The sequence below is a fragment of the Sorex araneus genome, chromosome 10 (genome assembly GCF_027595985.1).
Source record: "Sorex araneus isolate mSorAra2 chromosome 10, mSorAra2.pri, whole genome shotgun sequence".
NCBI lineage: Eukaryota > Metazoa > Chordata > Mammalia > Eulipotyphla > Soricidae > Sorex > Sorex araneus.
Genome location: NC_073311.1, coordinates 49,822,478 through 49,894,566, shown reverse-complemented (window position 1 = coordinate 49,894,566; position 72,089 = coordinate 49,822,478). Strand labels below are relative to the sequence as shown.

The 72,089-nt window shown below is 41.0% G+C and overlaps 1 protein-coding gene across 1 annotated transcript; it reads left to right on the top strand.

Annotated features, from left to right (window-relative positions):
* Positions 1-57,554: 57,554 nt before the first annotated feature.
* LOC129399152 (C-type lectin domain family 2 member E-like) lies at positions 57,555-63,820 on the top strand. The gene is made up of 4 exons (XM_055118441.1): positions 57,555-57,699; positions 61,726-61,922; positions 62,685-62,791; positions 63,694-63,820. Exons 1-4 carry the CDS (start codon positions 57,555-57,557, stop codon positions 63,818-63,820), a joined length of 576 nt encoding a protein of 191 aa, XP_054974416.1.
* Positions 63,821-72,089: the final 8,269 nt, after the last annotated feature.

The window sequence follows — 72,089 nt, the reverse complement described above, 5'->3', positions numbered from 1 at the left end:
TGTCATAATAAATTAAGATAGGGGGTAGGAAACAAGCTGTAATGCACATAGAAGTGACACATACTCTTATGTAAGAAACTCTCCCTTTCAGCAACCTTTTGAAGGAGATGAAGGGAGCATGCTGATGCTTGGAGAAAACTCTTCAGGCACAGAACATAATCGAACAAATTCCCAAAGAAGGTATATCCCTAGTGGTGTGAATAAGAGCAAGGAGATTCCTGGGGCTAGAACAAGGTGAGGCCAAGGAAAAATCATGGGATGGATCCAGGAGGCAATAACCTTGGGAGTGACTTCAAGACTTTGGTTTAAACATTGATTAGAGCAGGGAAGGTCAGGAAGTGGAGAGTTGTAAAGAAGAATGTCATGGCTCTGAGACTTGCATTGGAAAATGATCATTTTTGCCATTAGGAAGTAATTGCTACAAGAGAAGGGGAGAATCAAGGAGACCTACTCGGGTGATCTTGTAGAAATCTAGGTGAGAGATGGTGAGAGCTTAGACCTGATGAGTGCAGTGGGGGTGTGGTAGAGTGGTAAGAATCTGGATACTTTTATGTTGGAGTCACAGTATTTTATAACATATTTCTTATGAAGATTTGCAAAAAGAGACTCTTATGTAACTCTGAGGATTTTCTGCTGAGCCATGGCAAGAAATGAGTTATCCTGATAAAAGAGAGCCTTATTAAGGGGTTTTATCTTTGGGCCTGTTTTTTGAACAGAGAATGTTCAAAAGTACAATACTATATGCCTTATCAAAAAATTCTTTGTATGTGGAATTGGTCAGAAATAAAAAACTTATCAGTATTAATTAACAATTATTTTATATATTCTAATTTTATTATTTCTAATAAGGTCTTTTCCCAACAACTCCTAATGTGACCCAGACATTTTTTTATTTTTTATTTTGGCTGGGGTGAGGAGCAAGGGAAGGGGAGATGCATGCTGGGGATTCAAGTGAGGGTTTCATATAGACAAGGCATGTACTGAGCCCATCTTGAAGCATTTCTGAAATCTAATAACAGCTAACAATTTTGACTGAAGTTTAAAATGTTGCAAATTATATAGTTCCTAGAACATTTGTAAATGTCGTTTAAAAATAGTCTTATGATACCGTTCTTTTTAAATTTCTCTATTAGAATCTGAATTCTCTTGATAACTACCACTGTTCATTTGAGATAAAACAAGCACAAAATGTCCTTAATTTTATATATATATAAAAGTGTATATATGTATATATGTATATACATATATATATATTGGTTTTTGAGTCACACCCGGTGATGCTCAGGGATTACTCCTGGCCTGCACTCAGAAATCACCCCTGGCAGTGCTCAGGGGACCATATGGGATGCTGGGAATCGAACCCGAGTCGGCTGTATGCTAGGTGAATGCCCTACCTGCTATGCTATCGCTCCAGCCCCCTTAATTTTGTATTTCTGCTCTCTAACCTAAACTTGCTAGGGATAAAGATTGAGAAAAATGCAAGGGATTTTTTTTTTTGAAGTGAAGAAATTAGTCTTCATTGGTATTCAGTATTTTGATACCATTTTTTTCTTTCACTGGCCCTTAAGAAACAATGTTGTCTTACCATCTAAAGGAGAGCAAAAAATTAGGCCAAAATGTGAAATGAGAATAGTTGATTCTTCATACATCTTACTCCAAAATACTGATTATTTCAGAACATTTAAGAAGAGCCAAAAATATTTTATTCATTTTTTAAAAGTACATATAGAACAAAAATGTAAAAGTGTAGAAAACCCTACATTGTATTTTTATTACCAGAATAATATTTGGGTTGTTATATATTGTCCAGAGAAAGTTTTTATAGCTCCTGAGTATGTACCATAGTAAAATTTAGGATATGAAAGATGCCAAGAGGAAGAGGAGCTTATATTAAGAGAAATATAGGAAAAGGGAGTCTATATGATATACTAGGAACATCTCGTACTTACTCTTTGCAGAAATTAGCATTATTTATAAGAAGTACCATGGACTTTTACTTTATAAATTTATTATCCCTAAGCCATTAATGCCCATGTACCCCATGTAAAATGAGATGCACAGGTACCCCCGACCAGGTATTGTTGACTATTGTACTTAGGATAAGACATTCTGATGAGTTAGAAAATTAACAATTACCAGTCTTTAGCATTAGCAGTGACCTTAAAATGGTAAGTGGGAAAATAGATGAGAAGAATAAGAAAATATATTTATTATGTTTTGTTGTGATTATCCAAATTTTAGTAATAAAGGAAAGAGCTGTCTCAGCGGAAATACCGGTCTCAAAAGTGCATGAGCATTCCGCCTGCCCACCACTGTGGATTGGATTTGGAAACAAGTGCTTTTATTTCTCTGAAGACACAAGGAACTGGACATTCAGCCAGATTTTTTGTGTCTCAAGAGAAGCTCATCTCGTTCATATTGACACCGAAGAGGAACTGGTAACAATTGTTTTGGGGCACCAGGGAGACAGTACAAGTGTGAGAGCATGTGCCTGTCACCTGCAGGGCCCTGTGTTCAGCCGCCAGCACCAGATGCCCAGAACCCCAGGGCCCATGTGTCACCCTGCTTGCCTGGCGCTGCTGTGCGCACTGGGTTGAACTTTGCAGGAAGTGGCCCCGTCCAATTTCTTCCAATGCCCCAGGGTCTGCTCCATATTTTTAAAAGAACTATCTGGGGAGCATATTTTCTGTTGAATATGGAGCTCCCCAAAGAGGGTTGGACGCTGCACAGGGCTAATGCTGGGAGAGAACGATGTCCTCAAGTCAGTCTGGAAGCACGGGGCACAGACAAGCTTTTGACATGTGTTGAATTCTCTGCCTAGAACCCAGTGAGACGTGAGATAATCCCTTGTAATCCTCATAGTCAACTAGAAGCTTAGATGTACTGTTCCCTGTATGCAGAGAGTTACTGTATTCACATAGTTTCTTATTCAAATTGTGGGAGTGACCGTGTTCACAGTATACTAAAACAGTAGGCACAAAGTGAGACTTTGCTAGTCATACTGGGAAATATGATTCTTTTAAACAAAGAAGTTTAGGAGCAGAGACAGAGAATAATGACTCAGGATTAGAAATGGGGTACAGAATAACTTTTTCATTTATACCCTGCTGTCATGCTCAATATAAGACTGTAGGAAAGATCAACTCCGGAGTGGTAAGTGAGAAAGATGCATGTTTTCACTTTTTGTTCTTTATAATAGAAATTTCTAAAAAGATACAAAGGCCCCTATGACCATTGGATAGGCCTTAGTAGAGAATCACCAAGTCACTCTTGGAAATGGACAAATAATACTGGAGGCAACATTGTGTATGTATTGCTACTTATTTTCCCTTTTGCTATGATGACTTAGGGTGTTTATAAAACAATAACTTTAATATAGAAAACCTAGAGCACTGTATAAGAAACAGAAATTCTTTCTATGCCTTTTCATTTACTAGCCAGTTCCTTGAAAACTCAATTCATTGTAATTTAGGTGAAATTTTTAGTATAATGATGATATATGTCTACGTTCTTGTACTTTAATACCATGATTCAGATGTTTTTCTGGTGGAATATTGATTTAGAAAGCAGAAAGAAGTGCTGGTATGCAGTGGGAAAGGGGTGGGGGGGGTGTTCTAAAATCCTAGAAAGTCATTGATGATTTGATGCCCACATAACCTTTAAAAATCCATTTTCCAGATGCTACATCTTTTCACAAAGTAAGGAATAACGGTTCAAAGAGAACTTGTGGAAATCTCTCTGAGATATTTACTGGCAAAAACTGTGGCTCTCTGTGTTGTAAACAGACTGATGAGATCATTGGAGATGTATCAAATATAAGGGCCTGATCACTTTATCAAAATAAAGTTCATTAGCACATTGCTAATGACTATTTTTATTTCATGAATTTATGAAGTAGTTCGTGAGAGGACTGAGTGATTTTCACTGATACAACTTACGGCAAAATATATAAAGTGACTAGATCAACAATATAACTAGATTTGGATGGGATGAATGATATAGTGGTGGTGTTCAAGCATGTGTCTTGAAATTGTAGAAAGAGCTAAATATAAAAATGGTGTTTATTACTAAGAAGTCACAAAAGCAACAGATTTTTTTTACTTCTATTGAAAAAAGTGGCTCAAGTGGCTCAAGCAAATCGATGATCAACAGGATGACAGTGATACAGTGATTGAAAAAAGTGGAGTAGAAATATTACAGATGACATCAGAGGAATGTATGCAAGATGCTCAGTGTATGAATAACTGTTTTGTTTTGTTTTAGGTTTCCGGTCAGAGGAACTGGGGAATGTGCCTACTTAAATGACAATGGCGTGAGCAGTGCCAGGATTTACTCAGACAAAAAATGGATTTGTAGCAAACCCAATGTCTCCACCTGTCAAATTGCTTGAAACTCATCAGCAGAAAAGCTGCATTGTTATTTACAGTTGCTGAATACTTTTCTAAAAGTATTGACCTAAACATGTGTAATACCAGTTGGCAGCAAAGATGAAAACTAAGTCAGAGAGAATCACAGGGAGCCTTCCCCCACCAAAATGAAACAAAGACTTGGAATAACATGATTCTAAATCAAATAAACCTTTAGGTAGGAGTTAATACTTGTAACTTCGACCCAGAGAAAAATTCAGTATCATGAACTCCACTTGTATATTATACATAAAACTTTCCCTGCATACAGTGTTATTTTCCTTACAAACACTGGACATTATAAAACTATTTGCAAAACAAAAAAAAAATCTTTTTAACAGCTCATAAGAAAAACCTAAGTAATTTTGTAATTTAAAATCTGTTGATTCACCGAGTTCTTTTGCTGTCTGTTACACATGTAGGGATATACTTTAATAGTAATGTTCTTTTATATATATATTTGGGGACATGCCTGGCAATTTTCAGGAGTTACTCCTGACTTTACACTCAGAAATCACTCCTGGCAGTGCCTTGGGGACCGTACAGGATGCTGGGAATAGAACCCAGGTCTGCCACGTGCAAGGCAAATGCTCTACCTACTGTGCTATCGCTCCTGGCCCTAAAATAATATTCTTAGGCAATACTCTAATTCTCTGCGTTGTAGAGAATTTTATTTACTAATAATGTAATTTTTACACTTTAGCATTCTCACTTTGAGAAACATACAGAGTATCACCATTCTTGGGCTGAAGAGCTGCTTGGAGCAGTAGAGCACATGCCTAGAATGCTGGAGACCCTAGGTTTGATGCCCTCCCTCCCCCTTGGGCACCCACAGCTCAGCCCTGGTAGACCTCAGTGCAGCTGATGACCCCTTGGCTCTGTGTAGCACCAAATTGTGCAACCCAAATTCAGGGCTGAGTGTAACTAGGAGTATCTACCTCACATCCCAAGAACTTCTGGAATATAATATATTTATAATATATAACTATATATCATATAAAATATATTATACATAGTGTGTATTAAGTATAATATATAAATAGAGTATATTTATATGTTATGTATAGTAATATATAAATAAATGATTAAAATGTTAGGAAATAAAAAATCTAGCATGTTTGATTTAAGCTCCCACTTTAAAGACAGATTGAAGTGGTGAGATTCTTTTAGGCAATTGGCATCCAAGGAGACATGTTTATATGGTTAGTAAACAATAATGCCTTGGATTATGGGTTCTTCAGCTACACTGTACTGACGAGTCCCAAATAGGACGAAATGACAATGTGCAATGTCATTTCATTGTCACTCATACTCCTATTCATGTACAAAAATTGAAAAATAAAAAAATGAAATTTGTAAATTGTTTATAAATATAATTGTCTATATATTTTAAATATAATACCATTATTTTTAGTTTTGTGAATATAGATGTATTAAATAAAATAATTAAATATTATCAGTAATAATCTTATTTACTCCTACCTCTTTAAAATATTTTTGCCTTACAATCAATATTATCTCCGGTTTTCTAAAAGGCAGAGCATCTGCTTTACAGTGTGTCTCAAAAAATATTAAGTATATCTTGAACACGGGCATGAAGCTGATGGCCCAGAAAACCAGAGGGAAAAGCTGTCCTTGTTCTTCAGAGCAGATAGAGGCAGGAACAAAAACTGAAATCTACCTTTCCTCCATCTCCTCCCCCTTAAATACCCCACAGCTCAGCCCTGGTGGTCCTCACCACAGCTGATGATCCCCTTGGCTCAGGTCTGGCAACAAGTTGTGAGACCCAAAGTCAGGGCTGAGAGTAACTGGCAGGGCTCAGTGACTGGAAGGGACTGTTTGGAGAGAGGAAGAGTTTCAGGCATTGGGAGTTACCCAGTTGGTTTGACTGGTTAAAGAAAAAGAAAAGGTAAAGCCCAGACTGCACTTGTACAATTTCTGTGGCTCAGTATGCAGTCTCAGGGATGAAGGGTGATGTTGGATATCATTGGTTTGTCCTGCTCCCCTTGCCACTAGAAGCTTAGGTATATCAGTCACGCCCATCAAAGTGCTCCCGAGTCACTCCCATTCCATTATTTATCTGTAACCACTTCAACCAGTTTATCTGCTCTTCCTCTAATCAAACTGTTAATTTGTAAGGTCAGCCCTTGTTAAGACAGTGAACTTGTATTGTAAGTTAATATTGTCTTTCTCCTCTCTTATGTCTTTTGAATAGTTTACCTTAAAACAATATCCTTTGTGTATGGACAAAGAAAGACATTTATTAATATGCTTTGGTAACATGGGATTTAATTGGCTTCAAATATTATTCATTCCTGGGCATCTGCTTTCTCGACTTAAGCCTCAGCTGCCTTTGCTCCCTAGCACCCTCAAAAGCAGGGTCCCAACGAGGGAAAGAATGGACCCAGGGCAAGCGGTGAGTTATGTGCTACCCTGGCATCAAGATGGGCCTGGCCAAAGCACCTAATGCTTAACTATATGTTAAGAGCTTGGTCATGGGCTTGTCATGTCATGATCCAAAAGCAATGATGAGAATAGGCCCTGCTAGGGCTAGGAAAGACTAATCTGGAATGAGGGCTGTAGTCTGAGATCGAGGTGACCCCTGGAGAGCAATTCTATAAGCTTAATGCGTCTCTTGCTATGTCAATACAAAATGATTTATAATAAGAATACTTATACATTAGTTGGACAAAGAGAGGAGAAACACACCCATGGAATTCCACTTTTGGCCATATGTCCTGCTGAAAGAGATTCTGTCCTAGTGAAAGCACCCCCTAAGGGATAGAACTTTACCCCCTATTGACTGTAACCACACCTATTGTGTAAGCCCCGCCCCGGAGGTGGAGGGATTTAATGAGACTGATGAGGGGGCTGGGGGCGAGTTCCAGTGGAAGCAGAGAGAGAGAATGAAGTAGCATGGGGGAGGAAGAAGCAGGAGGAGAATCAGAGGAGAATAGAGAAAGGAGTTTGGAATAAACTGCGGTGAGACCAACCATCCTGGTTCTGTTCCTTCCTTCACCTGCCTCATCATCGCCTTCAACCTCTCTGGTGTGGCGCCCCTTTCTTTTCTTTTTTTGTGTTTTTACACAGGGTGAGAGAGTGGAGGGTGGGGGATCAGAGGGTGGAGGGGAAGGGAGGTTTTTAGCTCTCGATGTCGGAAAGTCAAATAACCTTGTTTTCTTCTCTGTGTGGGTGGCAGCTTGAAAAGAAAGCACATCTTGTTCCTTTGAGTGTGTGTTGAGTGGAGGAGCGGGGGTTTAGATACCCTTTCTGGGGTAGGGGATGTGGCTTGCATTGGAGAATGATCATTTTTACTCTGCTATTAAGAGGTGATTGTTGGAAGAGAAGGAAAGAGTCAAAGAGATCTACTCGGGTGATCTTGTAGAAATCTAGGTGAGAGATGGTGATAGCTTAGACCTGTTGAGCGCCGTCGGGGTGTGGTAGGTGGTCAAGTTACGGATACTTTGAACGTTGGAGCCACAGTAATTTATAACAGATTGCATATGAAGATTTGCAAAAAGAGACTCCTATATAACTCTAAGGAATTTCTGCTGAGCCATGGAAAGAAATCGGTTATCATTCTTGATAAGAGAGAGACTTATCAAGGGATTTTATCACTGGATCTGTTTCTTGCACAGAGAATGTTCGAAAATACAATACTATATGCCTTATCAAAAATTTTTCTGTATATAGAATTGGTCAGAAATGAATGACTTGCCAGAATTAATAAATAATTATTTCATCTATTCTGATTTTATTATTGTCTGTCCACCCAGGCCTTTTCTCAAACAACTACCAATGTGACCCAGTTTTTTTTTTTATTTTTTACTTTGGCTGGGTGAGGAGCAAGGGAAGGGGAGATGAATGCTGGGGATTCAAGTGAGGGTCTCATGTAGACAAGGCATGTACTGACCCCTCTTGAAGCATTTCTCAAATCTAATAACAACTAACAATTTTTACTGAAGATTAAATTGTTGCAAATTATATAGTTCCTACAATATTGTAAATTTCATTTTAAAATGGTATTGTGGGGTGGGATGACTAAAATCACTATCATCACTATCAACCTGTTGTTCATTGATTGCTCAAGCGGGCACCAGTAAACTCTTTGTTCATCCCTGTCATGTGCCAGTGCAGCCCAGCAGCATCTGCTCACTTCAGGAACACAAAGAGCATGTTATTGTTACTGTTACTATTTTTGGCATATTCAATACGTCACGGTTAGTTTGCCAGGCTCTGCCATGCAGGTGATAAATCCTGGGTAGCATGCCAATCACTCTGAGAGGGACGGAGGCTTTCAGGGCAGCCTCTAATCTACTGTATGGGTGTTCCCAGTCTACCAAAAGCAGGCTTTTGGTTGGGTGGCATCCACACGCTGACAAATATGCACTACTTGCATCTCTGGGCAGCACCTGGGACATCTGCTGCCTCGGTTGATCTCCTTGAGATTGATGGAGTGCGCCAAGGACATCTGCGTTCTCAGGTTGATCTCCTCGAGATTGAAGGAATACACCAGAGGTTGTGGAACAGCTGGCAGAGCAGAACCCCATCGCGGAGGGTCTGTGCCAGGTCAAACACCCACGCCGAGAGGTCACCTGGAGGCCAGTGGGCAGCACCCCGGGGTGGATGAGCTGTGGCACACACCACTGTTGCAGCTCCATGCCTGACGGCGCCATGATTCGGCCTAGCCACGGTCCCTCCATGCCCCACTGATTCTACTCCATCTGAATCTTATAAGACAGCCAGCAATGTCCAGCAGGAGTCACACGCAACGTCCCCTGCCTGGCGTGTTGAGCTGTGCACTGTCCAAGGTGAGATGGTGAGCCGCGTTCAGAAGAGCACAAGGGTTTGCGTGGCATCGGTGCCATCTTGGATCTTTTGTGTGGTGGGATATAGTGAAAAAACTAATGAACACCACACCAAGATTACTTTATCTGGCTAAATTCTCACTCAAACTTGAAGAACTGATACACTATTTTATGGATAATCAACAGCTCAGGAACTTCATACACTCAAAACCAAGCCTAAAAGAAGGACTAAAGGGGCTACTGTAGGACAGAAAAAAACCCTACAAGCACAACAAACTTCTGTAGAAAGATGGTATAAAACCCCATGACAATAATCTCTCTCAACATCAGTGGTTTAAATGCACCAATTAAGAGACACAGAGAAACAAAAAGGATTCAGAAACTGAACCCAACATTCTGCTGTCTAACAGAAATACATCTGAACAGTTAGAGCAAACATAGACTCAAAGTCAAAGGATGGAAAACAATCCTGTAAGCCAACAGCTTCATCAAAAAAAATAAAAAAACAAACAAAACAACAGGATGGCCTTACTAGTATCTGACAGCATAAATTTCAGGCTGAAAAAGATTAAAAGGGGCAAAGAGGCCATTTTTTATTAATCAAGGGATATGTACAGCAGGAAGAAATCACTCCTAAGCATATGTTCACCAAATGAGGGATCAGCTAAATACTTAAAACAACTGCTAACAGATTTTAATGAGGACATTGCTAGCAACACAATAATAGTTGGTGACTTCAACACCACCTTATCACCCCTGGATAAATCAACAAGTTTAAAACTCAGCAAAGAAACACTGGCTTTGAAGAAAGAAAGAGATGGAAGAGAGAGGGCCAATAGATCTATACAGGGCTTTACATCCCCTCCAATAAGAATAAACATTCTTTTCCAGTGCACATGGAACATTTTCCAGAATAAACCACTTGCTAGGCCAAAGAAAATACGTCAACAGAGTCAAAAGATAAAAATTGTATCAACTATGTTTTCAGATCATGATGCACTGAAGATAGAAGTTAATCATGAACAGACGCAGAGAACCAAATCAAACACCTGGAAATTAAACAACTTAATGTTGAACAAAAAGTGGGTCATGGAGGAAATCAAGCCAGAAATCAAAAGATACCTGGAAACAAATGAGAATGTAGATACTAGTTACCAGAACCTGTGGGATGCAGCTAAAGCCATGTTTAGGTGGATATTTATAGCTCTGCAAGCATTTCTCAGGAAGGAAGAATGGGCCCACATAAATAACTTGTGTTCACAGCTCAAGATCTTAGAAAAGGACCAACAAGAGGATCCTAAACCAGGCAGAAGGAAAGAAATAATCAAACTTAGAGCCAAAATTAATGACATAGAAACCCCAAAAAACAATCCGAAAGATCAAGGAAACCAGGAGCTGGTTCTTTGAGAAAATAAACAAGATTGATAAACCACTAGCAAGACTCACAAAGAAAGAGAGAGAGAGGAAACCGTAATAAACTGAATCAGAAATGAAAAGGGGGACATTACCACAGAAACCAAAGAAATTCAAAAGATCATCAGAGACTACTTTGAAAGTCTGTATGCCATGAAACAAGAGAACCTAGAAGAAATGGACACATTTCTGGATTAATATAATCTCCCAAGATTAAACCAAGAAGATATGGAATACCTGAATAGACTTATTACTATCAAGGAAATTGAAACTGTAATCAAAAGTCTTTCCCAAAACAAAAGCCCAGGTCCAGATGAATTGACTAGCAAACTCTTCCTAACATTTAACATTTAATAGCCAGTTTTTCTCAAGCTTTTCCAGGAAATCGACGAAACAGAAACTCTCCCAAACAGTTTCTCTGAGGCACATATCTCACAAATACCAAAAGCGAACAGAGACACCATAAAATAAGAAAATTACAGGCCGATATTCCTGATGAACATGGATGCAAAGATCCTCAGCAAAATATTAGCAAATAGAATCCAACAACTCATCAGAAGGATCATACACCACGACCAACTGTGATTTATCCTGGCGATTCAAGGATGATTGAACACTCCGAAATCAATCAACATAATCCATCATATCAACAAAAGAAAAGACAAAATCCATATGATCATATTGATAGATGCAGAGAAAGCATTTGACAAGATACAGCACCCATTTTTGATGAAAACTCTCACCAAAATGCGTATTAAAGGAACTTTCCTCAGTAAAGTCAAAGCCATCTATCACAAGCCCATAGCAAGCATTATCCTCAATGGGAAAATATTAGTAGACTTCCCTCTAAGGTCAGGGACAATACAAGGATGCCCACTATCACCACTTCTGTTCAATAGAGTTATTGAAGTACTTGCAATAGTAGTTAAGTCAGAAAAAGATATATTAAGGGCATCAAAATAGGAAAGGAAGAAATTAATCTCTCCCTATCCGCAGATGATCACTTGTAACACTTGTCATCCTTTTGCTAATCGATTTGCTCTAGCAGGAGCCTGTAACATCTCCATTCATCCCTGTTGCATGCTACTGTAGACCAACGGCGTCTGCTCTCTCCAGGAATGCAAAAAACTCAAACTGTTTGTTCTGGGTCTTGATGAAGAAGTCTGACTATCTCCTAGGTGGGCAGCAAAGTGTTCTTTCTTTTGATATCCCGTGGAATCCAGTCTGTAACAGCTCTAGTCCAATGGTCATCTCTAAATGGCATTACGTGTCCAGCCCATCTGATTTTTGATGCTTTGGCTAACAAGATAGCATCCCTGATTCTCAATCGTCGGCAGAGGTCAGAACTCTGGATTCCTTCTCTCACTCGAGTGAAACATATTTCAAGCATAGCTCTTTCGATTCCTCTTGGGGAGACCTGAATAGTATCCTCATCCAGTTATTGTAGGGCTCAGGTCTCTGACGTGTATGTGATGCCAGAAGAATGGTGGAGTAGAAAAGAAGTGCCCGGGGCAAGAGGTTCTTCATCCTCTTAACAACTACTTCAACACTCTTGAACCTCTTGAAGAGGTTCCATGCTGTTTTCTTCCTCCTGCATAGCTCAGGTGCCAGGTCGTTCATCATGTTGAGAAGGTCACCCAAAGAACTCCACATTGGGACCCACAGCCTAGAATGGAATGAACAGGGTGAGATACTGTCTGAGTTCATCATGTTGACCAAGACTATCCATGGTAACTCGCATTCCAGAAGGCTGAATCTAAACATTGGACATAAGAAGCTCCCAGTGGACAGTTCCACAACAAAATGACCACATCATATTCAATCGACTGTTTTGCCTGACCGATGTCACTGTGTCCCAAAATTCCAAATTGGATCAGACCACCATCTCCTTCATGCGAAATTCTACTTCATGGAGTGGGGAGGAAGGGCTACAAGGTTTAAGAAAAGAACTCCCAGAACGACCACCAACTGGGAACTCTTTGGCACCATTGCAGCACTATGGGAAGATGCCGTCATTGACAACATCTCAAAAGAAACAGTGACCAAAATACAAAGACAATCCACAGAATGGGAAAGGATATCGACCTAATACCCATCTGATAAGGGGTTAATATCAAGGATATACAAGGCACTGGTTGGAATCTGCAAGAAGAAAACATCCAACCCCATTAGAAAATGGGGTGATGGACAGAAATTTTCTCAAAGAAGAAATCTGACTGGCCAAAAGGCACATGAAAAAATGTTCTTCATCGCTAATCATTAGGGAGATGCAAATCAAAAGAACAGTGAGATATTATTTGATACTACAAAGACTGGCCCACATCCAAAAGCACAAAAGCAACCAGTGTTGGCATGGATGTAGGGAGAAAGGGACTCTCTTTTACTGCTGGTGGGAATGCTGACTGGTCCTGCCCTTTTGGAAAACAGTATGGATGTTTCTCAAAAAAATTAAAAATCAAGCTTCCATTTGAACCAGTAATACCACTTCTGGGAATAAATCCCAGAGATGCAAAAACAATATAGTAGAAATGACATCTGCACTTGCATGTTCATTGCAATACTGTTTACAATAGCCAGTATCTGGAAAAAAAATCCAAGTGCCCGAGAACAGATGACTGGTTAAAGAAACTTTGGTACATCTACACAATAGAATACTATGCAGCTGTTAGAAATGATGAAGTCATGAAATTTGCATATAAGTGGATCAACATAGAAAGTATCATGCTAAGTGAAATGAGTCAGAAAGAGAGGGACAGACATAGGAATATTGCACTCATTTGTGGAATATAAAGTAATAGAATGTGAGACTAACACTCAAGAATAGTAGAAATAAGTACCAGGAGGTTGGTCCCACAGCTTGGAAATTGACCTCACATACCGGGGGAAAGGCAGCTCAGATAGAGAAGGGACCATGAAGTAACAGGTGTTTGGAGGGCCCACTTGGGATGGGAGATGTGTGTGCCAAAAGTAGAGTGTAGACTGAACATGATGGCCACCCAATACTTGCATTGCATACCACAACATCCTAAAGGAGAGAGAGAGAGTTAAAGGGAATGTGCCTGCCATGGAGGCATGGGGGAGGTTGTGGGGGTAGGGGCATTGGGGGATGGGAGAGATAATGGGAAATTTGGTGGTGGAGAACAGGCATAGTGGAGGGATAAGTACTCAATCATTGTATGACTGAAATGTAAGCAAGAAAGTTTGTACCTCATGATGATTCATTAAAAAATAAAAAAAATAAAAAATTTTAAAATAAAATAAAATGATATTGTGATATTGTTCTTTTTAAATTTATTTATTAGAAACTAGATTCTCTTCATACCTACAATTGTTAAATTTCTAAAGTTTTTTTTATTTTTTTTTTTATAAAGTAGTACAGGTAGGGTATGTCCTATGAAGTAAACCAGTCCAAATAAATGTTCACTTGTGGGTGAGGCTCTCCCGAGTGTGTGGAGAGCAGCTGTGAGCAGGGCAGCAAATGTGTTCTGGAGGTTTCTGGCTGCAGGGGCTGGGTCCCTTGCAGCAGGGAGGGGTCTCACCCGCCCCTGTCTGTGGTGCTCAGAGTGAAACAGCCTGATGCAGGGTCCTGCGGCTTGGTTATGCGAGCGTCATGCTGCTCCCTTCTGGGAAAGAAGGCTATGTGACCTGGGTGGTGGCCGATAATGAAATTAGATGATGAGATTATCTGGCGCCACCTAGGGGTTGTTTATGGCATGACTGCTGAGTTGGCAGACACAGGGGCGGGATATCTCTTGACATCTTTCTTTTGTATCCCGGATTTTACTATGGTACATACTCAGGAGTTTTAAAACCTTTCTGTGGACAAAATATAACAACCCAAATATTATTCTGGTTGCAAAAATACAATATATTGCTTTTTACATTTTTGCGTTTTTGTTTTATGTGTACTTCTTTTAAAAATAAATAAAACATTTTTGACTCTTGTTAAATGTTCTGGAATATCCAATATTTTGGAGTAAGGTGTAGGGAGAATCAGATATTCTCTTTTCACATTTTGCCTGATTTTATTTTATTTTATTTCCTTTAGATACTACGCCTACATTATTCTTTAGGGTCCAGTGGAATTTATTACCAAAACAACACATGGGAAACATTTCTTCACATTAACAAGCCTTCAAAAGTTTTATTTTATGTTTATATAGTTTTAAATTTATAACAGAAAAACATCTGCATAATTTTGGAAATACTCTTTCACCTTAAATTGAAAATAAAAAAAAAAGTCAATAAAAGGCTTTGGCAGCAGAGTAACAGCAGCTGTGGATCAAAATCAATGAGATCCGAGACTAGATGTAGAAAGTCTCTAGAAAATAGTAAAAGATGGGGAAATATAAATGAATAGCACCTAAGAGAACTATGGAATGAGGTCACGAGAGAAAACATAAGAATCCTTGCACTAATGGAGGAACAAGAAGGAGAGTTGCATGAAGAATTATTAGTCAGAAATCATAGTTGAGTTGTTCACAAAGTTAAGGAGTGTGTGCATTGAGATTCCAGAGGCTTCTCCAGTGGTCCTGGAGATGAATGAAAGCAAAAACCAAAACAAACCAAAACCAAACCCAAAGAACTAAAGCAAAAACAAAAACACAGACAAATGAAAACCCCACAAGATTTTTCTAGAGTGGAAAAAACTCCAAAATCCCTTATGGAGATTGCATAACCTCTTAAAAAAAACAGTCAGTCTTCTCTTTCTTCGGTCCTATCCTATTTCTCCCCTGAATATCAACCTCTATTCTCAGCACATAGAAAACAAAAGCTATATGGAAAACACTGCCCCCAAATTGAAGACAAGAGACACAGGTGAAGAAAAAGTATCCCAACTTACTGGAGTAGAACAGGAGCAGAAACTAGTGTAGAAGCCAGTTCTGTGTCCCCTCTAGTTACGTTTCTTATCTGGGGTCTTGTTCTGACACTAATTGTAGTCCACACTAGATGACATAGATTAAAGAAGAGAGTCCCAGTCAGTCTGTCCTTGCTTTAGACCCCAGTTATAAGTGAGACACTCGTGCTTCCCACACTGTAGCAGGCAGAACAGACATTTGAGGCCTCCCCCAGTGGGCTTGCTGTCACCAGAGTGACTCACAGAATTCTTTCAGAGCACTACACATGTTCGCACTTTATTAACAAGGATAAAACTGAAGAAGTGCCAAATTAGAGAGACATATCGGGCAAGTCACTGGGAATTTGAGGGATGAGAACACAAGACTCCATGTGCTCCCCTGGAGAATCCAGATGCATCACAAACCCAACACAGGAATCTCTTCAGGGGCGCTCAGGAGTCTGTGTTAAGAGCTTTCATCCATGATTATTACATAGGCCAGATCAACTAAATTATCCAAGTACATGATTTGATTCAAAATTCAGCCTCACTCTTTCCCTGGAGTTCATAGGACAGGTGGTTGTAATTCTCAAAGTATAGGATGGTCTGTTTTTTCCATAATTGTACGTGATCCAGGAACTCTGTAGCATTTTTCTTTAATAATAAGACTCTCCTGTCACTGGGAACTGCAGAGATTTTAAAGGTCCTTGCCAGGTCTTCCTTAGGAATGAGACTGGACCTGCTGGGGTTACGGGGAAATAACTCAAGAGGTAGAGCACATGCCTAGCAGTAGGAAGCCCTGTGTTTTACTCCTAGCACTTCCAGACCCCACAAATACTGCTGGATGTGGCTCTGGTGATCCCTGACCCCACTGGATATTGATTCTTGTGTCCCTGAGACCTTCTGGGCTCAAGCGCCACAGAGTTGGTTGCATATTAATTTCTCAACTCATACTGCTTGGCAGGGCATTTCTGGAAATTTAAAACTTAAAAAAATAATTTAATTAAGAAAGTCAATTTACAATGGTAAACATCTATGAAAAATTAGCCGCATGAAAACTTAAAGGAAAAGAAATAAAAAAAAAAAAAAACCCTGCTAGGCAAGAGTGTACCTTGAATTCAAGAAATGAGTTAGAAGAGAGTTCCAAGAAAAATATTTTTAACAGATTTCAGACCATGTCTGATGTTCTGAGGTACAACACTGTCCTACAAAAATGTAGGACATTGTTTGAAATAAATATACAACATCATTTTATTTTAACATGAATGGCCTCTCTAACTGCACTTGTTCGAGAAGAAGCTTGCTACTCAGTTTGGAAGCCTTTTATGGTCTATCATTAGCTAAGTTCTTTCCTCCCAAGTGGAGTCATTGACTTGACATTCATATCTTATTAACACATCTAATAATAATTAACCTTGTTTACCTTAACTGTTAACACTAAACTTTTCTTGTTCTCATTTTTTCTTTAACACTGCCATTTGAATGAAGATTTGCCCAGCTCACTTTTCAAAATTTATTTTAAAGAATCAAGAAAATTTCTTTTAAAAAATCAAGATAATTTAATCTGCAGTTTCCAAGAGTTTGGCTATGTTTTATTGATTTTATTCCTGACATGACTCTCTCATACTCCTAGCGGGACCAGGAGGTTTAGTCAGACTTTTATTTCTTTTCAGAGGGAGGGTTTCAAGGCCACTTCCTGTGTGTTCAAGATGAATTTGAAGTTCTCTGATCAATTAACTTTGAGAGACAAAAACTGTGGCTTCATAAAATTACATGCAAATTACCCCCTCTAGTGGATAAGAAACTATCAGAAGAAAACTATCAAAAGAAACTACAGGATGGTTACTATTTCTCGTGTTCTGTTATCTCTATTTAGTGCAAAAAAGACTTCAAATAGTTGTTCCAAGGGATGTGACTTCAAAGAGTCATTCTCATATAATTATCCTGAATACACTCGTGGTTTTACTCATAATCGTGTATTTGATAATCATACTGTGTATTGATAGTGTTAGGTAAGTGAGTGAAATGCAAACTTTGTTCATCTAGAGAATTCTATTTGCCAAAAGAGACTTTTTATTTGACAGATATTATTCTTTAGATTTTTATAGTTTGATTTGTTTAAATAATGAATTTCTGTACAATAGATATGAATACAAATATCATTGTTATTAATGTATGCTTAATTTCCTATTATAAGAGTGTTCCAAAAAAGACTTTTTGAAAATATTCTGCTCATTACAGGTTTGGAATGTTATTTCATATATTTTTAGTTTTTTTCACAATGGAAATAAACTATAGTAACTATATATAGGGATCTAACCATTAGTTTGTATAAAACAGTGCTCATATTACTACAGAAATTTATGGCATGATCACTCTGTAGAAGAGAGAAAAGAATAGCTTGCATGGGTTTTAATTTACATGATTGCTAATCTTTCAGCATGTGGTTTAACTATATATATTTTTTATCTCATAGTAATTATAGTTCCAAGAGACTCTCTGTATCACTCTCTTCTGAGAGCTTGCTTTTAAGTCTCTCTCTGGATGTTGTGATGGGATTACACACACCTGGGTTCCACTGACTGTATCTTCATGCATGAGGCCTGTCTGAACGTGTGGAGAGGGTCCTCGAGCATGGCTGTAGCTAAGTTCCAGTGGTCTTTGGCTGCTGGGAGCTCTGCTTGGGGTGGGGAGGGAAGCTGGAGCCCATCCCCTCCAAGGGGCCCCGGTGAAGACAGCCAGGTGTACGGGCATGAGACTCCTCTTGTGTGGAGAGGGGTCTCTTGCCCCTCTCCACACGTTTGGACAGGCCTCATGCATGAAGGTACCGGCAGAGGAACCCAGGTTTGTGTAATTCCACCAACGGTCAACATTCAGAGACTTAAAAGCAAGCTCCCAGAAGTGATATCTTGTAGCCTACTTCTTCCTGTGGGAGAAACTGGCAATCTTCTGAGAGTTTCCTGCCCACATGGGACAGCCTTGCGGGCTTCCCATGGTGTATTCATATGCTAAAGCCAGTAACAAGCTGGATCTCATTTCCCTGACCCTGAAAGAGCCCCCAGTGCAGCATCGCGTTGGGAGTCAAGGGAGACTTCTAAGATCTCAGGGAAAGGACAAATGGAGAGGTTACTGAGCCTGACTGAGAAATCAGTGATTAATGGGATTTCATGATCGTGAATTATGGCTCCAATTAATATGTTTTAAAGACAATTTTTTTTTAGTTCCTGATGAAAACTGTGTAGTATACGAAACAAACCTCGGTATCATATTTAGTATTTCACAAGATTGTTGGGGAATGTGTTAGAAAGTAGGTGGTGCTATACACAAGCAAAAATAAATTTATGTATTAATTTTTTATGAACAAGAGTTAAATTCCATCAAAGTTTAGGCATAGAAATTGCCCAAATCCCCAACTAATATCAAAAAGAATGCCAACATGCTGAATCTCCCAAGCAGACTGTCAGGTTGAGAACTCTGTGGATTTTTTGGAATGAGGAAGGGTAGATTCTTCCCCACACCTACCTCCTGAAGTCTCAACTGTCCCCACCACACTCAATAGTTCTCAGCCTCGAAATGGCCCACTTCAACAACTGAACACCATTAAGCGACACCTCCAAATTTTGTAGTACTAAGAGTCTGGTGGAATACGGCAAGTTAGCTGGAAAAGTTGCGTAGAACACTGCTGGAAAGCATTAGTTTATCTTTGCTCCTCCTGCAGGGAGCTTAGTTTTATTGATTGCACCCATCACATTGCTTCGGAGGCATGCCCAATTTCATCAGGCACTCCTAATCCTGCATTGCTTTTCTCTTTCATTTATGTCCTTTGCATGGTTTAACAATGTCCTTTTTGTATAGACACAGGAAGACAGTTGGTGATATGCTTTTGTAACATGGGAGTTAATTGACTCCAAATAATACTTACTCCTGGGTATACGTCAAATTTACTTGAGTTAAGCTCAGCTGCCCTTACTTCCTAATACCCCCAAAAGGTGGGTTCCAGCGAAGGACTTGGATTGACCCAGGGCAAGCTGTAAGCTACCCAGGCACCTAAAAGGGACAGGCTAAGCACCATTAGAAGTATAAGTGAAGAGCACAGTCATGGAACAAACTCTGGCATCATCATCATCATCATTATCCTGTTGATCGTCGAATTTGAATTTCTCGAGTGGTCTCAGTAACGTCTCCATTCGTCCTAGTCCTGAGATTTTAGAAGCCTCTCTTTTCTCGTCCTTCCCAATGATGCCACATTGGAGGCTCTTTCAGGATCAGGGGAAAGAGATCCAGCAGTGTTACTGGTTTTGGCAGATGAATAAACCATGAGGAGTTTGCGAGGCTCTCCATGTTGGCAGGAAACTCTCGGTAGCTTGTCAGGTCCTCCCAGAAAGAGAAGTAGGCTATAAGATGTTCTATGGACGCAGAGTGGCTGCAAACTTCTGGAGCTTGGTTTTAAGTGTCTGGATGTTGACCTTTGGTGGGATTAAATGATGCTGGGGGCTCAGGGTCCGCGGCTTTCTGAGCGCAAAATGGAGACGCCGAGCCAGCTGAAACAGGACGCGCGCTTGCGGGAGACCCCAGGGGGCGGGAGCGGTGACCCCCGCCCACCGCAGATAGATACTTAAACCCACCTCCCCCACGTGTGCTTCCCTTTGGACCCTGCTGCGGAGCGAGCATGATGGAAGAGCCCAAGGAAGCGCCCTTGGACTCCAAGCAGCCCACTGAACTAATTCCGGCACGGGATCGGAGAACCCACGGCGGGCTGAAACAGTGGGAACCGGGCATCCCCCAATTCTTTTAACCTCTCTCTCTCAACTCCTTCCTCCTGAGCACAGCGCAGGGTCCGCGGCTTTCTGAGCGCAAAATGGAGACGCCGAGCCTCTCTCTAGGTTTCTCCATCTTATGAGCACCATAAAAGGGTAAAAGTTTGTAGTGATGTTATTTCTGGTTGTACTTTCCCTGGACTTTATACAGAAACCCAAAACCGCTCGACCTAATGTCATCTTAGCATCAGCAATATGTAATGGTTCCTTTTTTAATGGGTCGGACTTTTGTGGGAGATCCTAACAAGAATAGTAAGTCTGTTGCTGAAATATTGAAGGCAATCAAAGTGGTAGCCATCTCTCTAGACTGAACTAAGCTATATCCCCACGCCGGCTGAGAAGAAATTTTCTTCTTTCTCGGGAAGAAACGCGGCGTGTCGCCAACTATAGTGTGATGTCCATTAAGCAAACAGACCTGGTGGCATGGGAATGGGATATAAGGGGAAAAATTATGTACATGGAACAGTGGGACGCTGGTTGAATCTCGAGCTGGAGCCGATACCAGTGCAAGACCTTCGGTTCCAGAAACTGCTTGCAGACACTCTACTAGTCTATCAACTAAGCCAGAGCCCCACGCCTGCTGATGACGGGAAATAACCATCCTTTTCGTGTTTTTTTTCCCTTGTCAGGCAGCGTGGCGATTACTAAACAGGCGTGAACTCGAAGGCGCGGGGCAAGGGGGAAAAAGAAAAGTTATGTAACAAACAGCGGGACTTAATATCTCTATATTCTTAGCAGTGGAGAACTATCAAATGCCTCCTTGGCAATAGGACTGTCTTTTTCTTTTGGGGGGGAAACCCCAGCAACGGTAGTGAGTTGTGTGTTGAAACATGGAATGTAATCGAGATAAGGCGTAAACGAAGTGAAACTTATCACTTACAAGGGTGGGGACTGGGGAGGTGGGAGGGGGCGGCAGGTATACTGGGGGGGTTGGTGATGGAAGATGGGCACTGGTGAAGGGAAGGGTGTTTGAGTATTGTATAACTGACATAATCCTGAGAACTATGTAACCCTCCACATGGTGATTCAATAAAATTAAAAAAAAAATGATGCTGGGGGCAGTTTCTGGATGTGACCGCCTAGCTACGGAAAATGGGAGATCTGGGTGGAAGAGACCCAGTCCCAATCCGAGCTAGGCTTGGAGGTCTCAGCCCCGGGTCCCACACACTTGGGTTCCTCTGCGAGTACCTTCATGCGTGAGGCTCGTCCAAACGTGTGGAGAGGCGCCTTGAGCGGAGGACTTCAGCAACAGAAGTCTGGTCAGGAGGGAAGGGAAGCTGGAGTCCACCACCTCCGAGGAGCCATTGGGAAGATAGCCAGATTCACGGGCAACAAACTCTTTCATGAACCAAAAAGAAGAGACTGTATAAGAATCCTGCCGAGGTTAGGGAAGACTAACATGGACTGAGGACTGTAATTTGGGCTACATGGCAAGATGTCCCAGGGAAAAGTCAACATTTAAGCTTAATATATCTCTTACTGTGTTCCTACAAAATGACAAGAAATAAGTGGATTACTAACTAAGAAAAGGAGAAAGCAATATAACCTCAAATGGAATCTCACAATTCAGCAAATCTCCTAGTAACGTAGATGCTTGGAAATAGAAATTAAGAAAGCACTGGGGACAGTGCAGCTAAGCAATCATGCGGTGAGAAATTTGACCTATTTAGAGAACTGATTGAGAGGATGACAGATTCCATATGAAATGAAGCGAAGGAACCAAAGAATAGAATGGCAAGCCAGAGTAGCAGAATTATACAGGGAGAGAATGATATAGACCATCTTGAAGGTAAAATGCAAGCTAACACTGATAAGGAAGAGATCAAAGAAAGGAGAAGCATTAGAATGTAAGAGAATGTAAGATAACAGCAAGAGGAATAACCTGTGAATTATAGGAATTATAGGAATACCTAAGGAAAAGGAATACCTAAGGAAAAGATGATGAATTACTTTGATTGACTTGTGAATGGTAAACCATCCTTGCATCCCTGGGATAAATCCTACTTGGTCATGGTGTATGATCTTTTTGATGAGTCGTTGGATTCTATTTGCCAATATTTTGTTGAGGATCTTTGCGTCTGTGTTCATCAGGAATATTGAAGTTGGGGAAGGTGACGCCACCCATCTTCTTTTTTCCAAGGATTGCTTTAGCTATTTGTGGGGGTTTATTGTTCCATATAAATTTCAGGAGTGTTTTATCTATTTCTTTGTGGTATATTTGTTTTTAGTATCAGGGTGATATTTGCTTCATAGAAACTGTTTGGAAGTGTTTTTGATACTTCAATTTCCTGGAATAGCTTAAACAGACCTGCAGATCAATGGAACAGAGTTAAATATATTGTCACAGACCCCCAAATATAAAGCCACTTAATCTTTGACAAAGGAGCAAGAAATGCAAAGTGGAAGAAGGAAAGTTTCTTCAACAAGTGGTGCTGGGAGAACTGGATATCTAGTTGCAAAAAAATGAACTCTGACCTCTGTCTAATGCCAGGCACAAAAGTCAGATCAAAGTGGATTAAAGACCTCAATATCAGACATGAATCTATAAGGTTCATAGAAGAAAATGTAGGCAGAACTCTCCATGACAGTGAAGCTAAAAGCATCTTCAAGGACGAAACAGCACTGACCATGAAAGTGGAAGCAAACATAAACAAATGGGAACACATCAAACTAAGAAACTTCTGCACTTCAAAAGAAACAGTGACCAAAATACAGAAACAGCCCACAGAATAGGAAAGAATATTTACCCAATACCCATCTGATAAGGAATTAATATCCAGGATATACAAGATACTTGTAGAATTCTAAAAGAAAAATCCTCCAACCTCATCAAAAAAATGGGGAGAAGAAATGAACAGAAGTTTCCTCAAAAAAGAAATACAAATGACCAAAAGGCACATGAAAAAATGCTCCACATCCCTAGTCATCAGGGAGATGTAAATCAAAACAACAATGAGATATCATCTCACACCACAGAGACTGGCACGCATTCAAAAGAACAAAAGCAACGAGTGTTGGGGTGGATGTGGGGAAAAAGGGATGCTCCTTCACTGTTGGTGGGAATGCCAACTGGTCCAGCCTTTCTGGAAAACAATATGAACAGTCCTGCAAAAACTAGAAGTTGAGCTTCCATATGACCCCGCAATACCACTTCTGGGAATATACCCCAAGGATGCAAAAGAGCACAGTAGAAATGACATCTGTACCTGTATTTTCATTGCAACACTGTTCACAATAGCCAAAATATGGAAACAACCTGAGTGCCCTAAAACAGATGACTTGTTAAAGAAACTTTGGCACATCTACACATTGGAATACTATGAAGCTGTTAGGAGAGATGTAGTCATTAAATTTGCTTATAAATGGATAAACATGAAGAGTATCATGCTAAGTGAAATGAGTCAGAAAGAGGGGACAGACATAGAGGGACTGCACTCATTTGTGGAGTATAGAATAACATCACATGAGGCTGACACCCAAGGACAGTAAATACAAGGGCTAGGGGGATTGCCCCATAGCTGGAAGACTGCTTCATGAGCTGAGGGGAGATGGCAGATGGAATAGATAAGGGATCACTAAGAAAATGATGGCTGGAGGAACCAGTTGTGATGAGAGATGCATGCCAAAAGTAGATAATGGACCAAACATGATGACCTCTCAGTGTCTGTGTTGAAAGTTATAATGCCCAAAAGTAGAGAGAGAGTATGGGGATTATTGTCTGCCATGGAGGCAAGGGGAGGATGCGAAAGGGGGGTATACCCAGGATATTGGTGGTGGGGAATGTGCACTGTTAGAGAGATGGGTGTTTTGTCATTGTGAGATTGTAACCCAAACATGAAAGCTTGTAACTATCTCACAGTAATTCAATAAAATTTTTAAAAATTAAAAAAAAAAACAAATTAACCCATCACCTTCAACAGAGTGAGAGCACTCCAATCAATTTAATAGCTGTTACAGTTTTGAGGACTGACAAAACTGTCAAGTAAAAATGTATAATTTTTGTACATCGAATAAAAAAGAAGTTAATTATTTTTGAGTTTTCATGGCTGCCTGGGAAAGACGTCAGAGCGAACTATTACTGGACTTTTTTTGTAAATGTGGAACTTATTAAAGCCTGACAACCATACTTCTACAGTTGCAGTTGTATGTAGTACTCACAAGGTGGCAGTAAACTATTCTTGAAATTCAAGTAAAAGTAAGTATTTACATGGGGCCACAGATGTCCCACATTGAATAAGGAGCTTCCCTGGCTTGACACTGACATGCCTTAAGTACAATAAATATCTGTCTATGACAAGCATTCAGGAAAAATAAAGGATCTATCTTAGTTTCCTAGGTGGAGAGGTGTGCTAAAAACCTTATCTAAACCTAATGCTAAACTTCACACTACAATTGAGAATATTTTATATTGAGAAAGAATTGCCAGAAAGTGGAAGGATCACTGAAAGAGCAATTAGTGGGCACGGATGGTTTGGGAGAAACCAACTTCATATTACTGGTTCCATCAAGACTTGGTTCTGTGACTTGGCTCAAGTCAGCCCTGAGAAGCTCTCACATGGAAAATGCGTATTCAACTCAGGAATTTCTGGGCTTCTTTCTATGTTTTAAAGGGCCACTGCCATATTTTGATTCAATTTGAATGTGGTACCTGTTTAATATTATACCTCTTCAGCCTTGGTTCTCAGGGACATTGGCACTAGAAATAAATCTCTAATAAATACCATTGACTCTGTTTTGCTGTGACTAGGTTCCAGTTGTTGCAGATGAGTCGGGTGAAGTAGGTAGAAGAGAGGCAGTAGCTTCAAGAGACAAGTTAACAGCATTCACCCACCTTTGTCAAACAGAAAAGTGCCTGGGAGGGCCAGGACTTCTAAGATCTGTCACAAGCAACTACGTGGCATAGACACTTGGGCCTCACTAGCTCCACCCAGCAGGGGTCAGCCTGCCCATAGGTTCTACTTGATCTTCATGGTGCAGGAAATAATCCCACCATTTGATTTCTTCAGGGAACCATGAACTTCAGGCTGGATCAGGGAATTTTCAGCAAGGAAAGAAGCCAGTTCTGACCTATGCCCAGGTTTTTCTCAGGTCTGTCACCTGCCCTATGCAAGAAAAAACTAACTTTATGAAGGAAACAAATAATGAAGAAGTTTGAGAAATATGAACAGAGGGAGATAGTAAGAAAGAGAGGAGACAGAGACAGAGAGACAGAGAGTGAGACAGAGAGACAAAAAGACAGAGACAGACAGACAGACAGAGTGTTATATGCTCAAGAGAGAACAGACTTCAGGGTGGAGAGTACTCATGCCAAGCTGAGCACCCCTGAACTTGGGGATTACACTGAGGGTTCACATTCCAATCAGAAACGATGTGAGTCCCTAAACTGTATGGAGAAATGAGTGCCTCGTGCTCTGCTAAGTTAGTTTCTATAGGATTCCTGTCCCCATCCCTCCTGTTCTCCCCAAAGTATTGCTGGCAGCAGGTGGTTGGGGGGGGGCAGGGCAGGGTAGGTGTCTCATCTTCCAGCTCCTCTCTGCTGTCACCCATAAGTAAACAAGGAGGGCAGAGAAAGACCCCACAAAAGCAATAAGCTGTGAGGAAACAGTGGCTTTGAGACACATGAGGGTGACTACATGTCAGTCTCAGATGGGAAAAAGAAATAGAGCGGATTCTGGTGCAGGTGATGCAGGAGCAGTGACAAGTCTCTGCTGGTGGTTCTCAGGTTCATCAATATTTTCAAGAATGGAGACATTTAATAATAAAGATGCTGAGACTCAGAGTTGGAATGTAGCACTGTAGAACTGTGGTCCTGTTGTTCATCGATTGGCCCGAGTGGGCACCAGTAATGTCTCCATTGTGAGACTTCTTGTTACTGATTTTGGCATATTGAATACACCAGGAGTAGCTTGCCAGGCTAACCAAGAAGGACAGAAGAATCAAATCCAGGTCGGCCACGTGCAAGGCAAACACTCTACCCCCTGTGCTGAGGCTCCAGTCCAGAGTTGAAATGTAGAAAAGGTTACTGGAAAGTTGAAAAGAATAACAAAGGAGCGCCCCTACTGAAAAGTGGCTTAGTATATGCCCATGTTAAAAGTAAGGGTTTTTTGTTTACCTTTAAGTCTTTTAAAGGTTTGCTGATCTACTGAATTTCTTATCAATTGACAAATATTCCAGAGGATGCAAAGAAGTTACAGGTAAAGTCTCTTCCTGAAGATGCTTTTAGGTGGAAATTGGGATCTTTACATTTCTCATCAATTGACAAATGTTACATAGGATGTAAGAAAGTTACTGGCTTGTCTTTCTAGCCAATTGCCTCAGACATTGTGAGATTCCTGAGAGTCCAAATTTCAGGGAAAAATTTTATCATCCTTGGGAATTGCTGGGATAGTAAGATTGGACCTTTGGGATGAAGTATATGTTATGCTTGTGGGGGAGGGGAGTTGAAGCATCTGGACAAAGAAAACTGGCTTCCTCTCTCAGTGGCAAGTATAAACTGGGACTACCTCCTTTAACTCTAAGTAAATTATCCTGTGAGCCTTATTTTTTGTATTCCATGCGAATTCGTCTTATTCAAGATCTCCCTAAGATGTTTTTGTTGTTGTTTTGCTTTATTTTGTTTTGGGTTTTTGGATTTTGTGGGGTTCTGTTTATGTGTTTGTTTGTTTTAGAGTACAACATAACCAGATGTGTTTAGAACCCCCTAGAACTTGCCCCCCTTCCAAGTTTCAGAGTCTCAAGTCCTGTTATTATCGTCTGGCTTTTCCCCAGGTATAACATCCCCAAGTTTTACCATTAACATGGCTATAAGACTATTTAAAGCTATTTTCTCATTTTAAGACTAAAGCCCTTTCTTAAGAAAATAATATTTGCTCAAACTAAATGAGATTTTATTAATTGAAAGATTCCTTTTCACTCCTGATCCTTGTACTTTTTGTAGAGAAAATCACAGAATTGATGAGTTTTTAAAGTAACTGTGTATCCACCAAGCACCAGAATCTGAATGAATGGAAGATCTCTCCTTAAATGTTACCAACACAAGGTGGGGTGCTAAATTTTTAAGGTAGTACACAAGGGACAAGAATTGATGTGAGAAAAATAAGTTTATTCGGGCTAGTAACCTCTGAATTCTCAAGAAAGAACACTCTTTTTTTTTTATTAGTTTATTTTTAATTAGAGAGTCATCGTGAGGGTACAGTTACAGATCCATACATCTTTGTGCTCATGCTTCCCCCATACAAAGTTCGATAACCCATCCCTTCACCAGTGCCCATTCTCCACCACCCGTAAACCCAACATCCCTTCCCCCCTCCCCTGTCCCGTCTCCCCCCACCCCACCTTGCCACCATGGCAGGGAATTCCCTTTTGTTCTCTCTCTCTGATTAGGTGTTGTGGTTTGCAATAAAGGTGTTGAGTGGCCATTGTGTTCAGTCTCTAGTCTGTATTCCGCCCGCCTCACCCTTCCCCCACATGACCTCCAACCACATTTTACTTGGTGGTCCCTTCCCTGGGTTACCCAGAATGAGAGACCAGCCTCCAAGCCATGGAAACAATCTCCTGGTACTTTTTTCTACTATTCTTGGGTGTTAGTCTTATAGTCTATTATTCTATATTCCACAGATGAGTGCAATCTTTCTATATCTGTCTCTCTCTTTCTGACTCATTTCACTTAGCATGATACTTTTCATGTTGATCCACTTATATGCAAACGTCATGACCTCATTTTTTCTAACAGCTGCATAGTATTCCATTGTATAGATGTACCAGAGTTTCTTCAACCAGTCTTCTGTTCTAGGGCACTCAGGTTTTTTCCCAGATTCTGGCTATTGTAAACAGTGCTGCGGTGAACATATAAGTGCATATGTCACTTCGACTATACTTTTTGGCTTTTCTGGGATATATTCCCAGCAGTGGTATTGCTGGGTCAAATGGGAGCTCAACCTCTAGTTTTTTAAGAATCGTCCATACTGTTTTCCAAAAGGGCTGAACTAGCCGGCATTCCCACCAGCAGTGTAGAAGGGTCCCTTTCTCCCCACATCCTCTCCAACAGCGGTTGCTTTTGTTCTTTTGGATGTGTGCTAATCTCTGTGGTGTGAGGTGGTATCTCATGGTTGTTTTGATCTGCATCTCTCTGACGATTAGTGATGTAGAGCACTTTTTCATGTGCCTTTTGGCCATTCGTATCTCTTCCTTAGTAAAGTTTCTGTTCATTTCTTCGCCCCATTTTTTGATGGGGTTGGATGTTTTCTTCTTGTAGAGTTCAACCAGTGCTTTATATACCATTGATATCAACCCCTTATCTGATGGGTATTGTGTAAATATCCTTTCCCATTCTGTAGATAGTCTTTGTATTCTGGTCACTGTATCTTTTGTGGTGCAGAAGCTTTTTAGTTTAATGTAGTCCCATTTGTTGATCTCTGTTTTTACTAGATTGCTTAGTTCCGTGTCATCTTTGAAGATACCTTTATCTTCAATATCCTGGAGGGTTTTGCCGACCTTGTCTTCAATGTACCTTATGGTTTGTGGTCTGATGTTGAGGTCTTTAATCCATTTTGATCTGACTTTTGTGCATGGTGTCAGGTCGAGTTCTAAGCCCATTTTTTTGCATGTGATTGTCCAGTTGTGCCAGCACCATTTGTTAAAGAGACTTTCCTTGCTCCACTTCACATCTCTTGCTCCTTTATCAAAGATTAGATGATCATACATTTGAGGTTGTGTGTGGGGATATTCCACCCTGTTCCATTGGTCTGCAGCTCTGCCTTTGTTCCAATACCATGCTGTTTTAATTGTTACCGCTTTGTAGTAGAGTTTAAGGTTGGGGAGGGTGATGCCTCCCATCATCTTTTTCCCAAGAATTGTTTTAGCTATCCGTGGGCGTTTATTGTTCCATATAAATTTCAGGATTGCTTGCTCCGCTTCTTTGAAGAATGCCATGGGTATCCCTATAAGGATCGCATTAAATCTGTATAATGCTTTTGGGAGTATTGCCATTTTGACAATGTTTATTCTCCCTATCCATGAGCAGGGGATATGTTTCCATTTCCTCATGTCCTCTTATATTTCATGGAGTAGAGTTATATAGTTTTCTTTGTAGAGGTCCTTTACTTCTTTAGTTAAGCTGATTCCAAGATATTTGATTTTCTGGGGCACAATTGAGAATGGGATTGCTTTTTTCATGTCCCTTTCCTCTGTCTCATTGTTTGCATATAGAAAGGCCATGGATTTCTGGGTATTGATTTTATAGCCTGCGACTTTACTGTATAGGTCAATTGTTTCTAAGAGTTTCTTACTAGAGCTTTTAGGTTTCTCTAGGTATAGCATCATATCGTCTGCGAATAGTGAGAGCTTGATTTCTTCCTTTCTGATCTGAATCCCCTTAATATCTTTTTCTTGCCTGATGGCTATTGCTAATACTTCCAATACTATATTAAAGAGAAGTGGTGAGAGTGGGCATCCTTGTCTTGTCCCCGATCTTAGAGGAAAAGCCCTTAGTTTTTCTCCATTGATGATAATGCTTGCCGTAGGTTCGTGGTAGATGGCTTTGACTATCTTGAGAAAAGTTCCTCCAAAACCCATTTTGGTGAGAGTTTTTATCATGAATGGGTGCTGGATCTTGTCAAATGCTTTCTCTGCATCTATTGATATGATCATATGGTTTTTATCTTTACTTTTGTTGATGTGATGGATTATGTTGATTGATTTCCGAATGTTAAACCATCCTTGCATTCCCGGGATGAATCCCACTTGGTCATGATGTATGATCTTTTTGATGAGTTGTTGGATTCTATTTGCTAGTATTTTGTTGAGGATCTTCGCATCGGTGTTCATCAAGGATATTGATCTATAGTTTTCTTTGTTAGTGGTGTCTTTGTTTGCTTTTTGTATTAGGGAGATATGTGCCTCATAGAAACTGTTCGGAAGGGTTCCTGTCTTTTCAATTTCCTGGAAAAGCTTGTGGAGAACTGGCAACAAGTCTTCTTTAAATGTTTGGAAGAATTCGCCAGTGAATCCGTCTGGAGCTGGGCTTTTGTTTTTGGGGAGACTTTTGATTACAGTTTCGATTTCCTTAATATTTATGGGCCTATTGAGGTATTTCACATCTTCTTGGCTCAGTCTTGGGAGGTAGTAGGAGTCAAGGAATTCGTCCATTTCTTTTAGGTTCTCTTGCTTCGTGGCATACAGACTTTCAAAGTAGTCTCTGATGATCCTTTGAATCTCCTCGGTTTCTGTTGTGATGTCCCCCTTTTCATTTCTGATTCGGTTTATTAGGGTTTTCTCTTTTTCTTTCTTTGTGAGTCTTGCTAGCGGTTTATCAATCTTATTTATTTTCTTGAAGGACAAGCTCTTTGTTTCATTGATCTTATGGATTGTTTTTCGGGTTTCCATATCTTTAATTTCTGCTCTAAATTTTATTATTTCTTTCCTTCGATCTGGTTTGGGTTCCTTTTGCTGGTCCTCTTCTAAGATCTTGAGCTGCGAAGTCAAGCTATCTATATAGGCCCTTTCTTCCTTTCTGAGGAAGGCTTGCAGAGCTATAAATTTTCCCCTTAACACAGCTTAGCCGCGTCCCATAGGTTCTGATAGCTTGTGTCTTCATTCTCATTTGTTTCGAGGTATCTCTTAATTTCTTTCTTGATTTCCTCCGTGACCCACTCATTGTTCAATAGTGAGTTGTTTAACTTCCAAGTGTTTGATTTGGTTCTCCGCGTCTGTGCATGATTGACTTCCATCTTCAGTGCATCATGGTCTGAAAAGATAGTTGATACAATTTCTATCTTCCCAATTGTATTAAGATATAACTTGTGGCCCAGAACATGGTCTATTTTGGAAAATGTTCCGTGTGCGGTGGAGAAGAACGTGTATTCTTTCTTTTTGGGGTATATAGCCCTGTATAGGTCTATTAGCCCTGTCTCCTCCATTTCTTCCTTCAGAGCCATCGTTTCCTTGCTGAGTGTTGTTCTTGTCGATCTATCCAGAGGTGATAAGGCAGTGTTGAAATCTCCAACTACTATCGTGGTGCTAGTTATGTCCTCCTTAAATTCTGTTAGGAGTTCTTTTAAGTATTTAGCTGGTCGTTCATTAGGTGCGTATACGTTTAGGAGTGTGATTTCTTCCTGTTGTATATATCCCTTGGTGAATATAAAATGACCTTTGCTGTCCCTTCTGATCTTTTTCAGCCTAAATCTATGCTATCGGATACTAGTATGGCCACCCCCGCCTTTTTTTTGAGGGGGCTGTTTGCTTGCAGGATTGTTTTCCATCCTTTGATTTTGAGTCTGTGTTTGTTCTGACTATCCAGATGTGTTTCTTGTAGGCAGCAGAAAGTTGGGTTTAGTTTCCGAATCCATTTTGCCACTCTGTGCCTCTTGATTGGTGCATTTAGCCCGTTAACATTAAGAGAAATTATTGTCATGGGATTTTGTGTCATTTTTCTGTAGGGTTTGTTGTTCTTATAGGTCTTTTTCCTTGTCTTATAGTAACCCTTTGAGTCCTTCTTTTAAGTTTGGTCTTGAGTCTATGAAGTTCCTGAGCTGTTGCTTGTCCATGAAATAGTGTATGGTTCCTTCAAGTTTAACTGAGAGTTTAGCCGGGTAGAGTATTCTTGGTGAGGCATTCATTTCATGAAGTTTTTTCACTATATCCCACCATTGTCTTCGGGCTTGGAGGGTTTCTTCTGATAGGTCTGCTGTGAATCTAAGGGGTGTGCCTTTGTATATGATCTCCTTCTTTGATCTTGCTGCTTGCAGTATTGTGTCTCTATCCACGGCATCCATCATTCTGACTATGATATGCCTTGGGGATTTTCTATTTGGGTCCCTTTTAGCTGGCACCCTTCGGACTCCTTGTATCTGGATGTCCGCATTCTCTAGCTCTGGGAATTTTTTAGCAATGATGTGTGATTCGGCTAGTAACCTCTGAATTCTCAAGAACACTCTTATCTACACCCCCTACCCCTTTCCCCCACTGAGAAACCATCTAGTTTGATGATCACAGGGAGAGATTTTACAGAAAAAGAGACCAGTGCCTACAAAACCAGATATTTTTCTGGAATCCATTCATGGAGAAATAGACAGATGTGATTTTTATTCGGGCTAGTAACCTCTGAATTCTCAAGAACACTCTTATCTACACCCCCTACCCCTTTCCCCCACTGAGAAACCATCTAGTTTGATGATCACAGGGAGAGATTTTACAGAAAAAGAGACCAGTGCCTACAAAACCAGATATTTTTCTGGAATCCATTCATGGAGAAATAGACAGATGTGATTTTTATTGCAAAGCTTCCGTTCTGACCCCGCCCTCCATAGCAGCACTATTTCATTTCTATATTCATCATTAAATTCAATAATCTGATTTTCATTTTTGTACCAAATAATGAATTATACATGAGTGGGAAACTGTTTATTTTCATGCTTCGCACTGAAATTAAACTTTGAGAAGGTAACAACCTTGTTGGAGAGAAATCTTAGTTGAAATCTCAATAGCATGTTTCAATAATGCCTATTGCATGCCTTTGCCTGGAAATTGTAAGCCAGGTCAGAGTAATCTATTTCCTAAGGTAGAACAATGAAAATTGTCTTAGAAAAAAAGGATAAACCCAGTACACATCTTGAGCACCCATTATTCTTATGTATTTTGAAGGTGTCTTAATAGATGAAACTGAGATAAGAATGCAATGGGTTCCCTAAACACTGAAAACAGATTTGAAAAAAAATTACTGAATCATCATGAGATAGTTACAAGCTTTCATGTTTGGGTTACAGTCACACAATGATCAAACACCCATCCCTCCACCAGTGTACATTCCCCACCACCAATATCCCCGATATACCCCCCTTTCCCACCCTCCCCCTGCCTCCATGGCAGACAATATTCCCCATACTCTCTCTGTACTTTTGGACATTATGATTTGCAAGACAGACACTGAGAAGTCATCGTGTTTGGTCTATTATCTACTTTTGGCACACATCTCCCATCCCGACTGAGTCCTCCAGCCATCATTTTCCTGAAAACAGATTTTAAATAGAAATAAGTCCAAAGAAATGAGAACTCTAGACGAGGATATTTTCCCACTCTTCTTCCCCCCCCAGAAGTCTAAAGAAAGGGCACTGTTCTTAGTTTTTGTTCTTACTTTGTCTGGGTAAGGACATCTGATCATTGATAAGAAAGAGATATGCCTCTGGAGAAGACAGATTTTTTTTTTTTTTTCGTATTTTTTTCCGGAGCCCACTAATCTGCAATCCAACCTTTCTTCCTTGCTTTTTTTCTATGAAAAACACGTAAGCAAACAAAGCTCTTCTCTGATGCTGCAGTTGAAATGGGTTGTTCTGGGGAAGTAAATCCACCATCTTTCATCTGCCTGCTTGCTGCTGTAAGTTGATTTCCCTGGACTTTGTCACTTGGACTCTCATTTGAAGGTCCTTGAGCAGCAGTGGAATAGAAGCTTTGTGACTCATCATTGACTTTTGGGTCACTTCTAAATGTTTACATACTATGCTACTTCTTTTAATATCTGAAAATAAAGATATTTGGAGGACAACCAGTCCATCCCAGCTGCCATGCCGAGCTTCCATACAATCTAGGGGCACACATGTAAAGAAGGAAGATTTTGAAGTAAAGCCAGTCCCAAGACCATCTCATTCCATCTGTGTTACAGAGCCCAAGCTAAATCCACCTACTAGGCCCTGTGTTTGGAAAACGCTGAGGAAACTCTGGAGCTTGGCTTCACAAGGAGATGTGGATGGTGAGCTGGGATGAAGCAGTATGTGAGAATTTCAGGTGGCATGACTCTGATTTGCAGTTAGCTCATTGTCAATACACAGTAACTCAAACACTCTAAGCAAAATGTTCCATTAGAACCCAATTTTAAAATCCACCTCTGATTGTAGCTTACTCATTTCTGAGTGCATTCTGTCCTGTATCCCTGCCATTGTTTCTTAAGATCTATGGAGCATCCTCAACATAATATCTCTAATATGAAGGCAGTTTCCTTCTCTGAAAGATTATAGAGCTATTTAGTAGTGATTGAGTCTCCAGGACTACTCCTTTCATGTACTCAGCTTGATAGGGTTCTATGTTGCTTCCCTTTCCCTCTGTTGCAGTCTGTGGGTGAGACTTTCTAACTGACCACCCATCCTCCCTGTCCCTAGAAAGTTCTCTGAACACCTCAGATGAGGGTTCTTCTCTTCCCTCATGCTGAGACTAACCATTTTTTTTTAAATTCTAACTAGTTGCTCTGAGTTTTGTGTGAGAGTTCCAGAGAAACTTCCATGTCAGTAGCTCTGACTTCTCTGGCTATAATTTAGGTTTCCATGATTTCTGACTACTATGTTCATCTTTATGAGTTTTTGTGGGAATAGCTGAATGGAACTGGGACCATGTTATTATTAACATAAGGTCATTGGAGGAAGTCAAGACACTCCAGTGTACTTGAGTTTACTCTAATTTTATTCACTGAGAGTTATGAAGGAGGTGTTTATCTTGTGTCTGAGCAATGCTAGAGATGATTCTGTTGCTCTGGGAAGAAGCAAAGGACAACCTGAAGTTGGCAGGTTTCTTCTTAGGAACTCCTAATACTTTGAAGAGTTTCAGGGGGGAAAAATGAAGGTGGCAATGTTTCCTATTGCTTTATTTTATTAATTACAAAAGTTATAAATAATCCTGAATCAAAATGGAAATATTTTTTGTTCATTATAATAGAAACTTGAATAGAGATATAATTGATAGTGAATAATAGGAGTGACTAAACATATTTTCCATTTCCTATTTAGTCTGAAGTGTAATATTATTATGTATTTGATATCTATAGAAAGGTAGTATATTTTTAAGTAGGTAACATTAAAGAGAACATATCGAATAATCAATCTCATTTATTACTTGAGTTTCATCAATTGCAGAGCTGAAGAAAGGTCACATATTGTCAATTAGAATAGAAGCTTTGATTACACATTTTCTACTGGTTGTCCAAGACACAGGGGAAAAGACATCCAATGAAAACATTGTAGTGAAAAAATAAAAGAACAGTATGATGAGAAAGGTTGAGTCCCTTCTTAAGTCATTGTCACTGTGCTGGTACAACCCAGTTAATGATGGCATAAAAAAAATCACCCATTATGGGAAATGTAATAAACATCATAAATCATTTCTTCTTTACTGGAGATGAACTGGAGGCTCTAAGGGATCAATGATGCTGCTGCAGATGCCACACTTACTGCAAAGCCCCTTTCCCAGTTAGTCCGATTCTCTTTGAATACATCACTGGATGTTGAGAGAGATACATGTTTCTTCTGGGTATCTGAGTTCTGGTACTAATAGTTGTGGTACTCTCAATCTGTGTCCATTTGGCACCATTTGTATTCAAAAAACAAATTGCGAAGCCGAGGAATCTCACTCTCTCTCACTTTCTCTCTCACTTTCTCTCTCTCTTTCTCACTCTCTCTCTCTCTCTCTCTCTCTCTCTCTCTCTCTCTCTCTCTCTCTCTCTCTCTCTCTCTCTCTCTCTCTCTCTCTCTGCTGCCTGCATTTGGTGATCTGGGGCAGCTTCCTCCACGCCAGGACAGCAGATGGCGATAGTCGAACGAAGGAGGGAACCAGGGCCAGGCTGGTTGGTATCGATAGCAGTTTATTGCAATCTAATCTCCATTCTCCCCTGGTTCTCCTCTGGATCTTCCCCCCTCATTCTTCTCCATCCTCCTTCTGGATCGGATCTCCCTATTCTTCCGAATTCCGCAGGTTCCCCCTTGATTTTCCCTGGGATCTTTACCCCTGCCCAATCTTACAGCATTAGTTAAATCCCAAATCATGAGGGGTTGAATAATAACTTCATGTAGGTGTGGTCATGCAATCAACAGAAGCTTCCCTCAGGGGAAGCCTCTAGGACAGATTCTCTTTCTGTAGGGCAACCCACCCAAGAATGAAATTCCATCTATGTGTATTTCTCCTTTTCTCAGTCCAACAGACATATAAACATTCATAATATTAGTCACTTTGTATGGACACAGTAAGAGATACATTAAGCTTATAGGATTACTTTTCTGGGGCTTATTTCGCTATAGATCTCAGACTACAGTGCTCAGACCAGATTAGTCTTTACAAACACTATCAGGATCCTAAATCAGTAGTTATTTTTTGGATCATGACAGAATCTGTCCATGACCAAGCTCTTAACTTATAGTTAAGTATTGTGGCACTTTGGTCTGGCCTATTTTAATGCCAGGGTAACTCACAGCTAACCCTGGGTCCATCCAGTCCTTCATTGAGACCCTGCTTTGGGGGTGCTAGGAACTAAGGGCAACTGAGGCTTAAGTTGAGAAAGCAGACGCCCAGGAGTGAATATTATCTTCTAATTCCCAGTTACAAAAGCATAATATTAACTGTCTTCATGTGTTTATATGAAAAGTACATTGCTTTAGAGTAAACTATGCAAAGGACATAAGAGGAGAAAAGCAACCTTTTACTGACCACACAAGTTCAGTGTCCTTAGATGGATCTGTCCTTACAAGTTAACAGAGTCTGATTAGGGGATAAAGGTGACAGACCAGTTGGGGAAGCAGAGCACAAAGAAAGAGGTTACAGATAAGCAAGGGAATGGGAGTGACTGGATCATGCTGTGATGGGTGTAACCCAATAAAACTAGGCTCCCTGTGGCATGGGAGAAAGGACAAATCAATGCTCTCCTACAGCACCACAAAGTAGATCCATAATGTTGACCATATACATTGTGACAACTCCAATTGAATGTAGAGACTACGGTGCAGAGCTCAGAATTAGAGACCATTATATTGCTGACAGGATATAATTCCTTTCAGCAGATAAACTTAATTTCTGCATCGCAGTTCTCAGATATAATTTTGTTGTTTTTAATGGTAGCACACCTGTTTTCTCTAGCATCACCAAAAAATCTTCAGACTGTAGAAGACAAGAAAAGTCAAGAAAAGTTTCACTTTTCTCAACAAAAGTGTTTCTTGTTTCCTTAAACAATTCTCCTCATCCATATAGTATCTCTGACAAATTTCAGAAAACATGGAATGCTAACTATCCAAGCATAACTAAGTGCAGATTCACAACTACTAAGGGACAAGTTTTTCCTATACTGGTTATGTCATTTTATGGAATTTGCAAGCTCAACTTCGTGGGAAAGTTTCACTGTAGTAAGAAACTTAAAAAAGAAACTTAGGAACTGAGCGTCCTTATTCTGCTATAACCTGACTTGCAAAATGTCATTAAATTCAGCAGCCTTAGTTTTTACAAATGAAGAGAGAAAACCAGGGATGTTGATACATTATTATGAAGTGAAGCCACTTTAGGATCTTTATCCATCATTAAAATTTCAAAAGATTAGCTTCTTTACCTTAAAAAATTACCTTGGCATCAAGTAATATTCTTTCTCCCACTTCTACCTTTCTCAGCCAATGAAACTACAGATCTTTTCAATGTCCATAGCTTGCCTTTTCTAGATTCTCAAATAGTTGGTAATTTACGGTACCCAACTTTTCATGTTTTCTTTTATCACTTGGCAACGTGCATGAAAATTTACATGCATGAAAATTTCTTGATTTGAGTCATTTTCTGTGCCATGGGTCATATTCTATTGTTTGAACACTACACAAGGTAGTTACTCATTTACTCATTGACTGTGATCTCAACTACTTCCAAGTTTAGGTGCATATTTTTTTATGCAAGCTCGCATGGAAATATATTTCCAATGCATTTATACAAAAGTCTATATAAATGTCAAGAATAAGAATTTGGCAGGATCATCTGAGTGTCATATTAAGCTTCTTTGCCTTCTTCCCTCCCTCTCTCCCTCCCTCCCTCCCTCCCTCCCTCCCTCCCTCCCTCCCTCCCTCCCTCCCTCCCTCCCTCCCCCCTTCCTTCCTTCCTTCCTTCCTTCCTTCCTTCCTTCCTTCCTTCCTTCCTTCCTTCCTTCCTTCCTTCCTTCCTTCCTCCCTCCCTCCCTCCCTATCTCCCTCTCTCCATACTCCCTCCCTCCCGTCCTTCCTTCCTTCCTTCCTTCTTTCCTTCCTTCCTTCCTTCCTTCCTTCCTTCCTTCCTTCCTTCCTTCCTTCCTTCCTTCCTTCCTTCCTTCCTTCCTTCCTTACTTCCTCCCTCCCTCCCTCCCTCCCTATCTCCCTCTCTCCACACTCCCTCCCTCCCTCCCTCCCTCCCTTCCTTCCTTCCTTCCTTCCTTCCTTCCTTCCTTCCTTCCTTCCTTCCTTCCTTCCTTCCTTCTTTCCTTCCTTCCTCCCTCCCTCCCTTCCTCTCTCCCTCTCTCCATACTCCCTCCCTTCCCTTCTCTTCCACCCCTCTCCCTCCCTCCCTTCCTTCCTCCCTTCCTTCCTTCCTTCCTTCCTTCCTTCCTTCCTTCCTTCCTTCCTTCCTTCCTTCCTTCCTTCCTTCCTTCCTCCCTTCCTTCCTTCCTCTCTCCCTCCCTCCTTCCCTTCCTCCCTCCCTCCCTGCTTCCCTTCCTTCCTCCCTTCCTGCTTTCCTTCCTTCCTCCCTCCCTTCCTCTCTCCCTCTCTCCATACTCCCTCCCTTCCCTTCCTTCCACCCCTCTCCCTCCCTCCATCCATCCCTTCCTTCCTTCCTTCCTTCCTTCCTTCCTTCCTTCCTTCCTTCCTTCCTTCCTTCCTCTCTCCCTCCCTCCTTCCGTTCCTCCCTCCCTCCCTCCCTCCCTCCCTCCCTCCCTCCCTTCCTTCCTTCCTTCCTTCCTTCCTTCCTTCCTTCCTTCCTTCCTTCCTTCCTTCCTTCCTTCCTTTCTTTCCTACTTTCTTTCCTTTCTCACTTTCTCCTTTCCTCTCTCCCTCACTTCTTTTTCTCTTAATTTCCCTCTCCTTTTTTCTCTTTCTTTCTATACCCAGGGATGCTTAGGGATTACTCCTAGCTCTGCAAAAATTTTCAAGTTATTGAAATCTGTGGTGTGTTCAATGAATCAATTCCTTATAAATATAACAAATGCAAAGATATGTAATTAGAACTACATCAGAGTACAAGAATTGTGTATGGTGAAAGAAACTAGGGCAAAATTTAGAAAAAGAACTTTGAATGGGAGAAAACATTCCCACTACATACTTGATAAGGGGATAATATATGAAGTATACAAAGTTTACAAAAATTGATAAAAAAAAAAAGACAAGCAACCCCAACCAAAGTGTGGGGAGGAAATTAACAGCACTTCTTCAAAGAAATCTTACAGATGACCAATAAGGACGTAGGAAAGAGTTTCCATCACTGATTATCAGGGAAATGCAAATTTAAGTGGCAATTACACTAGTGAAAATGGTCTGAATCCAAACATTCAAAAACATTTAGTGTGCTGTTGGCTGCAAAATAATATTTTTCTGCGCAATTGTGAAGACAAATTGACCACACTTGTTCTTGTTAGGACCCACTTAGCCGGAGAACTGCCATGACAGACTTTGGGCCTCTGAGTGACTTAGGCCTCTTTCAGGAACAAGAGAAGCAGAAAAGCCAGATGCTTTTGTCAAAGATTACATCCCCAGAATGAAATTAGGTCTCCGGAATATAACTGTCAGGAAGTGGGCTGGATTTTGCCGGCCAAAACAACAACAACAAAAATATATGCATTCTTGCAGAGTAATGCTTACTTGCTAAGATGGAAGTATAAGAACTTGCTGAATCTCGTGCTCGGGGTCCTTGTTGAAACCCACTGCACCAGGTGCATACTTGAACCCCAGCTAGCTGGAACAATAAACCTCACTGTGTGATTTGCATTATTGGCTCTGTTTTCTATCCAGACTCTAACAGTTCTGTGCATGAGAAATATGTCTGTGGTGAAAACCATCTACCCTAGTGAAAAACATCTTTTTCCTGTTCCTGTTCCTTCAGGACAAAATTAAACACTGCCAACTGTGAACTCAAAGTGTATAAACATCACCACCTACAAATGATAAGGAACATTGACCCTACCCTTGGATCACACAGGCTCACATAGGAGAGCAGGAGCTCCCAAAGGGCAGCTGAGTCTGGGCAACATGACCCTGGGATGTATTTGGCATATCCTTGAGAAGGTCAGAATCTCACTTTGTACTCCAGATGTGCTTCTGTGCCTATAGTGTTGCCCTGACCTTGCAGATGACACATTTGGGAATTTCTGCTTCTGTGCTCTCCCTCCAGATGCCTGCAAATGACCTCTCCCAGTCTCTCATAGAGAACATAAAGTGAAATTCTCACTTATTGAAGCCCAGTCTGTCTAGCAGAAGCTCAGTTCATACTGGTATCATAAACCTGAGTTTTCCCAACTCCCAGTGAGCTCTTAGTTTTTCACTGTCTCCCAATGTAATTTCCACAACAACACAAGCATCAAGCTACACTGTCCCGTATAGGGAGATCTAACGTCCCCAGTTCCTACCCAGCACAGATTGCTCTCTTCCACTATACTCAACAAATGTTTTGTACTTGCTTTTGCTCCAGCATTGGGTAAATCATTTTACCTTTGAGAAACTGCCCAAACTCTCCACTCATTGAATTTAGTGTTTCTCTTGGGGATATGACTCTTTCTTCCTCTCTCTGTCCTCCATTGTGCATCAAAGGAGTCAAAGAACCATTGCTGGTTCAAACTTCAGTCTCTTCAGGATAGGCTGTGGGACTTTCTTGAGGTTTGTCTCTGTTGGGGAGCCCTGGGGAGGTGGGGAGGCAGGGAGGCAGCTCAAGGCCACTGAATGCACATACATGTCCAGCAACAGCAGCTGCCCCTGAGGATTACTTTGTGAATTTGCACTCTAACATTGCAGAGTTGGAGGGGTTGGGAGGGGCACAGTTGGTGATGCACAAGGGATACTCCTAGCTCGGCTCTCAGGAATCACTCCAGATGGTGCTGGGGGGACTATATGGGATGCCAGGGATTGAATTTGTGATGAGCAAGGTAAATTCCCTACCTATAGCAGCACGCTTGTCAGATGGAGAGGGCAAGTTCTCAAACTTAGCATCCTGGATATCATCTGGGGCTGGATACACACTAGAAAACATTTTGAAATTGAGCTTCTCCCTTTTGATAGTGGGGACCTTAATGTATCTAGTTTCCTGACTGGATCTAGACTCATATTTGCAGGGAATGAAGTATGAAAGACAATGAAATCTCCTGGAAAATAGCTTCCCCTTCTGCAGAATTCTCCACAGAAAGGTGCAAGTTCTTTCTCCCACCATGTTAACTTCTTCCACTCCAAGTTCCCACGCTGACCCTGTCCAGCAAGAAGCAGCCTGACTGAATTTCACACCACAACTTCCATAGCAAAGGAAGGAGATGATAGTGGGAAGCTTAAGTGAGCAAGTACTAAAGACTTTGTCCTCTTCCACATAAATGAAATGCAAATTTTTTGTTTGCATTTTTGGCTGTACTTTGCAGTGCCTGGGGCTTACTCCTGGTTCTGCACTCAGGAATCACTCCTGGTTGTGCTTGGGAAACCATATTGGATATCGGGGATTGAACCTGGGTTTGCCGTGTGAACCTGAGTGGGAACGTGACCTGACCACTGAACGCATGTGGTGAGGGCCCACACATTTGTAAGCACACACAACACAATTTACAAGAGCCAGGATATGGAAGCAACCTTAATGTCCACAAATGAGTAGATAAAGAATTTGTAGTACCTATCCATAATGGAATATTATGGGCTATAAGAGAAACCGAACTTTTACTTTTTGATGCATCTAGATGGAGCTAGAACAGGTCATGTTAAGCAAAACAGCCAGAGGTAGAAGACAAACATCAGATGGTCTTATTTATATGCAACAGGTGAAGAAACGAATGGAAGTGATAGACAGTACATAAAGACAACAACCTTTTGAACTTTTAATTTAGAATGCTGTAGGGCCCAGGGAAAGGAGGAAGACGAGGACTACAAATGGCTTTAGGCCATGTGGAAAGTCCAGGGAACTCTGGTGGCGCTGGAGCAGAGGCAATTCTGCACACCACTAGTGTAATTTAAATACCATGGCGCCTCAACTAAAAATAAAACACAAATTATTGTCTTCAAAATGTCATCTGCTTTGCATTATCACCATCTCTTAAAACATTTTTTCCAGAGGTTAAAAGAATCCACCGACACCCCCTGCACCCTAATCCCCAAACCCACTGATCTGAGACCAATGTCTGTGGTTCCTGAGTTGATGATATATACTAAAGCTGCATGCCATGCCCACTAGACAAACACCATTGTAAGCAGATCTTCAGCTGAAATCCCATTGTCCAAAGAAAACAACAAGAAAATCTCACAGAAATAAGCAGACCCCTATGGAGATAAGACCTTGTCTACCTTATCAGACCAGGGCGCCCCCTAAGCCAGATATCCTTCAGATAAACTCCCCCAATTCTTCAGGAAATGGATCAATTCTCTGACCTGATTTTCTGTCCCAGTTCCAGCAATGTTTCCCCACCCCCACAACAACCCTCCTCTCAGTTTCCCCTTCTGGGAGGTGAAGCTTTCTGAGAGCAACTGGAAAGGGAAAGATCTGCTGTCCTAGTTAGAGGGATTCAGTTTTCTGTTCCTAGAAATGAAGTCTCATTAGAAGCAGGAGATCAACTCTGATTGGCCTGTCAGGCTAGAGGCCAGATGGACTTTTCACCCTCCACCTAGATAGAAGTCTAGGCACTGGGCCAGCAGGTTGAGGGCAGGGCACAGTTGCCAAATACTGTGGTGCCTGCAGGCTGCCTGGAGGGTGGTGGTAGGGGAACAACTGAAGGTCCTGCAGCCCTGAGACCTGCTGTCTGTGTTAGGGGCCGCAGATCTCTGCCCGGGGGAGGCTCAGAGAGACAAAAGAACACAACCAAGACAACTCTTTCTGCAAATGCATGGGGTTTATTTAAGCCAACATAGCTATATTGGGACCTTCAACTGTGCCTCAATAGCGTGGCATAGCTGAAGGTCCTGAACTCAAAAAGCAGAGAGCTGTTTTTATACCCTTTTGGGGGAGAAAGGAAAATCTCACATATCAAAGGGAATCACATCTATAGACCAAAGGGGATCACAGATAGGTCTCTTCATTTGCTTATCTCAACATTTGTTGACTGTTAACTGTTTCCCTGAAAATGTTTGCATACATTTCCTAGGGCAGTCTGTTGGCTCTTTTGGTGAGTTTCCTGCCCAGCGGGAGGTCAGGAATTAAATATCTTTCAAAGCAGTCAAACAGTTACAAAGGCAAATTTAACTCTTAACCTGCCCTCCTCTTCATCTGGACCCCTTTTGTTCATCAGAGAAGCTAGTAATTGTGAAAGAGGAACCGGCAAACCAGGAAGAAAAAGATCCTTGTCAGGTTCACCAGAAGGGTAAGCCCCACCCAAGACCTCCCAGCTAGTGTCTGACCCCAGTCAATTCCCTTAATCTGACAATATGTCCACAGACTCTGGACCTCAATTTTGTCCTGACCATGGGCACCTTTTTCTTTTCTTGGCAAATATGTGATTGGAAGCACCTCAGAGAGGGAGAGTTCAGGACTCAAGGTACTTGCCTCGCACATGCACTCATAGACCCCCTTAGTGATGCCCAAGAAAGAACTAGGAGCAGCCCCATAGTCAAGGGCACCGGGAGTGTGGCTTCCTTCCCAAAACCCTCACTGCCCCCCCCCCCACAGAAGCCCTAAAACAGGAAAAGGCCATCCCAGAGAACAGGGCTGTGCCCTTTTAAAGCACCATCATCTCCCTGTATCCCCACATCTGTGCCCCCACTCAAACAGTTGGCTTTCCTTGGGATGGGAATCTATGATCTCCATAAACCTTTAAATAGCATTTCCCAAAACTGGCAGGGGACAGTTGGAGCAGGTGTTCTGTGTTTGTTCAGTTAAGGAAGACAGATTTCCAGGGGCCAGAGAGATATTACAGTGAGGTAAAACTCTTGTACCAAACTGGTACAGGTTTGATATCACATACGGTCCCAAGGCCCACCAGGAATTATCCCAGAGCATAGCCAGGTGTTCACAGAAACAAAATCAAAAATTGTCTGTGAGATCAGAAGCATTTGGTGGTCTGAGTGATAGTAAGTGATAGTATAGCAAGTAAGACACCTCTGCCGGCACATTCCTTGAATGTGATCCTGGCAACCCATATGGTTCCTAAATCTGCCAGGAGTGAACCTTGTGCATAGAGCCTGGAGTAAGCCCTGAGCATAGTTGGTTATGGAGGAAGGATGGATGGAAGAAAGTAAGGAAGGAAGGAATGCTCTGAAAAGAAGATCTGTGAATGGCCTCATGTTGGATATCATTGGTTTGTCCTTTCCCCCTTGCCACTAGGAGCTTAGGTTTATCAGTCACACCCATCAAAGTGCTCCCGAGTCACTCCCATTCTTTTGTTTATCTGTAACCAATTCTACCAGTTTATCTGCTCTTCCCTTAATCAAACTCTGTTAATTGGTAAGGTCAGAACTTCCTAGGACACTGAATATTATAACATTGCCTTTCTCTCCTCTTTATGCCTTTTGAATAATTTACTTTAAAGCTATGTCTTTTTTGTATAGACACAAGAAGACAATATTATGTTTTTATAACTTAAGACTTAATTGGCCTCGATATTCCCTCCTGGGCATCTGCTCTCTCCACTTAAGCCTCAGTTGCCCTCAGTTCCTAGCACCCCAAAGTAGGGTCCCCGACGTGGGACAGGAAGGATCCAGGGCAAGCGGTGAGTTATGTGCTACCCTGGCATCGAGATGGGCCTGGCCAAAGTGCCTAATTCTTAACTGTAAGTTAAGAGCTTGATCATAGACAAATGCTGTCATGATCCAATAGTAATTATGAGACTGGGACCCTGCCAGGGATAGGAAAGACTGATCTGGCCTGAGCACTGTAGTCTGAGATTGAGATGGCCCCAAGAGAGCAATTCTATAAGCTTTAATGCATCTCTTATTGTGTCCATACAAAATAATTAATATTATGAATTCTTATATGTTTGCTGGCTGAGGAGAAGAGAAACACAATCATGGGACTCTGCCCTTGGGTGGATCCTCCTGCTGATAGAGAATTAAGTCCTAGGAGAAGCATCCCCTGAGGGAAAAGAACCTTACCCTATTGCTGACCACACCTATGTGTATGCCCCAACCCCCTCATGCTGTGGAGATTTAACGAGGCTGTAAGAGTGGGTGGGGGGCCAGATCGATGGGAGCCAAATCCACGGCGCCAGATCCACCGGGGCCAGATCCACGGATCCAGATCCACAGGGGCCAGATCCACGGAGCCAGATTCATGGGGGCCAGATCCACGGGGGCCAGATCCACTGATCCAGAGAGAGACCGAGAGCCGGGAGAGAGGTAGAGAGAGAGAGAATGAAGTAGGATGGGGGAGAAAGAAGCAGGAGGAGAATCAGAGGAGAATGGAGATGGACATGAAATAAACCGATCGAGCAACCAGTTTGGCCTTCTTCCTTCCTTCGCCTGCCTCGCCGCCTGCGCGCCCATTCTTTTTATTTTTATTTTTATACAGCCTCAGGAGAGAGAAGGAGATTAGGTTGGCTGGAGAAGAATGAGCTAGGTCTGAAAGTGACTTGGAGGTTGGATCACTCTCTCACTAATCCCAGAATCTGCTGACCCACCCAGCCTGATAGGGCAGCTCACTGCTGCCTGGGTACTGGCTGCCCTGCTCAGGGCTCAAGGAGTCAAAGGGCCAGTGCAGGCTGAGCTGAGACAAGGCCCAGGAGAACCTGCCTTTCGCCTGTCTCCCATGGTTCAATTAGAAAGAAAGTGTCACTGCAGACTGCAGATGCGGAGCCAAGGAGAAGAAAAGGTATCTTTTAAAAGATATCTCAGGAGAAGGGATCACCAAGTAGAGGATGTTGGGAGAAACCGTGCATGCTGAATATAGACTACAGACTGAACATGATGGCCGCTCAATACCTCTATTGCAAACTACAACACCCAAAAAGAGAGAAAAAAAAAGGGAATGCCCTGCCACAGAGGCAGGGTGGGGTGGTGGGGGATGGCGTGGGTGTGGTGGAAGGGATACTGGGAACATTGGTGGAGGAGAATAGGCATTGGTGGAGGGATGGGCGAACGATCACTGTATGTCTGAAATGCAAACACAAATGCTAATAAGTTTGTAAATGTACCTCACGGTGATTGACTAATAAAAAAAATTAAAAAAATATAAATTATATAATACCACTTTCTATTTAAAACCCATTGGTGATTTACTGTATCATAGAATGAAAATCTTATGTCTCATAGTGATCTACAGTATCATATTTTTCTTAATCCCTATCATTCTGTGCCTGTCCTCTCACTCTCTGTTTTCACTAGTATAGTCCTGCCACAAGGAAACAGCTTTGCTCCGACTGACTAGGGATATTCTCTGTATAAGCAGAACCTTTGGACTTGGAATTACCATTACCTGTAATCATCTTTTGCCTTGGCCCTCCTGGACATAGTTTTGATTTAACTTGTTTGCTTTCTGAATATGTGTATCTCCCCATCATAAGATAAATTTCATGAAGGCAAAATAAATAAATAAATAAATAAATAAATAAAAGGTACCTCAGTGTCAGGCTTGAGGGCTGAGTGTAAACAGATTAATAGGGTGGGGCCTATTTACTAGCTGTACATTCATAGGTGAGGTTATTCATAGGTGGGGCCATTTGTAGGTGGAGCCATTTCAAAGTAGGGTTCTTATGCTGTCCTTAGCATTCAGGCACCTCTTAGTTGTCTGAGAGGGAAGGAACAGCAGAGAGGCAGCTCTTCCAGTTGCTAGAAGAAAATCAGGCTCCTTAACTGTGGTGTTCCACTGCCCAGGAGGAATTGGGGATCACAGTTAAGAGAGGCCAGCTAGACCTTTCATCTGCCTTAAGAACTACCACATGGAAGGTAAAGTGAAATTTACCAGTTACAAATGCGGGGTGGGGGGCTGGGGAGGTGGGGGGAAGGGGGGAGGTATATTATGATAAAAAAAAAAAAAAGAACTACCACATGGAGCTTGCCACCTTCTAAATGGTAGGTGGATGCCTGTTTTTTTTTTTTTTTTTTTTTCTGATAGGTCTTTTGGACTAGGAGTCTGAAAACAAAGAAACAAGTAAGAAGAGACACTGAGTCTGCAACACCTACTGCTCTTGTGCTGTGTGTATTACCCCAGGGCCCCAGATGCTGCAGGAGTGGGGACAGCAGGGCTCTGTGCTGATTCACAGTTCCCAGGATTTTCAATATTTCAAGAATGAAAATATTGAGTAACAAAATGCTCATACTCAGAATTAGAGATTAGAAGAGAGAGAAAAAGTAATGCCCCATGGGGGGAGGATCTTAGTACAGGACTAAGTTAACTGTGGCTCTTTTTGTGGGAGATTGTCTGCGTTACAGAGAATGCAGGGAAGTTAAAGATAAGGGTTTGTTGTGAAGGCCTTTTTAATAGAAATCGGGCTCAATTAAAATTGGGCTCTCTGCATTTCTTATCAATAGATAAGAATGCTAGAGAGAGTGCAAGGATCCAGCAGATCCTTACCTGGCCTTTGCCCTTCGTGTTGCCCATCATCTTAGCCTCCAGGTGAGCCTAAGCTTTGGGGCACTATTTTATGTTTTACAGTTGTTAACTCCATGTTTATCAGAAAAAGGCCAGGAATTTGCAGGAAGTCAAAAATGTAGGATGGGGAGATTAAAAATGGGACTGCTCCCAGCAACTGACGAGGGTAAACTGAGGCTTAGAGTGGTAAGTAGGGTGGGGCCCGTTTATTAGCTGTACATTCATAGATCAGGTTATTCATAGGTGGGACCATTTGTAGGTGGGGCCACTCCAAGGTAGGTTTCTTATGTTGTTCTTAGGATACAGGCACCTCATAATCGTCTGAAACAGGGAAGGAACAGCAGAGAGGCAGTCCTTAGCGATTTCTAGAAGAAAAGAAGTTTTTCTTAACTGTGATGTTCCGCTCTCTGAGAAAAAGTGGGGATCACAGTTAAAAGAAGCCAGCTAGACCTTTCATCTGCCTTAAGAACTGCCAAGTGGAGCTTGCGACCTTCTAAATGGTAGGTGGATGCCTGTTTTTTTTTTTTTTTTTTTCTGATAGGGCTTTAGGACTAAGGGTATGAAAACAAAGAAACAGGTAAGAAGAGACCTGTTTCTGGCAACACCTACTGCTCTTGTGCTGTGTATATTATGCTGCAGGAGTGGGGACAGCTGGTCTCTGTGCTGGTCCACGGTTCCCAGGTTCTTCAATATTTTCAAGAATGAAATAAAATGCTCAGACTCAGAATTAGAAAGTAGAAAAGTTTATTGGAAAGTAGAAGAGAGAGGAAAAGTAACTCCCCATAGGGGAGGATCTTTTATAGGACTAAGTTAACTGTGGTTCTTTTCATGGGGGCTTGTCTGTGTTATAGAGAATGTAGGGAAGTTAAAGATAAGGGTTTGTTGTGAAGGCCTTTTTTTTAAATCCATATCAATATTTTATTTATTTATTTTTAATTTTTAATTTATTATTTTGTAGTGAGTCACAGTGAGGGTATAGTTACAGATTCACACCTTTTCGTGCTTGTTTTTTCCTCATGCAATGTTAGAGAGCCCATCCCTCCACCAGTGTCCATTCTCCACCACCAATGAACCCAGTATCCCTCCCACCCCCCATCCCCCTGCCCCACCCCAACTCTGTGACAGAGCATTCCAATTTGTTCTCTCTCTCTCCTTTTGAGTGTTGTGGTTTGCAGTAGGGACACTGAGTGGCCATCGTGTTCAGTCTCTAGTCTACTTTTAACACGCATCTCCCTCCCCGCGCAGGATCTCAAATCACATTTTACTTGTTCCCTTCTTTATCTGGAATGACTTTCCCCCAGCGTGTGAGGCCAGCCAGCTTCCAAGCTATGGAGCCAACCTCCTGGTATTATATACTACTATTCTTGGGTATTAGTCTCCTACTCCATTATTTTATATTCCACAGATGGAAATTGGGCTGAAAATTGGGTTCTCTGCATTTCTTATCAGTGGATAAGAATGCTAGAGAGAATGCAAGGATCCAGGGTATTTGCCTTGGGTATTGCCCATCATCTTAGCCTCCAGGTCAGCCTAACTCTGGAGCATTATTTTATATTTTACAATTGTTAACTCCCTGTTTATCAGAAAAAGGCCAGAAGTTTGCAGGAAGTCAAATATGTAGGATGGGGCAATCAAAACTGGGACTGCGAGTAGGGCATTTGCCTTGCACGTGGCTGACCCGGGTTTGATTCCCAGCATCCCATATGGTCCCCTGAGCACCGACAGGGGTGATTCCTGAGTGCAGAGTCAGGAGTAACCCTTGTGCATCACAAGGTGTGAACATAAAAAGGAAAAAAAAGGGACTGCTTCCAGCAACTGACAAGGGTAAACTGAGGCTTCCTCTCTCATTAGAAGGGGATGACTTCCTCTGGGTAGTCTTCATTCTTTAAGATTGTGTCACAGTTTCTCCTGAAGCCCATAATGTCTCTATCATCTTCAGCTCCAGCTACCTAGTGACATGGAAAATTGGAGAAGGCCTGAACTGGGCATTTTCCAGGAGGCTGATGTAGAAAGTGTCTGCTTTATCTCTGAGCTAAACTTTATAACTTTTAGAATTCCCTTGGCTTCTCCCTTTTAAGTTGTGTACAAAACTCGAGGGATAGTGAATAGGGCCCATTCTTATTACACACCTGCTCACAAGGAATTACTGCTCCTTGCACTGCACAGTGCCCAAGATCTTTAAAAGCATTTTTTAATACATTTTTTAATGTGTGTGTGTTTGTGTTTAGTTGATTCAGAAAGGAAAGTAAATATTGTCTCTCTTTTCCATTCTGACAAGGGACAGTAAACTGAGGACTTGGTCTTGGTCTTTTTAACATAAAAGCACTTTACATTTTAAAACTATTAAATGTTCATCAGCTTTATTTTGTTTCCAAACTGCCTGCTTAATTTGGTACTATCATCCCTTTCTTTTCTGGGTCTGAATATATATATATATATATATATATACATACATACATACATATACATATACATATATATATGCAGTGATATATACATATATATATATCACATATCACTGTATCACTATATCACTGTCATCCCATTGCTCATCAATTTGCTCAAGCGGGGACCAGTAACATCTCCACTGTGAGACTTGTTGCTACTGTTTTTGGCATATCGAATACGCCACGGGCAGCTTGCCAGGCTCTGCCATGCGGAAGAGATACTCTCGGTAGCTTGCAGGGCTCTCTGAGAGGGGCAGAGGAATCAAACCCGGGTCCGCTAAGTGCAAGGCAAACACCCTACCTGCTGTGCTGTCGCTCTGGCCCTTCAAATATAATCACGATCACGATCACGAAATCCTGTTGATGGTCGAGTGACTCGAGCAGTCTCAGTAACCTCTACATTCGTCCTATCCCTGTGATTTTAGAAGCCTCTCTTTTCTCGACCTTCCCAATGATGCCAAATTGGAGGCTCTTTCAAGGTCAGGGGAATGAGATTCAGCTGGTTACTGGCTTTGGCATATGAATACACCATGGGAAGCTTGGGAGGCTGTCCCATGTGGGCAAGAAGCTCTCAGTAGCTTTCGAGTTTCTCCCAGAGGGAAAAGTAGGTTATAAGACATCACTTCTGGGATTTAGCTTTTAAGTCTCTGGATGTTGGCCGTTGATGGGATTATACACACCTGTGTTTCTCTGTGGTACCTTCATGTGTGAGGCCTGTCTGAATGTGTGGAGAGGGACCTTGAGCATGGCTGTGGCTAGGTTCAAATATAATAGAAACAGAAATTTAATAGAAACAGAAATTTAATAGAAACAGAAATTTAGTGGTAAATTCATAAAACCATTCTGCTCGTTCTCCATGTCATAACATAGATTAATGTTAAATGCTCAATAAAAACCTAGGGTTGCCACATCAAAACTCACACAGTATCCCCTCCCTGTGAGAATTTGAACTATTTTCATGACCCCAGTAGATGAGCAATTGCTAAGCACTGAAAGAAGGCCAAGGAAAGATCTCTTTTAACTTCTGACTTTTTGGAGCCAGAGAGATAGTACAGCAGGTAAGGCATTTGCATTGCACGCGTTTGACCTGGGTATGCTTGGTAGCCCAGACAGACCCCTAGCCAGGAGTAATCGCTGAATGCTAAGCTAGGAGTAAGCACCCCCTCCAATTTTTTTTTTTATTTCGGGCTTTCTATGATTTCTGCCAAGTATCTTTTTGAATAAAACTCACCAACTGCTTACTTTCAACTACCAGAGGACCAGAGCAGGTAGGTGCATGTACTGCCTACTGAACTTCATCCCAGCACTAAGTAAAGTCCCTCAGTCCCAGCAGGAATAAGCAAAGTGTGACCCCAAAACAGAAACAAAGTATCCCTGATTTTAAAAGAACAATTTCACTTACCCAGGTACCTCAGCAGAATAAAAGGCCTTTTAGGAAATTAATCAGCAGACTGTGCTCCATGAATTTTTCATCAAGGTACCCCATGAACCAAGAGAAAAGCTAATACCTGATTTTCATCCCCAAAAGTTTGTGAAATTTCAAAAAATGACTACAAGATAGTAATTGCCATATAGAACATTTAATGGACAAAGACATTTCACAATTCGATAATTTTACCAAGTCTGATTAAGTGCAAACTGCCAAAGGTGCTTTGAAACTCTCTTGTTCAAAATTAAGAGGCAAATTCCAGGAGCTCTACTCATTGTAAAACTGAAGTACGAAAGTATCTAAGGACTTATAAATGTGTGTGTATACATGTAGGTATATTCATAAGGGTTATGTGTACACATATATGTGTACAGACTTATAAATCTCAGATGCCAGTAGGATTGTAACCACAATTTCTTTATCAGCACTTGCATAGGAACATTTGCTAGAGGCCAGGAAGTCAGACAGGCTATCTCTCTTATATAGGCGGCTTAGCTTAATCTTGAAATTTTTTTCCCTCTAAATTTTAAATATAATCCATAGAAGAAGATTTGAACAGGTCCTGTTCAAATTCTCAAAAACACCAAATCCTAAAAGACTGCAAAAATTCTTCTAAGTCTTAGACTATTTGTTCTAAACAACAGGAACTAAGTAAGTGACCATCTCTATTTCTGAGTAAGCTTCAGAGACCCTCGACAAACAATGCAAAATAATTACAAGATTTTACTCTTGGCATAGTTGTTGGTTAACCAAGGGAGGGTATGACCACAGTAAGCTGAAATTGCTTTCTCATTCGAGAAGGAAATTGCCTATTTTAATACAAGCTACTTTGAAAAGTGTTTATATGCTTGATTCTGAGCCATTGAAGGGATTCTAATAACACTTTCAAAGAATTGGAAATTTGAATGGCAAGAGCCACTTTTTCCTTGAAACTGGTTGACTGCTTTGCTGTCTTTCTTAGCACTGAAATAAAAATTTATGTGACAAGTTTGCTTTTTTTTTTTTTTAGGTCACACCCGGCGATGCACAGGGGTTACTTCTGGCTCTGCACTCAGGAATTACTGCTGGCGGTGCTCAGGGGACCATATGGGATGCTGGGATTTGAACCCGGGTTGGCGGCGTGCAAGGCAAACACCCTACCCGCTGTGCTATCACTCCAGCCCCCACGACAAGTTTGCTTTTTAAGGACTGGCTGTGTTTAACTAGTGCACCTAACACACCAAGAAATTAATTGTTTGGGAAGTCTTACATCAGCAGTCTGTTTACTTCTAAGGTTAAAGATTTTACTGTATATAACCATCTTTCTCCACTTACCCGATTGGGAGAACTTGTAGCGGGAAAAGCTAATCTAGGAAATTAAAGACCCACTTTTATTGACTTCTGCTTTGCTTTTGTAGAAGAAAAAATTTCAATGTTCCCAGTCTAAAACCTAGCTCAAATTAGAATCCCAGTTTTCCGTCTTCGGTGCCCTGCCTCCCCGTCTGACCTGTTGCCTGCCTTGTTCCTGGACACTTGCCTTATTGTTTGAGGTTTTGTGTACAGCATAAATCTCAGACCGCTACTGCCTTTTACCTTTTCCGTTGTCCCAACAGTGTTCTTTTGCAGATTGCAATAGTATGTGACTCTAAGAAGTTTCAGTAGGTTTTGCAAAACCCTGTTTCAAAAAGAAAGGGGCAGTTGGAAGCTTGCAGAACTTGAGTTGTACGAGAGAAAGGTACACAGCAGACAGCCTGAAGGTTTAAATGTAGGAAAAGAAAGCAAGTTGGCCTGAAAGATTCAGGGAATTTTGCCCTTATCATGTTTTGGATTTTTGATTTTTGGAAGAGGTGTGGGGGAGTCAATTTTTGTTTTGTTTTTGAGTCACAGTCGGTGGAGCTCAGGGTTTACTCCTGGCTCTGCCCTCAGGGGTCATTTCTGGCGGGCTCGGGGAAACCTTGTGGGCTGCCAGGAATGGGGTCCTGGCAAGGACCTAACCCAGTGTACTGTCTTTCCGGCCCCATAGTCAAACTTTCTAACCCTGTGAGCAACAAGTGAAATAAATGTGGGATTTGGTGAGTCCTATTAATGCGCACGACATTATATATGTATGTATGTATATACATATATATATATATATATATATTAGGAAAGGCTTAGAAAGAATTAATAATCTAATATTATTCTAGTTTCCAAGGAGCACAAAACAGAATTTCACTTAAAATAAAAATAGACTGTCTTAGGGCCAGAGTGATAGTACAGTGGGTTAGGAATTGATCTTGTAGGTAGCTGACTCGGGTTCAATCCCTGGCATCCCATATGGTCCCCTGAGCACCTCCAGGACTAATTCCTGAGTGAAAAGCCAAGATAACCCCTGAGTATTGCCAGTGTGACCCAAAAACCAAAATAACAAGAGAAAGAGAGAGAGAAAGAGAGAGAGAAAGAGAGAGAGAAAAAAAGAAAATAGACTTTTATTTTTATATAAATACCTGTATAGTATCAAGCAAAACTTAACTTTATTTCAGGGCAGCAGAAAAGCAAAACTTCACTTGACCTCAGACTCAGCCAATGAACAGCTGCTGCATCTACTGCCAGTTTCTCCCCCAGTTTATAAAGAACTTGCTGCAGCTCTCAGGGGGGTACCCTGTTCTTCCAGATTTAGTCCATTTTCTTCAGGATAGTTGGAATTTTAGTCTCCAGATCTCTTTTTAGTAAGTTTATTCTTTTTCTTTAAAACAGATGCGTGTATAGGGGCTGCAGCCTAGTTTGACACAGAACCTGACATTCAACCCCTGCATTCAAGTTCCAGCCCCCAAATAATGCAGCTTCTGTCAACAAAGAGGAGACAATGGCCCTGGGCTCAGAAAGAAATGCTGGGAGAGACTTACTTCCTGGAACATCACAGATGCTGGCCTTTCAGTGGAAAGAAACAATTTGGTAATATAAAGTGTTGTAAAGAGCAAAAGTGGGGGGTGGAGGTGGAGCCTATAGGGAGAAAGAAGGGATGAGAGAGAGAGAGAGAGAGAGAGAGAGAGAGAGAGACAGAGACAGAGACAGAGACAGAGACAGAGACAGACAGAGACACAGAGACATAGAGAGAGACAGAGAGAGACACAGAGAAAGAGAGAAATGTTAGATTCACAGAAGAGGAACCTTTGAGAGCATGGGAAAGAGAGAGAACAGGTGTGTATTTGTTCAGCAATATTTGCAGTACTGCCTATGTGACCTAAGGATTTCTGGGGCAGGGGAAATAAAGAGTAAATTCCATTGTAATCTGACAAGGGATGCAAGTTCTTTGCATTTACTTTATTTATTTATTTATTCTGCTTTTTGGGTCACACCTGGCGATGCACAGGTGTTACTCTTGGATCTGCAATCAGGAATTATTCCTGGATCCTTCTGGTGCTTGGGGGACCATATGGGATGCTGGGAATCAAACCTGGATTGGCCACATGCAAGGCAAATGCCCTACCCGCTGTGCTATTGCTCCAGCTCCTCTTTGCCTTTATCTTGTCAATCCTCCAAGTTGAGAAACAGATACAAGGCCCACACTCTACTACTGAGCTATATTCTCTTTAACTGTCTAGGGTTAGAGTAAATTTGACTTGCAAGATGAAGAACATAATGATGTGTGCTTATTTTTCAGTCTGAAAGGAAGGGTATCTTTTACTGAAATTCTAGCTGTTGAAAAACACATTTCTTTCTTTATTCCTTCTCCCCTCTCACTAAATTTTATTTTTTCTTTGGGATGATATGCCATCGTATTCCCATAAAATAGAGTTTGTATCTAATAACAACTTAATAAAGAATGCTAATATTTACGAACCAAAATAAGGTTTCACTAACTAAAGCTATTTCACCAATCAGGATGTCATACTTGTTACACTAAACTGACCAAGAAGAATGTTTCACATGAAAAAATCAAATATTGAGGTGGTTTTGGATTATGAAACTAAAGTTTATATTAGAAAAACTTCTGGTTAATTTCTTTGTTCTTTTGAGAGGTAGTGACTGATGCCATATTCTCAACTAGAAATCCAATGGTTATGGTGGCAGAGTACAATATAGGTGGCATATGACATTGAAGGAGATTGGGAGAGGACAGTCCAGGTGGGAGAAGAGAAATAAGAGAGGAGTGGAGCATGATGCTAGGGAAGACATTTGATTCAGGGAAATAAAGGAGAAAAGAAAGGGAGTTTGGGGGACACTAGTAAGAGTGGCAAATAGATTTTGTGGGGATTTAAGGGAAATTTACTTCTTACTCTTGTCACAGTCAAAAATTATGAAATACTCTGAATTTTTAGGACATATATATATTTTTTTGATGCAGGGCCAGAAAGGATGAGAAATGAGATTTTTGTCTGAAGACATCTCCCATAATGTCACCAATAATGGTTTTAGTCCATCTACTCCATGTTTCTTTTTCTCTGGCTACAACCTAGGTCAAAACTTCCGCGACACTGGGAGATCCATGCGAAATGCAGTAGTTGAAGGAAAATGAGCAGGAACTTTATTTTAAGTATGATTTTAATTTCACTACTGTGACTTGGAATCATGAAGAGAAGAGCATGAGGGGGTCCAATAGGGGTTATTCCAGCAACAAACTACTTTTTGCTGATTCTCAAAATAAGCTATTAAAGGCAGATATGCCCAGTAGCAGTGCTTTAATGGTTTTTGAAACTTGGGGTAACACAGGGTTTAGGAGTCTGTAGGGAAGAGAGAAGGCTGATTGTTGACCTTGGTCAGGCCAAAGTCCAATAACGAAACAAACAGTTGTTACCAAGAGTTCATTCTTTCTTCTCTTGGAGCAGGGAGGTATTTTCTTTTTCATCCACCAGAATTTAGATTGTTGCCAGACTTTAGTGCTAAATAATAAAGGTGTTATGTTTCTAAGCAGATTTTTGAGTAAAGTTAAGCTTTATTTACTGTATAAATACCAAACATAGGGTTGTTTTTGATATCAAGATATGATACCATGCTAAAGTTAGCACATGTAAGTGTATTTACTGCACCAAACTGCAAAGCTCTCTATACAGAGTGGCTATACCATCATATATTTCCAACATCAGTGCATGAGAATTTCAATTCTCCACTTAGTTTTTAATTTTGTCTTACTTTACACTATGCTGCTGCATGGCAGAGCTGGCAAGCTACTGTGGCATATTTGAGATGCCAAAAACAGTAATAACAAATCTCACAATGGAGACGTTACTAGTGCCCACTCTAGCAAATCGATGAATGATGGGAAGACAGTGCTACTTTACACTCTCAGTGGGCAGAGAGAGGTAAATAATTTTTATTAGTATTTCTTTTATTAGTATTTTATCAGTATTTCTTTAATTCAGACTATCTTGAGTACAATTTTATGTGCTAATTTATCATCTATGTATTTCCTTTAGTCAATATTATATTAATTCAGCAATTTTATATTAAGATCTGCAATCTGGGTGGTTAAAAACACATTTTCAAATTGTGTATTTCTCTTATTTTGAGTTTTAAGGTTTTAATGTAGTCTAGATATAGGTTTTCACCACATCTTTACCAACAGTGTGCTTCTTCTGCAGACGAGCAGCTCTAAACCATGTCAGGTGACACCTGCTTGTGAATTTTGATTTGAACCTTCCTGTTAATGAGTGACAGGAAGCATTTTCATGTACCTACTGCCCATCTGCATGTCTTTGAGACTCTGACCTGTTACATGGGAGGCCTCAGCAGTATGCCTCACACCTGACCTCTCTACCGTTTGCTATTTTTTTTTTATTTTCTGAACTCCTTTGCTTATAGCTGCAGCATTTCCTCTGGCTGGAGATTCTATTATATTTCTTTTATTTCAGACCCTCTTTGACCCATGATAATAGCTTATAGGTCATGACCTTTTGTGAAAGGGATTGGAAATAGGGAAATTGTGATACAGCCAATCTAGGAAGTAGATTTTTGTGATAAAATTGTTTTTCCATAAAAGTTTCAGAAAAATGAGACTATGATATTTTACTTTAAAGGTGCACATAACCAAGAAAAGTATAGAACAACTCGACCTTCTGAAACACTTCACAGACATGCTTTCTGTCTTGTCACCATTTTGGTCATGGTTATATCTATGGTTATGCTTTCTGTTATGTTGACAGGTAAGTTACTTGTTTTACAAATTCTACAATTTCCTCCATATTTTTTTTTATGATCATAAGTATCCCTTTGAGTTCTTTTTTATGCAGAAACTGTGCAAAGTGACTGAGGCATGTTGGTGAATGGAACATAAAAATTCCTTCTTCCAGTATTCCATAAGGAAGTGTAGTTGTCATAATAAATTAAGATAGGTGGTAGGGAAACAAGCTGCAATGCACATAGAAGTTACACATACTCAGTGAGAATCTCTCCCTTCCAGCAAACTTTTGAAGGAGATGAAGGGAGCATGCTGATGCTTGGATAAAGCTCTTCAGGCACAGAACATAATAGAGAAAATTCCCAAAGAAGGAATATCCCTAGTGGTTTGAATAGGAGCAAGGAGACTCCTGGGGCTAGAACAAGGTGAGACCAAGGAAGAATCATGGGATGGATCCAGGAGGCAATAACCTTGGGCGTGACTTCAAGACTTTGGATTAATCTCTGATTAGAGCAGGGAAGGTCAGGAAAAGGAGAGTTTTCAAGAAGAATGTCATGGCTCTGAGACTTGCATTGGAAAATGATCATTTTTGCTATTAAGAAGTAATTGTTACAAGAGAAGGGGAGAATCAAGGAGACCTACTCGGGTGATCTTGTAGAAATCTAGGTGAGAGATGGTGACAGCTTAGACCTGATGAGTGCAGTGGGGGTGTGGTAGGGTGGTCAGTTCTGGATACTTTGAATGTTGGAGCCACAGTATTTTATAACAGATTGCATATGAAGATTTGCAAAAAGAGACTCCTATGTAACTCTAAGGATTTTCTGCTGAGTCATGGCAAGAAATGGGTTATCATTCTTGACAAGAGAAAGCCTTCTCAAGGGGTTTATTTTTGGATATGTCTCTTGCCCAGAGAATGTTCAAAATTACAATAGTATATGCCTTAGCAAAAAATTCTTTGTATGTGGAATTGGTCAGAAATAAAAGACTTATCAGTATTAATGAGCAATTATTTCATCTATTCTGATTTTATTATTCAGAATAAGGTCTTTTTCCAACAACTCCTAATGTAACCCAGACTTTTTAAAAAAATTTTTATTTTGGCTGGGGTCAGGAACAAGGGAAGGGGAGATGCAATCTGGGGATTCAAGTGGGTGTCTCTATAGACAAAGCATGTACTGAGCCCATCTTGAAGCATTTCTGAAATCTAATAACAACTAAAAATTTTTACCGAGGATTAAATTGTTGCAAACTATATAGTTCTTAGAACATGTGTAAATGTCATTTAAAAATGGTCTTATAATACCATTCTTTTAAAATTTCTCTATTAGAATCTACCCATGGTGTATTCGATATGCCAAAAACAGTAACAAGTCTCATGATGCAGATGGTACTGGTGCCCGATCGAGGAAATCGATGAGCAACAGGATGACAGTGACAATGACAGATTAGAATATGAATTCTCTTTATGAACTACCACTGTTCATTTGAGATAACACAAGCACAAAATGTCCTTAGTTATGTATATATATATATATATATATATATATACATATTTATATATTGGTTTTTGGGTCACACCTAGTGATGCTGGTGTTACTCCAGGCTCTGCACTCAGAAATCTCTCCTGGCGGTGCTCAGGGGACCATATGGGATGCTGGGAATCTAACCCGGGTCAGCTGAATGCTAGACAAATGCCCTACCTTTTGTGGTTTTGTTCCAGCCCCCTTAATTTTATATTTCTACTTGAGTTTTATCACAGTGTAATATGTAAAATCTCCAATCCCAGGTTTACCAATGTGTATTATTCAGCCTAGTTTAAAGTATCAAATGGCTCTCCCTAATAATTTAGGGGGTATGTTTTGTTTGGGGGCTGCACATCTGGTTGTGCTAGGGCTTACTCCTGGCTCTTTGCATATGGGTACCTCTTGGTTGGGCTTGTGGACCTTTTGAGGTTCCAGAGATCGAGCCCTGGTGTGTGTATGTATATCTCTGTGAATGTGTATCTTTACCCACTATACTATTGCTCCAGGGCCCTTGATTCATTCTTTTCAAAGAAACAGTGATACTGATCTCGACATACATGTGCTCTCTGCTCTCTAATCTAAACTCTTAGGGATAAAGATTGAGAAAAATGTGAAGGATTTTTTTCATTAAAAGTGAGGAAATTAAAACCATCATTGGTGTTCAGTATTTTGATACTATTTTTTTCTTTCACTGGCCCTTAAAGAGCAATATTGTCTTAGCATTTAAAGGAGAGCAAAAAATTCGGACAAAATGTGAAATGAGAATAGTTGATTCTTCCTACACCTTACTCCAAAATATCGATTATTTCAGAACATTTAAGAAGAGCCAAAAATGCTGTATTCATTTTTTTAAAGTACATATAAAACAATAATGTAAAAATGTAGAAAGCCCTACATTGTATTTTTGTTACAAGATATTAATTTGGGTTGTTGTATTTTGTCCAGAGAAAGTTCTTATAGCTCCTGAGTATGTACTGTAGGATTACATTACTTTGTCCTCTCCGCCCCCCTTTCCTCAAGGAGCTCATCCTGGTTTTTCCTGGAGTTTAGGCTTACCCCAGTCACACCCATCAAGGTGTTCCTGAGTCACTCCCATCCCTTTGTTTAGCTGTAATCACTTCTCTATGCTCTCTTCCCCAAAACAGTTAATCCACTTTCCCCTAATCTGACTGCTAATTTGTAACATCAGGCCTTCCTAGGACACTGAATATTATAATATTCCCTTTCTCCTTTATTTATGCCTTTTGAATAATTTACTTTAAAGCAATGTCCTTTTTGTATAGACACAAGAAGACAATATTATGTTTTGTAACTTGGGACTTTGAATATTATTCATTCCTGGGCATCTGCTTTCTCACTTAAGCCTCAATTGCCCTCAGTTCCTAACACCCCAAAAGCAGGGTCCCCATATGAGGGATGAGATGGATCCAGGGTAAGCGGTGAGTTATGTGCTACACTGGCATCGAGATGGGCCTGGCCAAAATGCCTAATTCTTAACTATAATTTAAGAGCTTGATCATAGCCAAATGCTGTCAAAAGTAATGACAAGAGTAGGACCCTGCTAGGGATAGGAAAGACAAATCTGGCCAGAGCACTGTAGTCTGATATCGAGATGGCCCCAGGAGAGCAATTCTATAAGCTTTAATGCATCTCTTATTGTGTCCATACAAAATGATTAATATTATGAATGCTATATGTTTGTTGGATGAGGAGAGGAGAAACACACTCATGGGACTCTGCCCTTGGGTGGATCCTCCTGCTGAAAATGATTCAGTCCTGGGAGAAGCATCCCCTGAGGGAAAGGAACCTCACCCTATTGATGGTGACCACACCTATGTGTATGCCCCAACCCCCTCATGCTGGGGGGATTTAACTAGGCTGTAAGAGTGGGTTGGGGGGCCAGATCCAGAGATCCAGAGAGAGATCCAGAGCCAGGAGAGAAGCAGAGAGAGAGAATGAAATAAACTGATTGAGCAACCAGTTTGGCCTTCTTCCTTCCATCACCTGCCCTTGACCGACAGCACACACAGTGGTTCCAGGGCACCAAATGTGGGCGGTGAGACAGAGCCTCTCGGAGAGCCCACAAGTGCACACGCCCCTCAGCCTGCTTTAGTTTTTTACAGTGTACCATAGTAAAATTCAAGATATTAAGGATGTCAAGAGGAAAAGGAGCTTATATTAAGGGAAATATAGAAAAGGAGAATCTATATGTTATACTAGGAACATCTTGTACTTACTCTTTGCAGAACTTAGCATTATCTATAAGAAGTACCATGGACTTTATGCTTTATAAATTTATTGTCTCTAAGCCATTCATGCCCATGTACCCCATGTAAAATGAGATGCACAGGTACCCCCGATCAGGGGATTGTTGACTACTGTACTTAGGATGTCATTCTGATGAGTTAGGAAATTAACAATTACCAGTCTATAGCTTTAGCGTGACCTTAGGATGGTAAGTGGGAAAATAGATGAAAAGAATAAGGAAATATATTTATTATGTTTTATTGTGATTATCCAAATTTTAGTAATAAAGGAAAGAGCAGTCTCAGAGGAAATAGCAGTCTCAGAAGTGCATGTGCAACCCGCCTGCCCACCACCGTGGATTGTATTTGGAAACAAGTGCTTTTATTTCTCTGAAGACACGGGGAACTGGACATTCAGCCAGAATTTCTGTGACTCACTAGATGCTCATCTCGTTCAGATTGACACCTCAGAGGAACTGGTAAGAATTAATCTAGGGCACCAGGGAGACAGTACAAGTGTGAGAGAACGTGTCCGTCACACGCAGGCACTGAGTTTGGCCACCAACACCGCATGTCCAGCTCCCCAGGGCCACGTGTCACCCTGCTTGCCCTGGCAGTACCTGTGCACACTGGGCTGAGCTTTGCAGGGAGTGGCCCCGTCCAATTTCTCCCAATGCCCCAGGGTCTGGTCCATATTTTTAAAAGAAGAACTATTTGGGGAGCATATTTTCTGTTGAATAAGGAGCTCCCCCAAAGAGGGTTGGGCGTGCACATGGCTAATGCTGAAAGAGAATGATGGAGTCAGTCTGGTAGCACGGGGCACAGACAAGCTTCTGACATGTGTTGAATTCTCTGCCTAGAACCCAGTGAGACATGTCAGATAATCCCTTGTAATCCTCATAGTCAACCTAGAAGATTACATATACTGTTCCCTGTGTGCAGAGAATTATTGTATTCACATAATTTTTTATTTAAATTGTGGGAGTGACAGTGTTCACAGTATACCAAAACAGTAGGTACAAAGTGAGACTTTGCTAGTCACACCGGGAAATATGATTCTTTTAAACAAAGAGGTTTAGGAGCAGAGACAGAGAATAATGACTCAGGATTAGAAATGGGGTAGAGAATAACTTTTTCATTTATACCCTACTGTCATCCCCAGTATAAGACTGTAGAAAAGATCAACTTGGGAGTGGTAAGTGAGAAAGATGCATGTTTTCACTTTTTGTTCTTTATAATAGACATTTCTAAAAAGGTACAAAGGCCCCTACGACCATTGGATAGGCCTTAGCAGAGAATCGCCAAGTCACTCTTGGAAATGGACAAATTATACTGGAGGCAAAATGGAGTATGTATTGCCACTTATTTTCCTTTTGCTATGATGACTTAGGATGTTTATAAGATAATAACTTTAGTATAGAAAACCTATAGCATTGTATAAGAAACAAATTCTTTCTATGCCTTTCCATTTACTAGCCAGTTCCTTGAAAATTCAATTCATTGTAATTTTAGTTGAAATATTTAATATGATATAGATATATGTATACATTCTTATACTTTGATACCATGATTCATATGTTTTTCTGATGGAATATTGATTTAGAACGTAGAAAGAATTACTGGTATGCAGGGAGAAAGGGGTGGGGGGAGTTTTCTAAAATCTTAGAAAGTCACTGATGATTTGATCCCCACATAACCTTTAAAAATCCATTTTCAGCTGCTACATCTATTGACCAAAGTAAGGAATAATGGTTCAAAGAGAACCTGTGGAAATCTCTCTGAGAGATTTAGCAGCAGAAACCGTAGCTCCCTGTGTTGTGGACAGTTCAATAAGGTCATTAGAAATGTATCAAATATAAAGGCCCAATCACTTTCATTAAAATAAAGCTCTTTAGCACATTGCTAATAAGTATTTTTATTTCATGTGTTTATGAAGCAGTTCGTGAGAGGACTGAGAATGATTTTCACAGATACAACTTATGGCAAAATATATAAAGTATATAAAGACTAGATCAACAATATAACTAGATTTTAATTGGATGAATGATACTGTTGGTGGTGTTCAAGTATGTGTCTTGAAATTGTAAAAAGAGCTAAATATAAAAACAGTGTTTATTACTAAGAAGTCACATAAGCGACAGACTTTTTTTTTACTTTTTTTGAAAAAAGTGGAACAGTGGTATTACAGATTACATCAGAGGAATGAATGCAAGATGTCAGTGTATGAATAATTGTTTTGTTTTGGTTTAGATTTCAGGTCAGAGGAACTGGGGAATGTGCCTACTTGAACGATGAAGGCGTGAGCAGTGCCAGAATTTCTTCAGGCAAAAAATGGATTTGTAGCAAACCCAATGTCTGCACTTATCAAATTACTTGAAACTCATGAGCAGAAGAGCTGCATTGTGCTTGTTATCTACAGTTGCTGAATGCTTTTTCTCAAAGTGTTGACCTAAAAATGTGCAATATCAGTTGACAGCAAAGATGAAAACTGAGTCAGAAAGAATCGCAGGGAGACATCCCCCACCAAAATGAAACAGAGATTTGGGATAACATGATTCTAAATTAAATAAACCTTTAGGTAGCAGTTAGTATTTTCAACTTGAACCCAGAGAAAAATTCAGTATCACGAACTCCACTTCTATATTAGAAATAAAACTTTCCCTGCATAGACTGCTATTTTCCTTACAACACTGGGCAAAAAAATGACTATTTTCAAAACAGAAAAAATCTTTTGAACAGCTCATAAGAAAAACCTAAGTGATTTTATAATTTAAAATATGTTGATTCCCTGAGAATTCTTTTGCTGTCTGTTACACATGTAGGGATATACTGTTAAAGTAATTTTTTTTTTTTTTTTGCTTTTTCGGTCATGCCTGACAATGTTCAGGGATTACTCCTGGCTAAGCTCTCAAGAAATACTCCCGGAGGTGCTCAGGGGACTATATAGGATGCTGGGAATAGAACCTGGGTCAGTCACGTGCAAGGCAAACATTCTACCCGCGGTGCTATCACTCCTACCCCTAAAGTATTATTCTTAAGCAATTTTCTTTTTCTCTGCATTTTAAAGAATTCTACTTACTAACAAAGTAATTTTTATACTTTAGAGTTTTCACTTTGAGAAACGTACAGAGTATCACCATTCTTGGGCTGAAGAGCTGCTTGGAGCACTAGAGCACATGCCTAGAATGTTGGAGGCTCTGGGTTTGGTGCCCTCCCTCCCCCTTGGGCACCCACAGCTCAGCCCTGGTAGACCTCAGTGCAGCTCATGATCCCTTGGCTCAGCCTAGTACCAAATTGTGAGACCCAAATTCAGGACTGAGAGTAACTTGGAGTGTCTATATAATATATTATATGTTACATTTATATAGTATATAAATATAATATATTTGTATGTTATGTATAGTATATATAAATACATGATTAAAATATTAGGAAATAAAAAATCTAACATGTTTGATTTAAACTCCCATTTTAATGACAGATTGAAGTGGTGAGAGTCTTTTAGGCAATTGGTATCCAAGCAGTCATGTTTATATGCTTTTGGGTTTATAAACAATAATGCTTTGGATAATGGGTTCTTCAGATACACTGTAATGATGAGTCCCAAATAGCATAAAATAAAATATACAATGTGTCCTGTATCTAAGCATGTACAAAAAATGAAAAATCAAAAAATGAAATCTGTAAATTATTTATAAGTATTATTGCCTATTTTTAAAATATAAAACCATTATTTTTAGTTTTTGTGCATATAGATGTATTAAATAAAATAATTAAATATTATCAGTAATGACCTTATTTATTTAGGGTGGGTCATCTGGGTTTGATCCTTGGGGTGGAGCGCTGGAGATTGTAGGAGTTTCTGGGTCCCATTGAGCCTGGAGTACAAGGTCTCAAAGCTCTGCTTTACCTGGTACTGTGGGCTTCACTCATGCGTGAGGTTGACCCAACTGACCCTCGAAAGCGTCCTGAAGCCTGGTGGTGGCTGGGTAGTGGAGGCCCACCCTACCTGAGCCAGATAAATACCTCACTGGCAGACCTATACTACCTCCACTAGCACAGGACACTTAATACCCATTTTCATAATTTTTGCACGATATTTGATGAGCTTCAAATATGGTCGGAACCATGGGAACACTAGTAAGGGTAATTGGAGGCCACCCCAAAAGCCTCCATTCCTCTCTGAGAGCCCTGCAAGCTATTGAGAATACCCCGCCCGCATTGCAGAGCCTTGCAAGCTACCCGTGGCATATTTGATATGCCAAAAACAGTAACAACAATGGGCCTCATTTGCCTGACACTGAAAGAGTGCCCAATACTGCAGCGTTAAGAAGGATGAGCAAAGAGAGGCTGATAAAATCTCAGGGAGAACTAGACTGCCCAAGAAGAAAGACTAAAATGACTGTCTGTGCTTTCAATGCACGTACGCTGGCAACAGAAGCATCCATCAAGGACCTGATGACACAAGCTCAGAAGATCATTGGTCTGACCAAAACTAGAAGGCATCAATCACATCATGCCATTTTTGACACTAGAGAAGAACTGTTCCTCGGAACATGCGACAACAGAGGAGTTGGTGGCATCGGTGTCCTTGTCAACACAAACTTGGACATGAACATTGATTCATTCGAATGCCTAACAACATGAATTGGACAATTATGCTTGAATATGTGTGGCTCACTGCTGGCAGATTTTATCTTCGTCGTCTACACACCAACATCCAACTACGATGAAGAAGAAATCAAGAAGTTCTATATGGAGCTGGAGAAGTTCTATAAAGAAGACCACCCCTTCTACAAGATCATTGTTGGTGATTTTAATGCCAAGATAAGACCGAGAAGGTCGCCCAAAGAACTCCACATTGGGTCCCATGGACTAAACTGGAACAAACAGGGTGAGAGACTGTCTGAGTTCATCATGTCAACAAAGAGCATGCATAGTAACTCACAGTTCCAGAAGGCCGAATCTAAACTTTGGACATGGAGTCTCCCGGTGGACAGTTCCACAACAAAATTGACCACATAATATTCAATCAAAGGTTTTCCCTGACTGATGTGGAACACTGTTGTCCCAAAATTCCAAATGGGATCGGACCACCATGTCCTTTGTGCAAAATTCTACTTCACAGAGAAGGGAGAAAGGACTGCAAAGTTTAAATTTAAGAAGAGAACTCTCAGAGTGACCACCAACTGGGAGCTCTTTGGCACTATTGTGGCAATGTGGGAAGATGCCATCATTGACAATATTCATGAGTGGTTCAGCACCTCTACGCTTGCACAAAAAATGTTGATGTGGGAAAGCCACAAACAGACTCGTGTCTTCGGAAACTCTCGAGGTCATTCACCAACGTGATTTGGCGTGAGCCTCAGGCAACCACAAGCTAATAACTGAACTCACAAAGCTGTGCAGAGAAGTGATAAAGGAAGACCTCAAAGAGAGAAGAGAAGCAGTGTTGGCTGATGTGGCAGAAGCCGGGAAAAGTGTTTACAATGCTTGCCTGTCCTTTGCCAACTACAAGACCAAGATGACTGCCCTCCTATGTCCCGATGGATCTATCACATCTTCCAGAAGGGCAATGGAGAGGATTATTCACGACTTCTACTCGAATCTCTTCGACAGCCACATCCACCTACCCACATACCAAATTCTGCAGGATGGATATGTCCTTCCCAACATCCTCCCTTCTGAAATCTGACAGCCATTTCATTGGTAAAGATTCATACAGCACCCAGTCCAGACAAGGTCAGACCCGAACACCTGAAGAATCTGCTGCCAGTACTGGACAATACACTGGCTGGGCTCTTCACATGCTACCTGTCCAAATGCAAGGTTCTGTCCCAATGAAAACCCAGCAGGACCGTTCTGTTGTACAAGAAGGGAGACATCCACGACATCGGCAACTATCGTCCAATCTGCCTGTTAACCGTCGTCTACAAGTTGTTCACTCAAATCATCCTGAATAGAATAGGCAGAACACTAGAAGAAGGACAACCATGCAAGCAAGCCGGGTTCCAAAAAGGATTCAGCATGATCGACCATAACCACACGGTGACCAAACTCATGGAAGTGTCATGAGAATTCAAGATGCCGCTCTGTCTAACGTTCATCGATTTAAAGAAGGCCTTCGATTCTGTTGAGACTGAAGCTGTCATTGAAGCCCTAGCCAAATAGGGTGTTCAAAGTCAGTACATCAAGATCCTCCAAGAGTTGTATTATGGATTCACCACCAGGATCTCACCATTCTACAAGGAAGTGATCATTGATGTAAAGAGAGGGGTGCGGCAGGGTGATACCATTTCACCAAAAATCTTCAGTGCCACTCTGGAGAACATCATGAGACAAGTGAAATGGGAAGGAATGGGAGTGCAGATAAACGGTCGGCAACTACACCACTTCCGCTTTGCTGACGGCATCATTCTAATAACAACCAACATTAGCCAAGAGGCACAAATGCTGGCCGACTTCGACCGCAAGTGTGGAAAGGTCGGACTGCAGGTGAATCTCACCAAAACAATGCTCATGAAAAACAAACTAGTCCCTGAGGTTCCATTTTCTCTCAATGGAATGAACATCTGCGAATGCAGCAGCTATGTGTACCTGGGTCGAGAACTCAACATGAGGAATGATTTGGCGCCAGAACTGCACAGGAGGAAGAGAGCAGCGTGGAATGCTTTCAAGGGGGTCATAGTTAAGAGAAAAAGAACCTCTGGCTCTGGACACATATTTTCGAATCCACCGTTCTTTCTGCACTAGCATATGGTTCAGAGACCTGGGCCCTACGAAAACAGGATGAGAATGCTATTTTGGTATCCCAAAGAGGAATGGAAAGAGCTACTTTTGGAGTATCAGGTTTCACTCAAGAGAGAGAAGGAATCCAGAGTTCAGACCTCAGTCGAAGATCAAGAATCAGGGACGCTGTCTCATTTGCCAAGGCATCAAAAATTAGATGGGCTAGACATGTAATGTGATTCAGAGAGGACCACTGGACTAGAGCTGTCACCGACTGGATTCCACAGGACATCAAAAGACCATGTGGCCGCCCACCAACAAGATGGTCAGACTTCTTCATCAAAACCCTGAATGAACAATTTGAGGCTCTTCCTGTTCCTGGAGCGAGCGGATATCATTAGGCTTCACTAGCATGAGACAGGGACAAATGGAGATGTTACTGGCACCCGCTTAAGCAAATCGAGCATCAATGGGATGACAAGTGATACAAGTGATAACATTATTTACTCCAACCTCTTTGGGCTGGAGAGACAGCACAGCAGCAGGGCATTTCCCTTGCATGCAGCCAACCCGGGTTCAATTCCTCCTCCCCTTTCAAATAGCCCAGCAAGCTACTGAGAGTATCTCACCTGCATGTCAGAGCCTGGCACACTACCCAGGGCGTATTTGATATGCCAAAAACAGTAATAAGTCTCACAATGGAGACGTTACTGGTGCTCACTCGAGCAAATTGATGAGCAACGGGATGACAGTGACCGTGACAGTGATACTCCTATCTCTTTATAATATTTTTGCATTATCATCCATATCACCTCAGAATTTCTAAGAGGGGGAGCATCTGCTTTACAGTGTGTCGCAAGAAAGATTAAGTATGTCTTAAACACTGGCGTGAAGCTGATGGCCCAGAAAACCAGAGAGAAAAGCTGTCCTTGTTCTTCAGAGTAAATAGAGGCAGGAACAAAAACTGAAATTTACGTTTCCTCGATCTCGTCCCTCCTTAAATACCCCACAGCTCAGTCATCCCCTTGACTCAGGTCTGGCAACAAGTTGTGAGACCCAAAGTCAGGGCTGAGAGTAACTAGCAGGGTCCAGTGACCGGAAGGGACTGTTTGGAGGCAGGAAGATTTTCAGGGATGGGAGTTATATGATATAATGCCCAAAAGTAGAGAGAGAGAGTATGGGGAATATTGTCTGCCATGGAGGCAGAAGGAGGATGGGAAAGGGAGGTATGCCCTGGATATTCATGGTGGGGAATGTGCACTGGTGGAAGGATGGGTGTTTTGTCATTGTGAGATTGTAACCCAAACATGAACGCTTGTAACTATGTCATGGTGATTCAATAAAATTTAAAAAATATTTTAAAAACCAAATTAACCCATCACCTTCAACAGAGTGAGAGCACTCCAATCAATTTAACAGCTGTTACAGTTTTGAGGACTAACACAACTATCAAGTAAAAATGCATTATTTTTGTACATCGAATAACAAAAAAATTTAATTATTTTTGAGTTTTCATGGCTGCCTGGGAAAGATGTCAGAGTGAACTATTACTGGACTTTTTTTTGTAAATGCAGAACTTACTGAAACCTGACAATACTTCTACAGTTGCAGTTGTATGTAGTAGTCACAAGGTGGCAGTAAACTATTCTTGAAATTCAAGTAAAAGTAAGTATCTTGACACTGACATGCCTTAAGTACAATAAATATCTGTCTATGACAAAGAAAGCAAAGGATAAAATAAAAAATGAAAAATAAAGGATATTTCTTAGTTTCCTAGGTGGAGAGGTGTGCTAAAAACCTTGGAAGGCACATACTAAAATTCACACTACAATTGAGAATATTTTATATTGAGAAAGAATTGCTGGAAAGTGAAGGATCACTGAAAGAGCAATAAGTGGGCACGGAAGGTTTTGGAGAAACCAACTTCATATTCCTGGTTCCATCAATACTTGATTCTGTGACTTGGCTCAAGTCAGCCCTGAGAAGCTCTCACATGGAAAATGCAGTATTCAACTCCGGAATCTCTGGGCTTCTTTCTATTTTTAAAGGGCCACTGCCATATTTTGATTCAATTTGAATGTGGTACCTGTTTAATATTATACCTCTTCACCCTGGTCCTCAGGGACATTGACACGAGAAACAAATCTCTAATAAATACCATTGACTCTGTTTTGCTGTGACTAGGTTCCAGTTGTTGCAGATGAGTCGGGTGAAGTAGGTAGAAGAGAGGCAGTAGCTTCAAGAGACAAATTAACAGCATTCACCCACCTTTGTCAAACAGAAAAGTGCCTGGGAGGGCCAGGACTTCTAAGATCTGTCACAAACAACTACGTGGCATACACACTTGGGCCTCACCAGCTCCACCCGGCAGGGGTCAGCCTGCACATAGGTTCTACTTGATCTTATGGTGCAGGAAATAATCCCACCATTTGATTTCTTGGGGGAACCATGAACTTCAGGCTGGATCGGGGAATTTTCAGCAAGGAAAGAAGCCAGTCCTGACCTATGCCCAGGTTTTTCTCAGGTCTGTCACCTGCCCTATGCAAGAAAAAAATAACTTTATGAAGGAAACAAATAATGAAGAAGTTTGAGAAATATGAATAGAGAGAGAGAGTAAGAAAGAGAGAGAGGAGACAGAGACAGAGAGACAGAAAGAGAGACAGAGAGACAAAGAGACAGAGACAGACAGACAGACAGAAAGAGTGTTATATGCTCAAGAGAGAACAGACTTCAGGGTGGAGAGTACTCATGCCAAGCTGAGCACCCCTGAACTTGGGGATTACACTGAGGGTTCACATTCCAATCAGAAACGATGTGAGTCCCTAAACTGTATGGAGAAATGAGTGCCTCGTGCTCTGCTAAGTTAGTTTCTATAGGATTCCTGTCCCCATCCCTCCTGTTCTCCCCAAAGTATTGCTGGCAGCAGGTGGTTGGGGGGCAGGGCAGGGTAGGTGTCTCATCTTCCAGCTCCTCTCTGCTGTCACCCATAAGTAAACAAGAGAACAGAGAAAGACCTCAAAAAAGCAGTAAGCGATGAGGAAACAGTGGCTTTGAGACACATGAGGGTGACTACATGTCAGTCTCAGATGGGAAAAAGAAGTAGAGCGGATTCTGGTGCAGGCGATGCAGGAGCAGTGACAAGTCTCTGCTGGTGGTTCTCAGGTTCATCAATATTTTCAAGAATGAAGACATTTAATAATAAAGATGCTGAGACTCAGAGTTGGAATGTAGCACTGTAGAACTGTGGTCCTGTTGTTCATCGATTGGCCCGAGTGGGCACCAGTAATGTCTCCATTGTGAGACTTCTTGTTACTGATTTTGGCATATTGAATACACCAGGAGTAGCTTGCCAGGCTAACCAAGAAGGACAGAAGAATCAAATCCAGGTCGGCCACGTGCAAGGCAAACACTCTACCCCCTGTGCTGAGGCTCCAGTCAGAGTTGAAATGTAGAAAAGGTTATTGGAAAGTTGAAAAGAATAACAAAGGAGCTCCCCTACTGAAAAGTGGCTTAGTATATGCCCATGTTAAAAGTAAGGGTTTTTTGTTTACCTTTAAGTCTTTTAAAGGTTCGCTGAATTTCTTATCAATTGACAAATATTCCAGAGGATGCAAAGAAGTTACAGGTAAAGTCTCTTCCTGAAGATGCTTTTAGGTGGAAATTGGGATCTTTACATTTCTCATCAATTGACAAATGTTACATAGGATGTAAGGAAGTTACTGGCTTGTCTTTCTAGCCATTTGCCTCAGACATTGTGAGATTCCTAAGAGTCCAAATTTCAGGGGAAAATTTGATCATCCTGGGGAATTGCTGGGATAGTAAGATTGGACCTTGGGGATGAAGTATATGTTATGCTTGGGGGCGGTGGGGAGTTGAAGCATCTGGACAAAAAAATACTGGCTTCCTCTCTCAGTGGC

Excerpts from the sequence above, each read along its gene's own strand:
- LOC129399152 (XM_055118441.1), top strand. The coding sequence starts at position 57,555 with ATGATATTTTACTTTAAAGGTGCACATAACCAAGAAAAGTATAGAACA. Across the intron at positions 61,923-62,684 it reads TTGACACCTCAGAGGAACTG|ACATTTCTAAAAAGGTACAA; the intron begins GTAAGAATTAAT and ends TCTTTATAATAG. Across the intron at positions 62,792-63,693 it reads TATACTGGAGGCAAAATGGA|ATTTCAGGTCAGAGGAACTG; the intron begins GTATGTATTGCC and ends GTTTTGGTTTAG.